The 72,089-nt window shown below is 40.6% G+C and overlaps 1 protein-coding gene across 3 annotated transcripts; it reads right to left on the bottom strand.

Moving 5' to 3' along the window:
• Window positions 1-20,957: 20,957 nt before the first annotated feature.
• LOC121318971 (synaptic functional regulator FMR1-like) lies at window positions 20,958-34,763 on the bottom strand. Of its 3 annotated transcripts, none has more exons than XM_041256210.1 (15): window positions 34,510-34,762; window positions 33,310-33,362; window positions 31,812-31,905; window positions 31,271-31,342; window positions 30,704-30,852; window positions 30,338-30,431; window positions 30,138-30,254; window positions 29,636-29,806; window positions 29,190-29,268; window positions 28,901-29,010; window positions 28,227-28,322; window positions 27,626-27,824; window positions 26,767-26,946; window positions 26,450-26,532; window positions 20,958-25,782 (listed from the first exon to the last, which is right to left on the bottom strand). In XM_041256210.1, exons 1-15 carry the CDS (start codon window positions 34,570-34,572, stop codon window positions 25,519-25,521), a joined length of 1,824 nt encoding a protein of 607 aa, XP_041112144.1. In that variant the 5' UTR covers window positions 34,573-34,762; the 3' UTR covers window positions 20,958-25,518. The 3 variants fall into 3 exon arrangements, with proteins under 3 accessions (XP_041112144.1, XP_041112143.1, XP_041112145.1); XM_041256209.1 differs by having other exon boundaries at window positions 31,803-31,905; XM_041256211.1 differs by having other exon boundaries at window positions 25,692-25,777; window positions 31,803-31,905; window positions 34,510-34,763.
• Window positions 34,764-72,089: the final 37,326 nt, after the last annotated feature.

The raw sequence follows: 72,089 nt of genomic DNA on the forward strand, positions 1-72,089 counted from the left end.
TCTATCAGCAGTCAATTAATGGATGGTACTAAGATCAGTTTCACCTAATAACAATGTTAATATAACAGTATGAGTCACAATAAAGAACATGCTACCAGACATTAGCAGGTAGTTCTACAGTAGGTGTTGGTGGTACTCAACTCTGGCCCTCAAGATCCATTCCAGTCCTGGTCTTTAGTCCAACCAGGTCCTAAATTAGTTAATTGCCTCTTAACAGCTTCAATTGATGACATGGCGAGTAAAATGCATATCTTCACATGGTAGCTGCTAACTGGTAATAAAGGGACGCCAGCAATTGCAGTTTCCCGTCCTTACTGCTGAGGAGCCGCGCTGGCCCAAGTCAGTCCTTCCACTCCTGGTCTTCATTCCAACACTGCTCTAAATTGCTTAATTGAACCAATTAACCCTCCAGCCAGACCCTGAAGTAGTTCATTATCTCATTGTACCTGTTAAACCTGGAGTGGAATAGCCCTCCCGGACTGTGATTGGACAGGCCTGGTTCAGAGAATTAATCCAGGACTGTGATTGGACAGGCCTGGTTCAGAGGATGAATCCAGGACTGTGATTGGACAGGCCTGGTTCAGATGCTTAATCCAGGACAGAATGAAGATAGAATTTGAACAGAACAGATAGAATTTGAACAGCGTAAAACAGAATTAAAAGGTACTGTACAGTAGCTACATTTAAATTTAAAAAAAGCATAATTTACAGCAGACTCATGTCCAGAGAGCTCCTCTCTTTGCACAGCAGTCAACCAGAACAGACTCAAACTGTGAAGAAAAATGATGGGCTGTAAAAAAAATACATACTAGAGCCTGTGGCATACTGAAACATTTCTATCAGCCTGAGGTTTATATTTTAGATGACTTCCCATGCAAGGCATGTGTAGCAAAAAGTTCATTACAGTGCTTAATGTGACAAATATGTAAAACAAACACACACTAACGGAGAACAAAGCTCGATGGTGTCACTGTTAGAAGCTGAAAGGTTTTCATTTGTTTTATACTTAATTACAGATACTATCTCATCATCTAGCCATCGTATTGAGTATTAGTGCTAATCAGGCTGCCACCACGAGTTACAGGTGTATTTACAGTATAGAAGAATAAAGATAGTGCAAGGCATTTAGCCTGCTGTGTGTAGATGTGGACACTGTGCTGCTCATAGCAACGGCTCTACTTATGTATTACCGCTTGCAGGTTTTTTCTTCCCTATCTGAACTGACATTTGCATTGTGAGCATCATCTGTTCTGCGCTCAGCAGAGAGAATGTCCCTCCCCCACCCCCCCCCAGCAAAAATAATGACCAGATAGACAGAGGTTTTTGAAAAACCCGAATCAAAGAATCCAGGGGGGATTGGTAATTAAGGTGTTTTCCGTTGTAGAACAGCATTCGTGTGCGCTGTGAAGAAGCCCAAACATTTCATATCGTCGACGCGTGTTCATACTGCTCCACTCCCAAGATCCTGCCTGCCTCTTACAGCCAGCTCATTAAACAAAGCCGAGCCAAGCCGAGCCGCAGCCTAATCTGAGAAAGAAGTGAGGAGGAGGAATCCTGCTATCTGTGAAGTGAGAGGAAGAATCCTGCTATCTGTGAAGTGAGAGGAGGAGGAGGAATCCTGCTATCTGTGAAGTGAGAGGAGGAATCCTGCTATCTGTGAAGTGAGAGGAGGAGGAATCCTGTTTTCTGTGAAGTGAGAGGAGGAGGAGGAATCCTGCTTTCTGTGAAGTGAGAGGAGGAATCCTGCTATCTGTGAAGTGAGAGGAGGAATCCTGCTATCTGTGAAGTGAGAGGAGAAATCCTGCTATCTGTGAAGTGAGAGGAGGAGGAATCCTGCTATCTGTGAAGTGAGAGGAGGAGGAATCCTGCTTTCTGTGAAGTGAGAGGAGGAGGAGGAATCCTGCTATCTGTGAAGTGAGAGGAGGAATCCTGCTATCTGTGAAGTGAGAGGAGGAATCCTGCTATCTGTGAAGTGAGAGGAGGAATCCTGCTATCTGTGAAGTGAGAGGAGGAGGAATCCTGCTATCTGTGAAGTGAGAGGAGGAATCCTGCTATCTGTGAAGTGAGAGGAGGAGGAATCCTGCTTTCTGTGAAGTGTGAGGAGGAGGAGGAATCCTGCTTTCTGTGAAGTGAGAGGAGGAGGAGGAATCCTGCTTTCTGTGAAGAGAGAGGAGGAGGAATTCTGCTATCTGTGAAGTGAGAGGAAGAGGAGGAATCCTGCTATCTGTGAAGTGAGAGGAGGAGGAATCCTGTTATCTGTGAAGTGAGAGGAGGAATCCTGCTTTCTGTGAAGTGAGAGGAGGAGGAGTCCTGCTTTCTGTGAAGTCACTGGGTACTGCAGACTGGGCCTGTGCAGCTGACTCACACTGATACTGTCACACTGTTGTGGAAGCCAAAACAGCTCCAGCAAAACAAACACAAAAAAAGCACCTTTTCTTCTGGATAGGGTTGGACTGTAGCCAGTGAGCCAAGGTACTGTAATAGGTTCTAAACTCTATTAACTAGCAGTGAAAAAGCACCAACCCCTTTATATGCAGCGCAGTAGGGCAGTGTGTGCAATGCACAGTGCAGAGAAGGAGGCTCAACACATTACATCTTGATCCCGTTCCTACCTGTTATTTTCCTCGCCAACACCCAAACTTGATAGTTGACAGCCCGACGGGTATACAGATTGATAGCATGGATGGACGTTATTCTTTTTTGATGGTACCTATTTCAAGATGAGTTATTGTGGCCAAACAGGGATTAGTCGCCAGTTTGGACAGGCTAGTGAATGAAACACAAACCACTGAAACTCTCACAATTACAAAAAAGAGTCTAATCAGTAGTTCTACCGGCTAAAAATACCCAGGTGCTGTTGCAGTGCGGCATGTAAAAACACATCTGGGTGAGTGCCGTTTCCTGACCCCAGCGCAGCTGTGCTTTAACATTTAAGACAGTCCTGGCCACTGTTGATGCCAACGGGGATTTCAGAATTGCTTTTTTGTTTTTTTAAGCCTGATTTGACACACAATTGCTTTATTCCTCTGCTTCTAAATATGTTCCTTATGCAGGCCACAGAGAAAAGTGTGGAAGATCCTGAATCAGGCACTTTGTGACATTTGAAAAACACATTGGAGAGTGCAGCCCTGCAGGAGCCCCAGTCTATAAAACACACTGCACAGTGCAGACCTGCAGGAGCCCCAGTCTATAAAACACACTACACAGTGCAGCCCTGCAGGAGTCCCAGTCTATAAAACACACTGCACAGTGCAGACCTGCAGGAGCCCCAGTCTATAAAACACACTACACAGTGCAGACCTGCAGAAGCCCCAGTCTATAAAACACAATACACAGTGCAGCCCTGCAGGAGCCCCAGTCTATAAAACACACTGCACAGTGCAGACCTGCAGGAGCCCCAGTCTATCAAACACACTGCACAGTGCAGACCTGCAGGAGCCCCAGGCTATAAAACACAATACACAGTGCAGCCCTGCAGAAGCCCCAGTCTATAAAACACATTGCACAGTGCAGACCTGCAGGAGCCCCAGTCTATAAAACACACTGCACAGTGCAGACCTGCAGGAGCCCCAGGCTATAAAACACAATACACAGTGCAGCCCTGCAGAAGCCCCAGTCTATAAAACACACTGCACAGTGCAGACCTGCAGGAGCCCCAGTCTATAAAACACATTACACAGTGCAGACCTGCTGGAGCCCCAGTCTATAAAACACATTACACAGTGCAGCAGGAGCCCCAGTGCACAGTGCAGCCCCAGGAGCCCCAGTCTATAAAACACACTACACAGTGCAGCCCTGCAGGAGCCCCAGTCTATAAAACACACTACACAGTGCAGACCTGCAGGAGCCCCAGTCTATAAAACACACTACACAGTGCAGACCTGCAGGAGCCCCAGTCTATAAAACACACTGCACAGTGCAGCCCTGCAGGAGCCCCAGTCTATAAAACACACTGCACAGTGCAGCCCTGCAGGAGCCCCAGTCTATAAAACACACTACACAGTGCAGCCCTGCAGGAGCCCCAGTCTATAAAACACACTACACAGTGCAGACCTGCAGGAGCCCCAGTCTATAAAACACACTGCACAGTGCAGCCCTGCAGGAGCCCCGGTCTATAAAACACACTGCACAGTGCAGCCCTGCAGGAGCCCCAGTCTATAAAACACACTGCACAGTGCAGACCTGCAGGAGCCCCAGTCTATAAAACACACTGCACAGTGCAGACCTGCAGGAGCCCCAGTCTATAAAACACAATACACAGTGCAGCCCTGCAGGAGCCCCAGTCTATAAAACACAATACACAGTGCAGCCCTGCAGGAGCCCCAGTCTATAAAACACAATACACAGTGCAGCCCTGCAGGAGCCCCAGTCTATAAAACACACTACACAGTGCAGACCTGCAGGAGCCCCAGTCTACAAAACACACTACACAGTGCAGCCCTGCAGGAGCCCCAGGCTATAAAACACACTACACAGTGCAGCCCTGCAGGAGCCCCAGGCTATAAAACACACTACACAGTGCAGCCCTGCAGGAGCCCCAGTCTATAAAACACACTACACAGTGCAGCCCTGCAGGAGCCCCAGTCTATAAAACACACTACACAGTGCAGACCTGCAGGAGCCCCTGTCTATAAAACACACTACACAGTGCAGCCCTGCAGGAGCCCCAGTCTATAAAACACACTACACAGTGCAGACCTGCAGGAGCCCCAGTCTATAAAACACACTACACAGTGCAAACCTGCAGGAGCCCCTGTCTATAAAACACAATACACAGTGCAGACCTGCAGGAGCCCCAGTCTATAAAACACACTACACAGTGCAGACCTGCAGGAACCCCAGTCTATAAAACACACTACACAGTGCAGACCTGCAGGAGCCCCAGTCTATAAAACACACTACACAGTGCAAACCTGCAGGAGCCCCAGTCTATAAAACACAATACACAGTGCAGACCTGCAGGAGCCCCAGTCTATAAAACACACTACACAGTGCAGACCTGCAGGAGCCCCAAGCGGTTCTCTATGCACACAGTATTGCGGTCCTGCGGTGTCAGGCTGTGGGCTGTCATGGCAGGTGTGTAAGTATGCCAGCCTAGCAGAGTTACAGATAGGATACACAGAAATGAGACCCACAAGGTAAACATTCCTTCCAATGCAAAACCTAACCCATGGTAACTTTACAAGCCTGTCAAATTATAACCCGCAACAGCGTTAACCTGCAACAACGTGATGAACACAAGAACAAACATTTACAGCATTTAGAGTCATTTAAAAGAAAAAAAAAACTTTACAAGTGAAGCCTGGTAAAGGTATGGTCTACAACTGGTATAAAAAGCAAATCTTCGAATGTATCTGTCACTTGTCCGAGGGGTAATAATATTATTTATATGCATTTTGTAATGCCAACACACAAACTCTCTTACAAGTGACGGTTCCCAGGTGCCCTGCTGTCCCATATAAGCAGACACAGCTGAGAGACCACAGTGACTCAGACAAACACACAAGCAAAGGCGCTGAGGAGAACATGGACACAGGGTCTGAGAGGAAGGGTCTTACCCAGGCAGCTGAGCCACACCTCTCACCGCCCTGCATCTCTGTGAACCACAGAGACCCTGTAAACCTCACTGTGGTCAAGAGTAGTCAAGTGTAGACCAGCACGGGGAAGCAAAGTGAAGCATGGGGAAGCACAGTGAAGCATGGGGAAGCACAGTGAAGCATGGGGAAGCACAGGCCAGCATGGTGAAGCACAGTGAAGCATGGGGAAGCACAGGCCAGCATGGTGAAGCACAGTGAAGCATGGGGAAGCACACTGAAGCATGGGGAAGCACAGGCCAGCATGGTGAAGCACAGTGAAGCATGGTGAAGCACAGTGAAGCGTGGGGAAGCACACTGAAGCATGGGGAAGCACAGGCCAGCATGGTGAAGCACAGTGAAGCATGGTGAAGCACAGTGAAGCATGGGGAAGCACACTGAAGCATGGGGAAGCACAGGCCAGCATGGTGAAGCACAGTGAAGCATGGTGAAGCACAGTGAAGCATGGAGAAGCACAGTGAAGCGTGGGGAAGCACAGACCAGCGTGGTGAAGCACATTGAAGCATGGGGAAGCACAGTGAAGCATGGTGAAGCACAGGCCAGCATGGGGAAGCACACTGAAGCACGGGGAAGTACAGGCCAGCATGGTGAAGCACAGTGAAGCATGGGGAAGCACATTGAAGCATGGGGAAGCACAGGCCAGCATGGTGAAGCACAGTGAAGCGTGGGGAAGCACAGGCCAGCATGGTGAAGCACAGTGAAGCATGGGGAAGCACAGGCCAGCATGGTGAAGCACAGTGAAGCATGGGGAAGCACAGTGAAGCATGGGGAAGCACAGGCCAGCATGGTGAAGCACAGTGAAGCATGGGGAAGCACATTGAAGCATGGGGAAGCACAGTGAAGCATGGTGAAGCACAGTGAAGCATGGTGAAGCACAGTGAAGCATGGAGAAGCACAGTGAAGCGTGGGGAAGCACAGACCAGCGTGGTGAAGCACATTGAAGCATGGGGAAGCACAGTGAAGCATGGTGAAGCACAGGCCAGCATGGGGAAGCACACTGAAGCACGGGGAAGTACAGGCCAGCATGGTGAAGCACAGTGAAGCATGGGGAAGCACATTGAAGCATGGGGAAGCACAGGCCAGCATGGTGAAGCACAGTGAAGCGTGGGGAAGCACAGGCCAGCATGGTGAAGCACAGTGAAGCATGGGGAAGCACATTGAAGCATGGGGAAGCACAGGCCAGCATGGTGAAGCACAGTGAAGCATGGGGAAGCACAGGCCAGCATGGTGAAGCACAGGCCAGCATGGTGAAGCACAGTGAAGCATGGGGAAGCACATTGAAGCATGGGGAAGCACAGGCCAGCATGGTGAAGCACAGTGAAGCATGGGGAAGCACATTGAAGCATGGGGAAGAGTGTTTATGGGATTATGAAAGGAATGAAACTCTGTGGCCATGCTATTTTAATGTAGCTTACAAAAAGGATATATTGCTGGAATAGAAAACGGAAACCAATATTATCAGCATCCTTTAACTGTAGTGCTCGGAGGAATGGCACTCAAGGGACTGCAAATCAAATCAAACTAAGCTAAAGCAGGCGGGCTTCAGGCCACTCCAGTGTGACGGCCTCTTGCAGCAACGACAACATTAACATGTTATTTATCACTTTGGCTGCTGATTCAAACACACAGCATGTAACATGAACACAAATATGCTTCTACTGCTGCATGTGTGGAAGAATGACAATGACTCCCACTACATTATAACTGTACCTTCTGCTTGAGCGTTACCTGTTGATCACATACTACAAACCATAAGTGTGTCCTGGTTTCTAAACCCTACATAGCTCTCTATCTATACAAGAGACTTCCCCTGGCCTTATGAAATGATCAGCAGCAGCATTAATACACAACCCGTACAGTACATCGTACACGTCTCATCGACTGCGATTCGTTGGCTTCAGTTGAAGCTGGTTTCACGACAGCTGCGTTCCGCATGCTTGCTGCATGCGTACGTCCACAGGAGGCAGTCTGAGCGCTTGATGATTCATGTAAAGAGCTTCTGGTAAAACTATTTTGAAATAAACCAATAAACAAGGTGAAAACCGGTTTCATTTCTGCGATACGAGAATGCGTGTTTGATGCCTAGTAACGTCAACACGCATTTAAACAGGACGCTGGTGAACTCAAGATGAGGGCTCCGTCCCCAATACCTCCTGTCCTGTCGAGGTGCAGAAGCAAAGGAATTTGTTTTTAAAAGCGAGGCAGTTTGCTTTGGGAAAAGATTCCTACAGGGTTCTATTTATTTATTTATTTATTTATTTATTTATTTTTAATCTGGGTGGATCACAGGCAGCCTTGCACTGTTTTTAAGACAGGCTTGGTTAGAAACGCTGGATTTTTCATTGCTTGTTGTCAGGCGGAATTACAGTAATGAAGCTGTTTTCCCAGAACCACCCTTTTTGATTTCCTGCCCAGATCACACAGATAAAGCAGCTCTCGCCAGAATCCCGCCTGCAGATTCATTTCACTGCTGCTGGACTCATCCGTCAAAAAGTAATTGTTTGTGCAGTGGTGGATTTTCACTGCCAAAACCGAACAACAACGACGACTCTATGTACCCGGGAGTGCTCTTTAAATTAACACCAGTTGTACGAGTTTAACTTGTAGTGTCATTTACAAGAACTACGACTGTAAAGTATTATCTTCTGACTCCGGGGCAGTTAACTGCGTGCCTGCGCCTTCAGTACCCCAGCAGACGGGTATATAGCGCCTTTCATGGTGGACAGATGGACAAGATGCAGTAACAACAAGAAAATCCATAATACTTCAAATACAGAGAAATGCATAATACATGATAGTAGCATAATGTATGAAATAGTACATTTAATACAGTGTGAATACAGATGTACTTGTGCCGGCGCTGACAGTCCCGTTATTCATTAAGTGTATGGGAAAACTACAAATATGTTAACATAACATTATGCATCAGGTTTCATTCGACTTTATGAAAAATGCTAAATTAGTTTGTTCTAATGAAGCAAGCCTTTTTTGGCCATATCTACATTAACTGTTCAGACCTCATAAAGCTAAGCAACTTATTACGAGCCACTCGGCAAACAGTAACAAAGCGACCCTTGACTGATAGTGAGTTCATAACACTGCTCTGTGATAATGCGAAGCAATTAAAGTTATGAATACCCGCCCACCGACACGCCGTGCTTCTAGATTGCTCTGTCTGTGTGTGTGTTCTTGCACCTTGACAAGAACGATAAAAGCAAACTTTTACAGAATGCTATCTGGAAACAGGCAAAGGAATACAGTCCCACTGTGAGCAACACCGCAAGAGATAAAACTGGGAAGCGAGACAGGTTAAAGAGCCAGTCCTGTACAGGATGACAAACTCTTGCACTTAGAGGAAGGTCAGTCATGTAACCAGAAACGCACAAGTTTACAGCCTTAGAAATTTCACACTGGGATCAACCGAGCAGCACACAAGGATTCACTGCCCAGTGTGGTGATGTGATGTGTGATAACCCACACCACGTGGACTTTAACTGTACAGAAAGCTGCCTCAGTCCCAGAGCCCAGTGCTGAGTATAAAGGGGGCTTTGTCAGAGGAATCAGATGCAAGACTTTGACAGGGTTTTCCAGCTCGAACATGACATGACTAATTCATAATCTCTGCTAGTTGATGAGATTTGCGTGATACACTAACGTCAGAATTGTCTGTAAATGATTTCAAACCATCTTGCTAAACAGTATCCAATATTCAATTTGTCAAGCAGAACTCTACTATAGTGTTAGGGTTATGAGTTTTCATCGTAAATCTAAAATAAATCTGCAACAATCCCTTTGGTAAAAGCAGAGATGTGTTTGCTACCTGTTAGAACCTGGATTGAATTATGCTACATTTTGAACTCAAAACCTCCCTGCAGACAATGGTAGTTTAACAATTAACAGTAACACAATAAATAAACAAATCCATAATAATATAACAATGAAATCTGGGTGCATTATTCAAATATTCCATAGCTTATACAAAACACTAGTAACACAGTACTCAGATTTTACAAATCTTACATGGAAAAATGAACAAGCAACAAAACATAAAAAATGTCTGGTCTATAGCCAAGCTTGTAAATGTATGAACTGTGTTTTATATATTGTTTCTGTATCTTGGCAAGGAATACTCATCATTTTATTGAGGCACTGAGGGACCATACCAGCATATACCAGAACACAATGTACAAACATTAAAACAACCGGTGTAGTTTAAACAGATAGCTTATATGGACACCCTTGTCTACTTGCTGTTTCAAAGTACTCTATCCACTTAAAGTAAAAAAACAGATTAAACACACACACACACACACACACACACACTTGATGTTATGGGTGTTTTAAGAGCTTAGAAAGCAGTAGTTTCTTCTTGTCTAATAAAAAGTTGTATGTGCATTTAGATTGTATTTCAGAGACTCATTTATTATTCTTCAAGTGCTATCCAGTTAAAGTTGTGTGTCACTCAAACATTTCAGATCGTAAGAGAACCGAAATGAGATCATCAATCAAGGCCTACAATAGAACTCAGTGGGTGCTCATTGAGCGTGTGCTTGGCTCTGCCCTTCATCTTCATTAGCAGCACAGATGTGTCTCTAAAGCTTACAGAGCTCTCTACTTTCTCAATGTAACGTTTAGAAAAAGGGCAGCTGCTCCAGGAACACTGCAAGACATACAGAGCAGGATTCCTGCGCACTGCAGCCAGGCTCTTCACTTCCACTGGGTCTGAGTCTAACGATTTAACCCTAACCTGTCTTCTTGAACCCTGTACTAAAGGATCAGATCCCATTAGAAGGAGGAGGTCTAGGTACAGACCTTATACTTCTCACCTCAGTCAGGGTGCAGCATTCTCTGTAAACCAAGTGCACAAAATCACTTCTATCATGACCACAAACCAAACGGCCAGTCAAACTTCCCTTCAGTTAACCGACTGACACTCAAACGACTTTGAGCCTGCATGTGCATGCTATTTACCCCTAAACGCTTTTGAAAGTAGATAAGGGGAGTGAAGCGGATGCTTGAGTGCGTGTGACACTACCATGGCACATCATAACACATCAAGGGTTTCCCCCTCTTCAACGCGCCAGTATCAGTGCTTCAAAAACACCTGGCAATGCTGAACAAAATACACACAGCTAAATTACAAAGACATGATACTCCTAGTACAGTATTGTGCCTCTACTGTTTTAAATGATATTGCAGCGAGCTTGTGGTGCATCACTGGCAGGGATTAGTTCAGTTTTAGGTACATCGGTACGTATTTTCAAAGCGCAAACTCCACTTCTTAAACTTTTTTTAAAAGGATGAAATCCTGCATCACAAAAAGAGATTCAAACAACTTCAAAGTGCTTCAGAGACTTGGCATGAGGAGCTCTGAAAGCAGGTCCAATCGCAGTATATCACATTATACAGGAGAAGCCTTTATTTCCATAGCTTGTGTCTGTTTGAAGCCCACGTTTAATGTCTGGAGAAGTGCGCTCCTATTGAAATCCCCCCGGACGTGATGGAAGAAGGAATTGCAATAACAGCGCCATGGCACCGGCTCTCCTTCAGAGAGATATCAGATCACTGGCAGCTCAATAAACAGCACAGGACTTCATACTAATCAAAACACATTAGGAGACAAGCATCTGCCATTAGCATTAAACAAGCCCCTGCACAAATTTCATGTGACTGTGCTGGTTAGAGCCTCAACAGCCTGGGGCAGGATTAGAAAGGGTGCTTTTGTTTTGATAAATGTTTCATTGCTGGACGCACTTTATTTAAAACCTCTGGTTTTTTTTTTTCTCTTCTGTAACAGTTTCATAATACTGGGTTTGTAAGACTAAAAACACAACAGCACACTCTGGGAAACCCCTGTGTCCTCAGCTACTACTTCCCTTATTTCTTTCAAATAAAGCCTTTGTTTTCACTTTAATAAATACGGATGTGTTCCTCCAGCTTGATTCATTCCAGTAGGAACAGATTTGCGGTACGGTAGTAGTGACACATACCACAAAATATCCTTTTAATTTCCAAAAGCACCGTCCCCATGTGGATTTACAGCCAGGACACCTGGGCAAACAAAGGCTGTGAACATCTTTAGAATGTTAAAATAGAATTGGTTTACAAGCAGGAGTCTGTGCTTCAGATGTACATTATTTACTGTTATTCCACACTTAAAAAAAAATAAATAAATAAATAAATAAAAATCTAAAGGTTTGAATTAATTAATTAAAAAATTAACTATTATGCAATTGCACACAAAACAAAGCCCAACAGGCACAGGAAGATACTGATTAGTGTTCAGCAGGTGGCAGTGGTGTATATCCAGTACTTGCAGAATCAGCGACCAGGTGCACTAGTGTCCGAGTCTCTGTGATAGATGAGCGAGGGAATCACAGTGTTAGTAGCATCTGTAAATGTGGCTTAAATTTTGTTTTGCCTGTTGACTCTGCAGGTGAGCTGATAGCATCATCAGGCAGTCCAACAAGGGCTTATGTATTCAGAAAGATAACATCCCCGAACATACGGGATTGATGAAAGTAGGAGCTGTCACACGTGCACTGCCCTGTGATGAAGGTCGGGGTGTTGGTCAGCATTATCTTTACCCCCAATAGCATGGCTCTATCCTCCTCCAGAGTTCAGAGTTCCAGAGGGGGGTGGGAGGCTGACAGGGGCGACATGAAGATGAATGTCTGGGGAAAGAGAGGGAGACTGAGACAGAGCGCTTCCAGGAACAACAGCGCAGAGTGAGCAATCTGAAAGAAAAAAGGAGAGAGTGCCGTCTCTTCAAATCGGAAGATTTGGAAAAGCGAGATGCGTTTGGAGTACGTGTCGTGTTGCTGGGTTGATTACAAGCGCAGCAAGTCCAGATCTTTAATGACTTTTGTTGTCTTCTTTTGTGTCGCATGCTCAAAATAAGAAGCACTTCAACCCTCACGTATTTGGACATCACTGTGCGACATCTAAACCATGGCAACATTGTGAAAAGTGTTGAATTTAAATCAAGGGAAGTAATGTTAAAACTGTACAATGCACTAGTAAGACCTCATCTTGAATATTGTGTGCAGTTCTGGTCACCTCGCTATAAAAAGATATTGCTGCTCTAGAAAGAGTGCAAAGAAGAGCGACCAGAATTATTCCGGGCTTAAAAGGCATGTCATATGCAGACAGGCTAAAAGAATTGAATCTGTTCAGTCTTGAATAAAGAAGACTACGTGGCAACCTAATTCAAGCATTCAAAATTCTAAAAGGTATTGACAGTGTCGACCCAAGGGACTTTTTCAGCCTGAAAAAAGAAACAAGGACCAGGGGTCACAAATGGAGATTAGACAAAGGGGCATTCAGAACAGAAAATAGGAGGCACTTTTTACACAGAGAATTGTGAGGGTCTGGAATCAACTCCCCAGTAATGTTGTTGAAGCTGACACCCTGGGATCCTTCAAGAAGCTGCTTGATGAGATTTTGGGATCAATAAGCTACTAACAACCAAACGAGCAAGATGGGCCGAATGGCCTCCTCTCGTTTGTAAACTTTCTTATGTTCTTATGTTCTTATGTACTTATTTCTAAATGTGCTTCAGGGTCAAGTTTAAATAGAGCTTGAACTTTACCAATAATATAAACATGCGAAAAGATTTCCAATCACAATGTAAAACACAAGGGGTGAACAGACTTGCCTACAAAATATACCCAGCTGGTTTATACCAAAATATATCTTTACAATGACCATCTGTTATAGAAATAAACGTACACTGTCTAATAACAGAGTTAGTGACTGAACTGAAGTACGGCTGTCACTACATATTCTAATTAAATGTTACTCGAGGCACAGTTTTAAGTGCTGCCATCAATTTCCTATACATCCATTACACTGGAGACTAGCAGGCTCAGCTCTGGGGAAGGCAGACAGATTGTAGTCGTGTGTATTCGCAGGAGTGAGTCATAGTATTAGTGACTGGTAAAGCACAGGGCACACTCATCTTAAACTCCCTGCTGCTGCAAGACCCAAAACGAGGCTCTGGAATATAGGAATGACAGCTTTGATTCCGCATCACAAACAGACCGGCACAGGAAGAGTTTGAGTTTTTCCTGGGCTTAATTGGCTTGGATCAGTATGCAGAGGTCAGGCAGGAACCACTACGGCTCCATTCAAAGAGACTGGGACGTGAGCAGGAAGATCACTGCACCATCTGTACAGCCTGCATGGCTCTCTGTACTGTATACTGCTCTTGCAATATCTTTACAAGGATGCCACCCAGTGGCCAGACTACCCAATTGCATCAATTTGAAACCTGTATTGCCTTGAGCCTTTTTCCACCATGCTCTTTTGAATTCTTAATACACCACAGGCATGGCACAGTACGGAGCACTTTTTTTGCACTGAAGAACAATTCTGATATGCATGAATCATTATCACTGAATGTAATAACATTTCACTGCAGGCTATCACAGTGTGCAGCAGTGGCTTGAAATGAGGTATGGTCTGAGAACAGTGCAGCGTGCAGCGATGCTGGTTTTAATGAGACTCAGAATGGGCTTGTGGTCCAGGATGCTGTTCTATATGTTGTGGGTCTAGGTCATAGGGACCTCCTTTTCTTCATGGTTCTGCCCCCTGTGATTTGTACAGTAAGAAACACGTATATCCTTGCTAGGAACTTACTGACAGCTTCCCTTGTGTGCCCCTTCATACATCTGCGGGTTGGTAAACCACAGAAAAGTAATTGAAAATGGAAAATTCCAGGTCCTCTTTTGCACTCAGCAGACTGAACATTATTCCCTTCAGTTGTACCAAAATGTTTATTTGCGAGGCAGCACTTAATCTTCATAGCTCCTGTTTTAATCTATTTGCAGTTGATTTATTTCTCTGCTTTGTGTATTCAGTAAATGCAATTGCAAGGTGTTTGGAGGAGCAGAACAAAATTTGATTGAAACAGCTGAGAGAGCTCGCATGCATGGGCCAATGTCGATAAAAAAATAAATAAAAAAGCTTTTATCCTTTAATAACTGTGTTTAAAGTAAAATACATTTCAATTGTGATGCAGCGACGCTCTGCTGCGAATGAAAGGGCTTTACAGAGCTGTAGAAGGGTTCTGCACAAGCAGAGCAAGAACAACATCACTGTGAGCCTTTGAGTGTCTGAATTAACTACAGGTGAAGGAAGGGCTCGTAACAACACACCCTGTGGAACTCCAGCAGTCTTTCTCTTCAAACAGTACGGCACAGTGAAGGCAGGCGCCTCAACAGGGATTGTATATATAAACTGTGATAGCAACTATGCAGGCACTTTTAGTTTGAGGAAAATGACAAGTGCATGGTCCAACGCAGTGATTAATGAAGGAGCTCAACACATCAGATCCCCGCAGAGCCCTCAGCAGACAAGTAGATCTACGCATACACCTGTAGCTTTAAGAAAAGATCCTCGAGCAGGTTCGGAAGCATTTAAACTAGAAAGGAAGGGGGGAGAAATCAACAAAAAAACAGAAGGGAGACCGCATCAAAACAAGAACAACAACTCAGGTAAGACAACCATTAAATGTGTTTATCTAAATGCTAGAAGTATCAGAAACAAAATTCTAGAACTTGAAGCTACTGCACTAACAGGTAACTATGATGTGATAGGTGTTACAGAAACATCTGAGAGTGATGGACGAATATAATATTTGTGGGTATACACTGTATAGGAAAGACACAGGACAGAAGAGGAGGAGGGGTAGCGCTATACATAAGAAACAGTCTTGAAGCCCAGGTGTTAAACCTGGACAAAGAAAATAAAACCGAATCAATATGGGTCAGAATAACAGACAAAAATTCAAAGGGCATAATAATAGGAGCATGCTATAGACCGCCAGATTCAGACCACAATAATCTGTTATACAATGACATTAGAAATGTGTGTAGCAAAGGAGAAGCCATACTAATGGGGGATTTCAACTTCCCCCAAATAAAATGGGAAAACCCGGTGGGTAGGCGAAGGATGAAATAGAAATGGTGGAAATGACAAATGACTGCTTCCTAACACAATTTGTGAAGGCACCCACTAGAGGGGAGGCATGCCTTGATTTAGTCTTTTCAAATAACGAAGATAGAATAACTAAAACAGAGGTCAGAGAACCAGGCAAACTCAAACCACAACATGGTCTCATTTGAAGTGTTTTTTAAATCCTCAAAAGTAAAGACTAAAACTAAGGTTTACAATTTTAGAAAAGCAAACTATGAAGGTGTGAAAAGTAGATTGGACTAAAATAGAGAAAACACCCACAGAAGAAGGATGGTTGTTCTTCAAAAATGTAGTACTAGAGGCGCAAAACAATTATATCCCTAAAGTAGACAAATCTAAATGTAAAACTAAATTGCCAAAATGGTTTAATAGATCAATTAAAAAAAATATTCAGCGAAAAAAGGCACTTTACAGAGCATTAAAAAAGGACCAAAAAGAAAGTTCACAGAAAGAGTACACCTTGCTAAGGGAGCTAAAACCAATTCCAAAATGTTTTGTCCAATATTACAACAGCAAGAGAACATTCAAAGAGGAGATTAAATGTTTAAGAGATACAAATGGCAAAATCGTAGAGGAAGAAAAAAAAATAGCAAATATGTTAAACTTTACTTTTCACAAGTTTTTACAAAGGAAGATACTGACAACATGCCCCACATTCATCCAGTTCCTATCCAGTTTTAAATAACTTTAGCATAACTGGGCAGAAGTGTTAAAGCTCTTAAAATAAACAAATCCCCTGGGCCGGATGAGATCCTCCCAGTGTACTCAAAGAAATGCAAACCGCTAACCAAGATCATGCAGCAGTCTCTTGACACAGGGGTGGTACCGACAGACTGGAAAATTGCAAACGTAATACCGATCCACAAAAAGGGAAACAAAACTGAACCAGGTAACTACAGACCAGTAAGCCTGACTTCTATTATATGCAAACTTATGGAAACTATAATAAGATCCAAAATGGAAAATTACCTATATGGTAACAGTGGGAGACAGTCAACATGGTTTTAGTCGTGCCTAACTAACTTGCTTGATTTTTTTGGGATGCAACATCGATGCAAAGTATGACATGGTTTATTTAGATTTCCAGAAAGCTTTTGACAAAGTCCCGCACAAAAGATTAATTCTCAAACTGAACGCAGTTGGGATTCAAGGAAACACATGTACATGGATTAGGGAGTGGTTAACATGTAGAAAACAGAAAGTACTGATTAGAGGAAAAACCTCAGAATGTGTGGTAACCAGTGTACCACAGGCTATTGTTCTGCTATTCCTAATCTACATTAATGATTTAGATTCTGGGTAAGCAAACTGCAGACGACACAAAAGTGGAGTGGCAAACACTGTTGCAGCAGCAAAGGTCATTCAAAATGATCTAGACAAGATTCAGAACTGGGCAGACACATGGCAAATGACATTTAATAGAGAAAAGTGTAAGGTACTGCACGCAGGAAATAAAAATGTACATTATAAATATCATATGGGAGATATTGAAATTGGAGAAGGAATCTATGAAAAAGACCTAGGAGTTTTTGTTGACTCAGAAATTTCATCTAGGCAATGTGGGGAAGCTATAAAAAAGGCTTTCGGATACTTGTGAAAAGTGTTGAATTTAAATCAAGGGTAATGTTAAAACTGTACAATGCACTGTAAGACCTCATCTTGAATATTGTGTGCAGTTCTGGTCACCTCGCTATAAAAAAGATATTGCTGCTCTAGAAAGAGTGCAAAGAAGAGCGACCAGAATTATTCCGGGCTTAAAAGGCATGTCATATGCAGACAGGCTAAAAGAATTGAATCTGTTCAGTCTTGAACAAAGAAGACTACGTGGCGACCTAATTCAAGCATTCAAAATTCTAAAAGGTATTGACAGTGTGGACCCAAGGGACTTTTTCAGCCTGAAAAAAGAAACAAGGACCAGGGGTCACAAATGGAGTTTAGAAAAAGGGGCATTCAGAACAGAAAATAGGAGACACTTTTTTACACAGAGAATTGTGAGGGTCTGGAATCAACTCCCCAGTAATGTTGTTGAAGCTGACACCCTGGGATCCTTCAAGAAGCTGCTTGATGAGATTTTGGGATCAATAAGCTACTAACAACCAAACGAGCAAGATGGGCCGAATGGCCTCCTCTCGTTTGTAAACTTTCTTATGTTCTTATGTTCTTATGTTCTTATGTTCTTATGTTCTTATGTTCTTAACCCTTTATCAATAGTTCACTGTGGAACACATGAAGGGGAGTTAGTGGAAGTATAAGAACGCTGCTCTTTTACAACACAGCCTGCCAGGAGCATCCGGCACCTTGCGGATCAATTGCAGCCCGAGCCTGAAGATTCACTTCCATTGTTACCTGGGAAAAAGAAATAGAAAACATGAATGTGTGAAAAGTTCACTTTGAAATGTTTTCATTTAAATACAGTTAACAGAATTCTCTGTAGCTGTGGGTTTGTTCACCTTGGGTTGCAGTGCAGTGTGGCTTTGTTCACTCTGGGTTGCAGTGCAGTGTGGCTTTGTTCACTCTGGGTTGCAGTGCAGTGTGGCTTTGTTTACTCTGGGTTGCAGTGCAGTGTGGCTTTGTTCACTCTGGGTTGCAGTGCAGTGTGGCTTTGTTCACTCTGGGTTGCAGTGCAGTGTGGCTTTGTTTACTCTGGGTTGCAGTGCAGTGTGGCTTTGTTTACTCTGGGTTGCAGTGCAGTGTGGCTTTGTTTACTCTGGGTTGCAGTGCAGTGTGGCTTTGTTTACTCTGGGTTGCAGTGCAGTGTGGCTTTGTTTACTCTGGGTTGCAGTGCAGTGTAGCTTTGTTCACTGTGGGTTGCGGTGCAGTGTGGCTTTGTTTACTCTGGGTTGCAGTACAGTGTAGCTTTGTTCACTGTGGGTTGCGGTGCAGTGTGGCTTTGTTTACTCTGGGTTGCAGTGCAGTGTGGCTTTGTTTACTCTGGGTTGCAGTGCAGTGTGGCTTTGTTTACTCTGGGTTGCAGTGCAGTGTAGCTTTGTTCACGGTGGGTTGCGGTGCAGTGTAGCTTTGCTCACTGTGGGTTGCAGTGCAGTGTGTCACACCCTCACCTTGTTCCTCCTTGAGCAGGTCCAACACAAAGCTGCCGATGTTTTCATCGGGCTCCTTTGCCTTCTGCCTGGCCTCTTTTGCTTTGCTTTGCTGAAACACGTTACAAACAGAGAAAAATGAACACCCTGAATGGTGCAATCAGGAATCCAGTTCATCTTACACAGACATGCTAATATAGGGATTGCACTGCCGGTATGGGCATGAGGTCAGCAGGTGAGGCACAGATGTCAGATACTGGTTGTAGGGGTTGCTCAAGTAAGTGCATTAGTTTGCATCTAGAGTCCCCTGGTCTAATGCAGAGATCTTCAAAGCTGAGAGCCAAAAAGGATTGAGGCCGATCTGAATTAATGGCACACTTCTATAAAATAATCCCATCGTTTTCTTTTTACCGCAATATGCAAACAAGAGAACTGGCGTTGATATTAATCTTTACACGCACCTGCCGCACATGGCGAGTGGAGATCAATTTCATGTTTGTCAGTGCCAAGCTGAATCCAATACCCTGTACCTCTCCAATCAGGTGGTGGTTTTGTGGAATTGGTTCTTACTGTCTGGAATTAGGCTGAGAAGCTGTAATCAGGACCAGGGCAGCACTCCTGGCCAGCACAGATAGTCTTGTTTCTTTCTTCTGCTGCATTAGGGCAGAATTTCCGATCTGGGTTCTTGGGATCACAAACTATAAAAGGGTGAAGGAGATGAATAAACTTTAATATTATCTAAAGGTACAGAGGAAATCCGAGACACTCTGGGGGTTCAGACAACAATCGGACAGCATTGATAAAAAACACTGCAATATCTGACAGTATTAAAAGGAAGTCACCAATAAAAGGATGCTTGCGAGCTATCAGTAAAGCAATACAATATATGCAGTCTAAGAAAAAAAAAAAGTTTTCTTCTTACTCTTTGGATTAAAATAAATCTGAGAAAGGCTCTCCTCTGGTGACTCTGGCATGTGCTGGGTCTGCTGGGTGCAGCTGTTTCTCAAAGTAACTAGAGAGGAACTGGTAAAAGAGCACACCTGAGAAGTGCAAAACAGGAGCAATGATGAGAGACAGGTGTCCAGGTTAGCGATTTAGAAATACAGAAACCATGTGAAGCTCAAGTAAGATGCTCTTTCTGTTTAAGTAACATTGCTGAAGAACCCAGAAGTTGTATAATGGAAACAATTGACTCCTGTTGCAATACAGGAGTAAAATGACAGGACCCTGCTGGAATGGAGGTAGTCTCCAGATGCAGGATTCCAGGACCCTGCTGGAATGGAGATAGTCTCCAGATGCAGGATTCCAGGACCCTGCTGGAATGGAGGTACTCTCCAGATGCAGGATTCCAGGACCCTGCTGGAATGGAGGTACTCTCCAGATGCAGGATTCCAAGACCCTGCTGGAATGGAGGTACTCTCCAGATGCAGGATTCCAGGACCCTGCTGGAATGGAGGTATTCTCCAGATGCAGGATTCCAGGACCCTGCTGGAATGGAGGTACTCTCCAGATGCAGGATTCCAGGACCCTGCTGGAATGGAGATAGTCTCCAGATGCAGGATTCCAGATGCTGGAATGGAGATAGTCTCCAGATGCAGAATTCCAGCACCCTGCTGGAATGGAGGTACTCTCCAGATCCAGGATTCCATCTCTGCTGAACTTTCCAAACATTCCACATCATGATTACTGATGAACACCATTTGCTTAGTAAACATACAACCTTTTAGTTAAAATCCACACTTAAAACAATTCTGGAACTCACCACATAAACTCCACAGGCTACACACATAAATGCTCAAAACTAAACTTCGCTTTCGTTGGTTTGTGGACATCTTCGGCTTTCTCCTTCCTGCAAGACAAATTGAACAAACACACTTTCGACAATGTACCGTTAACCTTTATAAACCCATCTCCATATTCTACTGTGTGCCCAATTCTATTCCTATGCTGCAACCATTTCAAGTCTTTCTTCCAATCTCTGAACATGTTAAATTGACTGTGTAATACCGTACCTGTATCAAGCACCGGCCAGGTCTGCAGAAAACAGATGTGCCCGTTTCCAATCAACTGTGCGGCAGACAGCACTGTACAACACATACTGTAAATTACTTTTTATTTCTCAATAGGAACAATCAGAGCCTGTGGTGACTGTGAAAGTGCCACAGACTGAAGAAGCGCATTCATTACTGCTTACATATGGCTTGCTGTACACCTTTTTAAAACTACCGGTACATTGTCAGTCACTGCATGGAAGATAAGATGCATAATACAAAAGCGATAAATAATAATAATAATAATAATAATAATAATAATAATAATACATGAAAATATATTTGAACTCCATACTGCAGTATGATAATGTATCTGTTCTAATTATCCAGTATTTGGCATTTTAAGTGCATATTTATACTGTAACAAAAGGCCATTTATTGACTTGTAAAATACATCTATTTGAGAACATGAATAGTAACCAGAATATCATGGGTTAGTAATGAAAGCCATGAACTAATCATTAAATTACTGTTTTTAAATTTACAATCAAAATGAGATACATGTAAAACACATCTAACATAGCCATGTACAGTGCATGCGATTTACATCATAAAATTGCATTGTGACATCATAAGTTACATTGTGACATTCAAACTGCACCATCCATTTTGCACTTTCAGTAACTACTGTATACACATATGCATTACATCTACAGCCCACGCAATGCAGTGTTACTTTATTAAGGCATGAGAACCCAGGGATTGGAATTAATGTTTTTAATCAAGGGATGTCTGGTCTGGTCTGGCCTGAACATCAGAAGCAGCACACGGTCTTAACAAGAGTTCCCAAACCGAACAAGTACGTGACAATCCAAACCACTGGGAAGACAAGACAGAACTCCTTAGATAGCCGGGGTCTTCACAGCTCTGGAATTAACTTGCAATACAAAAGGTTTATAGTTGTGTTTTTTTTTTTTTTTTTTACATTTTTAATATGAGTAGAATTGCTAAGGGGGATTTCAAAAGAGCCATTTTTTAATTATTCTTTGTTTTCTGCTGCAATAATTCCCGGGGAACCTAGCAAGTAAAACAAAACCAAACAATAAAATAAAATAAAATAAAATCCCACCACCCTCAACACCCTCAGAGTACTAATATCCTGCAAACTGCTGGAATATTATTACCAAAGGGACTGTGACTTTACAAGAGATGAAGAACGAATACAAAGCAGTATGCTTTGGGCTACGGTGGTTTCATGACTGCAATACATTTTATAACCACACACACACACACACACAAATCCATCCTAACAGTAGAATCAAGAGCCTCACAGCAATACAACAGCTTCTGTATTAAATGTTCTGAATAACAATTCAACTAGTCCAATGACAACATGTTTTGGGACTTGCCACAGAAGTATCACATGCTACACACAACTTATGACATCTCTCCACTGTCTTAAACCCGAGGCGCACATTGGAAATAGAAAACTCATCAAATGAAACCACATTTCCCTAATCAATAGTCATACTGTAAATACAGTTTTAAGGATGATGTGAATGAGTCCAGGTTTTCTACACTCCTACCAGTACAGTGTGTTCAACTGGGATGTCATATCATGCCTTCTGTACAATAATTGAACGTTAGGGTTATTCTACTGCATTTCAACGCATCTGTTCTCCCAGTCATTATGTAATGGTTTTGTGTATTCCATATTAAAAAAAAAAAACTTCACTTAGCAGAGGAAGATCAACCTTTATTTATTGAAACTGCTTACATACAAAATATATTGCACTATAACCAAACGATGTCAACATAAAAGCAATCTGGTTCAGCTACTATGTACAGAGAAAAAAATTACCCCAAGTGCAGCTACAAACAAGGCCATCTACCTTGGTTAATTATCTACAGTATTAAAAAAAAAAAAAAAAAAAAATGAAACAGCCTACAATAATGGTTGCAAAAAACATATTATTCTTATTATTATTATTATTTCATTTCCACTATATTCCCAAAATAAATAACTAAAAATCATGGTTGTTTGGCAACGCTTTGAAGACATTTGATGTATTTTTAAAAAGTGCAGTCTGCTGCAATATTTTGTTTATGGTTATTTAATGCATCTGATCCAATAATAATAATAATAATAATAATAATAATAATAATAATAATACCAGAAATAAACAATCAGAGTTATTTTTTTACACGAAACTGGTGACACATATGGGATTCAGCAGCCCAGACACTAAATTTGCCCAAAATATATTCTTTACAACATAGCACCGCTTAATTACCGAGTAAAAGTACGCAACTGTAATACAGCAAACCCAAATGTATTGTTTTCCTGTGCACCTGGATGCATCAGGTAAACACAAATAAATACCAAGGTTTGAAACACACAAGTGCATTGCATTGAATCTAGAGATACTAAAGAATGTTAAATATCTTACACTACTTCTAGTGGATACACAGAATTTGAAAATAATTCTAAAACATTACTTCCCCAGATCTGGACCTGTGCAGTAAAAGTGCGAGAGGTTCACGAGATGAAGTTCATTTAAAGTACTTAATCAGAAATAATATATTGTTACACATAACATTTTCACATGCCTTAAACTTGTGAATACCAGAATGTTTTTATTATCCAAAAATAGCAGCACAGCACCAAGAGGCAGTAGCAGTTGCAATGTTTCATCTTCTTTGTGCTTCAGTGTTACTGACAAAGTGGTGATGTGGGGTAACGGTGGGAGCACAGATAGAACATGCGCAATATCGAAACCACACTGAGAACACAATACCAGCCTTCAAGATAGATTACTCTCTCCTAGGCTGCTGCAGATAGATTACTCTCCCCTAGGCTGCTGCAGATAGATTACTCTCCCCTAGGCTGCTGCAGATAGATTACTCCCTCATAGGCTGCTGCAGATAGATTACTCCCTCATAGGCTGCTGCAGATAGATTACTCCCTCATAGGCTGCTGCAGATGTTACACATTTATTCATTTAAAAAAAGTAAAATGTTTTTTTTTTTTTTATTTTGTATGTAAAATGTATTTAAAAATAAAAACATACAACCGCACATCACTAAATAAAAAGATTAGATTTATTGGTTTCCCAATGCCGAAAAATTCTACTCAAGGAAAACTTTGTTTTATTATTACTTGTTTTGTACCCCTATGATGATGGTGGCAACATTAAAAAAAAAAAAAAAAATCAGCAGTCTTGTGCATGTGAAATCCAAGTAAGAAATTTGTAAAACAAGAGGAAAATCATGCCAAGTGGCATTGCAGTATTTATGAGCTGGGCAAGTGCTATCAACCAAATCCAACCACAGAATTGGGATTTTAAGTGAAGTGTCGTAGTGCAACCCAAACCCAGACTACATTTAGAAATCGCAGTTATTCTATACAGTATATAAAACATCACTTTTAATGTCACAGTGCATCTTATAATGACCTTAAGGCTTCAGGCTACCTACCTCACAGCATTACTGCTGCTCAACAAAAGCAGCTGCACATTGTCAGTCCCACTCAACTAGGAAGAAGTGCTCCCATTAATAATTTGAACCAAGCTGAATATATCCGTCCTCCTGCTCTGGAGACGCCGGCACCACTGAACAATTTCTTGTTGAGAATCACTAATGGTGTGCAATACAACCGGGCAATCCTGAACTTTTACTCATCCTTACACTGCCAGGGGTAATGGGAATTGGGCCTCATTCACAAAAGCAGTGTAGGACAACGCCTTTAAATGAGGAATGATGAGCTACATAGCATTTCCCCCGCTGCTTTTATTTTGATACACAAATTATCATAACAAGATAATACAGTTAAGAAGAAGTTCCTAAGAAACGTCCAACACCCTTGGAAACAAACTGGGACAAAACTTCAGACATAAACGGGAATCATTTATGCTTAGCAGCTGACTTTCACACATTCATCTGAGTGCATCACTTCCGAACCATAACACTGGGAGGCAGATCTGCTTTAGCATTACTCAACTCTCCTTTCTAACTCCCAAAGAGGACAGTACCCCAGCTTGAAAAAAAACAAAATAAAATAAAGCAAAACAATTAAAAAAAAAAAAAAAACTTCCCTCTTTTTAGAACACTATTCTATAAGACTTCAGTGCAAAAACAAGATGATTCTGCTGCCTTGATGGATGCTTTATTATTTTGTTTAAAAAAAAATATATATACGAAAAGCATGCACTCTTCAAGAAAGATTGTTTTATGGTTGAACAAGTTCTCTACATACAAGTATATTACATTAGTGTTTTCTAATTCTTCTTCCCTGATTTATACATCCACCAATAACAAAGTTACCATCCAAGCTATATTTAAAAGGCACAGATCATTCAGGATTTTGTCTTTTTTGATAAATGATGCGACAGCTGTTACATCACATTGTAACACGGTCCACCACAACAGACTATGTGGACCACAGGTGACACAGGACATGAAACACATGTGACATGGTGGTGGAATGATGAACAGTATCATGGTATAAGAACAGTGTCATTAAGCGCCTCTCAATTAATTACATGTGGAAAGGGTGTAAAATTGCTTTGTGAAGTTACACAATGCACAGACAACAGCAATGACCGGATTTAAAGAGTGTATGCTTTTTGTACTTTACCTTTAGGTAATAAAAGCTGACATGCTGTATTTTATTGATACAACTGCAGCATCACCCCTATAATCCCAGAGAAAGAAAATCTAAAAACACAAAAACAAACTCACCCTCTGTACCTGCTGCAAAAAGTCATTAAATGTTTAAACACAATTAAACAGTGTGCTTATTTCAGGTCTTGTGACAGCCCTACCGATCTGAATCTCTTTGGCCTAACACCTTTCTCTAATGAAGAAGCTTCTGGATTAAATTAAACATTACAGAACATGCGACACAGATCAGAGCCTCTACGACACTCCATTCAGCAGCACCCGGGGGCTCTCTGTGTCGGGTTTGTCCTTCTTCAGAGCGCACTCCCTGCCTGCCTCTGTGTCGGGCTTGTCCTTCTTCAGAACGCGCTCCCTGCCTGCCTCTGTATCGGGCTTGTCCTTCTTCAGAGCGCGCTCCCTGCCTGGCCGCGGCCGGTTGCTGCCATTGCTGTCGCCCTCAGTGAAGGGACCGTGGAATGCTTTAGTGTGCACACTCCTTTCATTGTTGCTGTCAATTCTGATCTGCAACAGGAGGATCCTCGAATTAATAAAGATGGATTTCACATACAGCAATACGTTACAAACAACCCATATTTGTTTGTTAGGCTTGTCCCATCTGAAAAAAGAAACTGTGTGATGAACGGTGCTTTAACAGTAATACAAAGAAAACTTTATTAGCTAGTACCCACTAGTTGCATTGGTCACTCACAGGCTTATGCAAGAGTTGAACACCGAAGGCAAACGTAAACCTACTATGGATGTCAGCAGATACTTTCTCCTTGGATTGCTCCATAGCTTTGCTTTGGATTGGATTGGTCACACAGCAGGCACTGCAGTATGGCACATATTGCTACAATCCCTGAATACAGTACCAGACAGAAGGTAATATCGACAATTAAATGTTGCTGCTTTATGGGCGATGTTTATATTGACACATATACAGTCAGTTTTGCTTTACTGCAAAGAGCAGCAAGCCATTAGTTTTGAGGTGTCAGAAGTCACCAGTTAGTAGTTCACACCAATATGAATATTTCTGTAACAAAAGCAACCTGAACTGTACCACCTTGAAACAACTCACTTAAAAATGCTGCTCTGAAGCTACGCTTGCTTCTCTTGTCTGCTTGATCACCGACACTGACAGATAGATTACCTTACCAAAATCTCCGTCTGTCTGCTAAATGCACATTACCTGCAGAGAGTCTTCTGGAGGCCTAGATTTGGGGTCTTTAGGGTTGCGCTGCCGCGTTTCGTTCCACTGCATTTCTTCATTTCCTGAAAAAAAAATAAATAAATGCAAGAACATTGAATATTCAGCTCTTTCATACATCAGCTGCTAAGTCACAAGATTAACCCTTTCCCGTTTCGTTATTATTTGATGCCATTACAACAGCAGCTTCCTATTCCATCTGAAAAGCTGTGCAAGGTGACACTGGAATCACACTGCAGACAGTCAGTTCCATGTCAGTACCAGATAAAACCCTCTTACGCCACCCGAGCTTCACTGACCTTTGTACCCTCCCCGGCCTCGGCCCCCTCGGCCTCTGCCCCCTCCTCCCCGCTTGCGGCCGTCGCCACGGTGAGGGACGCTGTCTCTCTCCTCGTCCGCTGGTGCCAGTGACCAGTCGCTAAGTTCGTCCCGGTGATCAGACTCAGTCTCAGATGCATTGGAGGCTTCAGAGTTGGTGCCTAAAAAGAATGTGTTTTTACATAGCTTGTGGGTTATTTTAATTCTGCTTGGATTACTAAATTACTTTACAGTTTGTGTAACAGAGTTCAGGTATCAACATAAGCAACCCCCAAGGCAAAAATGGAACATCTGCAGGCTCTTAATTAAATTCTAAAAATCATCCTATATTCAATCAATCAATATTTATTTTATAAAAAGCCTTTCACAGTGGACCACCATCACAAAGCGATTCACAAGATAGTGAGGAACAATGCATAATACATTCAATACAGGACACAGTACATTAAATCCAAACAGTAAAAAACAATGCAAACACATTACATACAAGCATAATACATTAAATACAAGGCTAGGCTGTGAATTCAGAACATTGTGGATGCGTGTGTCAAACCTGAAATAGCAACTTAGACAATAGTTAATACCAGATATCAGGCTTAAAGAGCATTATCAATAGTTGTTCAGTTTTATAATGATGCTGTTCCAGTATCCAGGTTGCAGCTGTTGGCTGCAAATGCCCTCCTGGTTATAAAAGTTTGGGCAACATTAGACAACTGTGAGAAAAAAATTAATAAAAATAAAAACATTGGCGATAATATCCAATGGACTACAATCCAACACAAAACCCAAATGGACCATCCGATTAATGTGCGATATGGTGCTGGACAGTGACTGGGATACCTGACGCATAGCTCGGCCCACGTCTACCACGGCCCCTCCCACTGAAGGGCTTTCCTCCGCGGGCTGGACCCACACTCTCGTCAGCGCTGAAAGTCTTGTCTTTATCGGAGCGGCTTGCTGGGGGCCTGGAACCCCCTGCCCCGATCTGCCTCAGCTGCTCATCAATCTGTAACCTCTCCAGACGGAGCTGGTCTACCTCCTAAAACACAGAGAACCACAGATCAGCTTCCTCAGCACAGTACCAGCAATTCCACTGATTACTTTCTCAGATTGTGCAGGAAACCCAAGATGTTGTGTGTTTTTTTTTTTAATATATGAGAAAAATAATCATCAAAAGGTAAGAATTTTAGATCTGCGCTTCGTCTGAACAAAGCCTCAAGCATTAATGTCAAGAGTCCTTCATGTGTACTCGCTCAAAGCTCGATACACCAATGCCACATTAAAACAGCACATCTTTCAACTGTATTTACAATTCCTTAAGAAAGCCGCCTTGGGTTAATGCCACAAGGTGTATGTCTCCTACTTGACAATAATGAATACTCCCCTCCCATATAAGAAACTAGGCGTACATTTTAATAAATGTGACCAAAAAAACCCAAACCTTCAAGTAATTGAGGTGATAGTCCAGAAGAACTTGTGCATTGGAGATGCTGTCCTTTGTTCCAACAAACACAAACGATACCATGCCCTGCAGTAACTGAAAGCAAAAAAAACACAGCAAGAGAGAATAAACCAAGTCACAAGAACAGACGGGTTTGAAACACAAAAACCCTTTTTTTCCACAAACTCTTACTTCTTGTTTCTAAATTACTGTTGTTTTGAAACCATATACCATCTCATTTCCTAAATAGTTCATTGATTTAAAAAAATTCAGAAAATGTAGCCAACGGTAGTAACATCACATCTATATGAGACAACTGATCATTCTTTGTTGCTCATAAAATGTGTTGGATTGAGTATATTCAGGAGAGCAATACAATGCAGACAAGTGTGGCGATGATTCAATTACCATGAAGTTCCTGGTTTGAATGGTGGGATGAAGTATGCTTATAGAACTATCCAAGCACAACTAATGAAATAGTTTCAGTGTCTCACAATAGAAAGGCAGTACAAACAGACAAAGTATGATTATATTAGGTTTGTTTAGTAGCCTGCTGTTTTGAGTGGAGATATCTTTCCTATAAAAGTGGGTTGGACTTGTGACATCTGCAGTTAGGAGTTAAACTTCACCAGATTCCACAGCAACAAAGAAAACAAATAAAAGAGCTCCCTTACTTCATCTTGTAGATTTTTTTTGTCATTCTCAGTTTCAACTCTAACACGAACTACTCCGGATTTATCCACGACCTCCTGAATGAGTTTTCCATTTTTCCCAATAACTTTTCCTGTAAAGGAGGGGGACAGGGGAGGGAAGAAATGGGAAGGAAGAAATGTATTCAGCAAGCTATATTCCTGGCAAGTACTACTTTTGGTAGAATTTGTTCCTGCAGGAATGTTGCCTAAATAAAAACCACAAAGGAACATACAACTCTTCTTTGCTAAACACCCAGCCCCTCCATCTTACCTACTAAATATTTTGGTACTTTTATCGCATCTTCAGAAAATTCCAAATAACTTCTGGCTTTTCTTACTGCTTCTTGGTCCTAGAAAAAAACATTTATTACAAGCAGTCATGAAAGCACTGAACACTGAAAAAAGCATAACCACCACGCAAATTGCTTCACCTATAAAAAATGCTTGAGAGTTGAGAACACAAGGCTGTTCAAATGGCCTTGTGTCATTTACATGCAAAAGCAACTTTCCTGACAGCTCGTTGTGTAGGTGCATTTTCCAGAAACGTTCCCAATATGAAGAGGTAATGCAACATCACCACATCAGTTTTGATCTCATCAAATTTGTGAGAATCGTTTGAAACCGTCACAGTCAACGGACGACAGATACAAGTTGGCTACAGTTAGCCCCCAAGTATACTATATGACTACATGGCAGTGTTAAAAATGAGAATTGTACCTCTCCGTAGATATGGAAAGTGCAGGTCTCCTCGTCCAGATCGATGGTGGTCACCCCAGGCACTTTCCTGGCCTGCTGGATGTTGACCCCGTGAGTACCGATGGCCAGACCCATGAGATCGTCTCGCACAACAAACTGCTCGTGGAAACGGGAGGCCAGCTGCCGGGAGCTCTGGGTAACACAAGCCAGGAGAGCAAAACACTGGGATGAGCACCTGCCTGTCGTGAAGGTCAGTTTTATCATCCAGACTAGTGGTTTGAGCTTGCATATCTGAGCACAGAACATGCACTTACTGCGTTTCAGTGACGTGATCAAGAATGGCAAGGTGAAGATCCACCAAATGACCTTGATTCTAGAATATCTTTGGCTGCAAGTTTGCAAGCCATGAATACGGGAGATGGGGGGGGGGGCATGCAACATTCAGACACTGATAAGCGTTTTACATCTCTCATTTCTTGTTAAAGTAAACTCCTTTGACAAGAAAGCCTTGTAATTCTCTCACCTCTAGCTGTCTGCTGGCTTCTTCATTCCTCATCATTAGGGACAACTTTGTGCGCAGGCTTCGGAAATGCATGTCACTTAACATAGTCGCTCGCTTTGTTGTCACTTCACTGATGGACTGTAGAACAGAGAATAAATTGCATTCAGACACAGGATGGAAATGAAAGAACACCGATTGAAAATGTAGCAAAGAAAGCTCACCAAAATAACCAGCTGATTTGTATCTGAATCGTATGTTACACTGAATGCTCCAACTGCCTTTTTGAAATCTTTATGTGCAGATTCCTTTGCACACCTATGAAAAAAACAGAAGTGATCACCTGAGCAGTACAACAGGAAAATCCAACATCATACTATAGACGTTGTGATACACCGTTATGACAACAAAAACATTTCTATGCTGCCCCAGTTACTGCAGTTCAACTAAACAATGCATTTCATGGCAAGGTTGATGTAATACAAGAATAGGGTGTCATCCTCACATTACTTTTCACTTTAGTTTTACTAGGAAAAAACAATTGGTTTTACCATCCAGTTACACAGACTCATATTTTGAAATCAACTCACATTTGGCGCAAGTCATCGGGCACGTCCATTGTGATCTTGAGGAAGGTGTCTTTCGTTGCTGGCTTGTTTGGGTTGATGGGTCGCAACCTCTCTATTGTGACAATTTCATTGTAGGTAGCGTCACAAGCAGCATATTCTATAACATAAAACTAAAATGATAATAAAAGATAGTAAGAAAAGTATTTTCATCAGTCACAAGGATTAATATAAAAAGCCCTGACAAGGCAATGCATTTACCACGAATGACTAGATTATTTCTTAAAATGTATTTTAAATTTATATATTTAATATATATATATATATATATATATATACGACATAAATATATATCTAATATATTTAATATATTATTACAATATAACTACATGTGATTGATTAAATACAAACACACCTAGCCACCGCGCCGCGGCTAGTGAGACCTGAATTCAACTTTACTCTTTCTAACCAAGGTACAAACAATGAGGCTTTTTCAAGTTTCTGCAGGATTTATGAGAATCAACTGGGAGAAAAAAAAAAGACAGATGACAAGAAAATAAAACACATGATACACTTGTATTGGTAGCTTACCTCTCCCTTCACCATTCTGACTTTCGCAAGCCACCAACCACAGGGCTCTTTGTCATTTGCTCTGGAATAAACCTAGAACAATTGTACAGCAATGATTACAACAACTGGGAGTTTTCACTGAAAGCATACAAAGATACAATTACTGTGACAGCTAGACTGTGTCTTGCACTGGCAGATGTCAAAACTGACAGACAGCAAGACACTTTCTGAATCAATACAGAATTACAGCTGAGTTTGCTTACAAAGCAGACTTTAACCACCCTAATATGTTTTTGGTCTAATTTATTGGACAGACAATAAATAAGCAAGCCACCACTGGATTTTATTAGAGCATTTTGGAGCAATGGGTAGGTGCTTACCGGAATCCAGGGAGAGTCATTGCTGCTGAAAAATGCTTTAATAAAACCCAGTACTGGCTTATCCCGGTCAGCAGGTTTAATCAACCCATAAACCCCTTTACAGCTATATGATAAAAGTATATGTTTTTAATTCCATCTGTAATGTAAAGTGAAAATACTTGACTACTACTTACAGCACATACCTCTACTTCATCGCTTTCGCTTATGTCTTTCTGAAATCCCGAAGGTGGAGGGAATCGTACATCGCTGAAGGGAATCTGTCTCTCTGGCTGCCAACTGAACAGAACAGAATCAGGCTGCTACTAACACAGAGAGGTGATTCAAGCAGAAGAGGTGCAGGAATCAAGCAGCTGGAGAAGGGCAAGGCTACAGAACTGGAAGGACGACAGCAACCTTGACTACATTTAGAAATTATTCCTTTTAAACTCAATGCAGAGAGAGGAAAGGTTTTGGATGCAAACAAGATTTGAGAGTAAAAACTGACAGCATTAACATTTTACAATCTGCTACGTAAAAGAGAACATGTATGGCCCCACACACAAACCCACACACCAACACACTACACCATGTACAGTAAAACCTGGGAGTTACTGACACCTTGGGAATGGACGTTCATTGTAAGTCTGAAATGTCTAACTCTGAAAACTGAATTTTCAATGGTTTTATTAAATGTGGATATCCTCAATCTGATGAATAACACAAGGATACAGTACAGTAATACAATACTCATATTGTTATGGTTCTAAAGTCTTTAAAACAGTACTATAAATAGAAAAAAGGTTACATTTAAGTTACCATTGAAATTGTAACTACAGCAAAAACACAGATTTAAACGTCCTTGAAAACCTGGATTAATGTAGCTCTTGTTTTTAAACAAAATGCATTCGAGAAGCTTGGCTCCTTTGGCTTGAAAAAAATACAGAAACCTGTTTAAAACTAAAATGTTTCTAGTAAAATTGCCAGTGCTTGCTTTGAAATCTGCCTCACCTTTCTGGATACATTTGTTGGTACAGTAATTTTGCATTCTGTGACCTGAACGCCGCTTAAAGGAGTGCCTATTTGGTTGCATTGCACACATGATTGAGTGCATACGTGTGGTTGAAAGTGGAATGCTTGGTAGACCAATCAGTTCATAACTCTGTGGTTCTACTGTAGTAGGCCACAGTATTCATGAAATGTATTTATTTATTTCTCTCTCTTTTTTTATATAGTCATTTTACAGCATTTGTAACCAAATAAACCAGATCTATAGGAGGCTGTAAAAACTATAACTACGACCTGCATTAAAAAAAGTGCAAAATGAATGAGAAACTTGACCAGTGTTGCCAATAAGAAATCATGAAATAAGCTGTTTTCACACACACAAAGCCAAATTAAAATATACACATGTAAGACTATCTTTAACAATGAGCTTCAGCTAAATAAAGTTCAGCTACAGCACCATGTTCTCTGATAGTAACTGTATCGCCTGTGGGTTACTAAAACACTCAACAGATTTCCTTTCAATCACAAGTACATGCTTCTCTCTGACATACCACACCACTGGTATACTATTACAAACAGATTTAGAAAAGTTTAAAGTACAGTAAGAAGATACTGGACAAGGCTGGATTCCACAGAGTACCTGCAAATACTCTATCATAGCCTGGAACTTTAAAAGAAAATATATACACTACTTACTTATTCTCAAACGTTACCGTCACAGAATCGTCATGTACATCCGTCACAAATGCCTGAAAAACAATTTTTTAATGAACATTTGTGCAAGTCAAGCCTTTTCAAACAGCAAACTTAATTTAACGCAGCAGTGTGTTGCTGGTTTTAGAAATACTGACAGAGGGATGCACTCTAATAACCCAGCAGCCAACACATACAGTAAAGACCTGGTGGTAAGAACCATACTGCTCATGACTTGTGAAACCTCAGCTGTATTAGAAATGATGGAAGTAAAACACTTCGAAGTGCAATCCATAACTGCAATGGCTGTGTTAACGACGGTATCATTGTTCTGAAGAGCTGTGAAATAAAGTGACAGAAGGGAACAAGCTGGCATACACATCTTACACTTCCAAATAACCAACTTTGAAAAGATATTGAGCTGATTTAATAGCAGAAATAAGTGGATTGTGTTTTCAAGACATCCAGACCCCTAGTTACAACAATGTACAGACAGGGACTTTTAAATGAGACATGTCATCATATTTGGTTATACTATACAGGTATAAACCCTGTCCTGTACAAACCCTGCAGAAAGAAGTATCGCTGAACCTGCTCTGGAACCGTTTCACAATCATAAATAATACACATTGATGGGTCACAATATTTCCTGTTGATAATTAGCCTACAGTAATGTGATTCAATATTAAAAGCACAACCAGGAACACACGAATACGAATTGTTATCTTCCTGCAGCAGAAGTAATGAACCAGTGGTGCTATTATTAATACTACTACGACTAATAATAATAATTAGGTAACTGGACTATCCTGACTTCTCGGACGTTAAAATAATAAAGGCGTGTACAGTTGAGTTTAAAGCAAACAATACAGAGCAGGTTGCGCCGTTATGTTTCTTTGATTTATTATTTAAACGAGGATCTTCTCTTTTGTTTTTGGGATTCTATATTATCATTTTAATTCGGTGAATAATACATCACAGAGCAGTACATACTAGGCCCAGATTAATTTCCATAACAACGGCGCTTGCTTGTTTGTAATCACACAGAACAAGGCCTGCTTACTGTCTCTACCACGGCTGGGTTGGAGTTTAAATTATTTGATGTATGCCTAAACAGCCACGAGTTTCGTGGCCACTTATCTAACAAATGACAACAACACCGTCTATAATCTGAACACACGCAAGGCCTACTTAGCCAGATACCTTGTAAAAAGCTCCACTGGTCCCCCGGACTTCCACAGCTAACTCATCCATGACTGTTGCCATAAAAACATAAAAAAAGAGTCGAGTACGTTGCTGATATCCCTGGAAACACCCACCCCTTTTTCCTCGGCACTGCCTCCTATTACAGAGGCAACCCCGATCAGCCTTTTCCCTAAGCTTTCTGAAGAAGAGAAAGTGAAAGCCACATATCCCGTCTCCGCACAGCGCTCACCAGCTGCTCGGGAGGGGCTGCTGTAGAGCCTCCCTCCTCGCCCCTGTCACACTGCGAGGTAGCAGGCGACACTACAGCCTTGTGCCGGCCATCCTGGCTCTCTGTGCTATTGTTGATAACCTACACAGACTATTATGTCTGAGCCACAATGAAAACAGTTTCGACCCCTCTACTCTCAACCCTTAACCTACCGCAAAGACTGACAATGCCGATAACCAACCGTATAACGGAATGCGAGAGGCTACCTCAGGAATTAGCCAGTTAGAAGATTAGGTGGGCGGGTCTTGATCGTGAGAGATAGCAGAACGGGAGATGGTTGCTATGGCAATCGATTCGGCGTTTTGGGTTGGGTGTGGTCCTGCTAAGACACCCAGCACCGACCTGAACGCATTGCAGCACAAGACACAGTCCCAAAGTCGGCCTTTATACCGCGTGTACGAGTTACATAACGCCAGTATGTAGTTTTGGTTCGGGTTGAGAATAGATGATGCCTTTTATGCCAGGTTCAACCGGCATGACATTCATTTTAGCAGACCCATTTTTTTAAGTAGTAGTGTTCTTGGTGTTATTAAGTGCGTTTAAGAGTATTGCAGAAGACTTAAGACTTCCAACACAATCAGTCATTCGGTGGCAAACTGTTCTGTGTACATCTTTTTTTTTTTTTTCGATCAATACTCTTTAGTCTTCTTTACAATGCAGCGCTTGCCAACAGCCTTGAAAAAAAAATATGAATAAAGCATCACAGTCATATAAAAAGCCTTGCCGTCATTTTAGACATATACACGGCCGTCTGTGTCTTTCTTTGTTTGTTTGTTTCAATTAATGGAACAAGATATTATTATTATTATTATTATTATTATTATTATTATGATCTCATTTTAGATATATGCATAATAATCTGTAATATAATAATAAGAATAAAATACACTTTCAATTAATGGATCCAGGTATTATTATGTTGTTTAAAGTATCATAAACGCACCTTTTTTTATTACACCTGGGACTGGAGTCTGCAGTACATTCTAGGTACTCAATTACACCTGATTACCACCAGGTGTCCCCATAACCCCATAGAATGAGAACGCACAACCAACGCTCTTACAAAGCAGGCATTGAACCCCTTGGGTTATCCCAACCCAGGTTATCCTCAATATTAGCTTTGGTAACAATAAACTGCCGGATTCATTTGCATCTTGCTATTGGTGTCACTATAGAGGGAATGTAAAAAAACAAAAAAACACATATGACGCCTTTTTTGCACAGTTTAATAATTTAATGCATCATATCTATCTATTTTTTATTTCATTATTTATGACTAATATAGTTGTATGTGTGTCAATCTAATCACAGACTGGCTAACTGGGGCCTCCCTTTGTCATAGATAATGCTCATGTCTTTGATTAGGAATTGATATCAGAATAAACCTGTGTCCTTTTATAACACACTCTATCAGCAAGATACTGGATATTTTTGAAAACAGAACAGTTTATGGATGTGGTAAAGGCATTTCATTTTCTTTCTTTGTTTCTGCATTCACTGTCTGAATATATAAGAGCCCGCCCTCTTGTGGCAGTCATAGATTCCTGCGGTTTGAAATGAAGGTGCTGTGTTAAGGGCTTGAGTCTGAGATGTAACTGGAGGGCTTGGAAAAGCATGAATTATTTATCGGTGCATTTTTAGCATCTTTCTTTATTGCAACCACACTTACTCATAGCAATACCTTTCTATCAGATACCACTGACTCACCCAGTTTTGCTCCCCAATGCAGGGTAGCTGCCAGTGCAGTGAGCCTCTATCAGAGTTCCCTTTATTTAACCAGGCCCCCAGGGGACACACACACTGTGCTCCAGGGGGAGCCAACCGGAGGACCGGGCTGATTGCACGGGCCTGGCTGAGAGAAGTCTGCAGAGGCCAGTTTAATTAAACAAGCACTGCACAGAACATTCACACTTGAGTGCTTCCTAGGGCGTTTACATTGCGAATATTAACCTAGAATTTTGAGGATTTAAAATCGTTCACTGCAGAGTTTAGGAAAAACAAGTCCAGAGCTCTGTCTCTTGGCAAAACCACATGGTGCTTTCCTAGCTATGACAACAATAGCAAGGCTTTAGCACAGATACCTGTTTGTTTAAAATCTTTAGCAGAAGCCCAGCATTGCTACTGGCCCTGGACGGTGTGTGTTTGATGATGGGTTCGTGTCTTCTTTCTTTTCTTTTTCTGAACAGTAACATTCCAGTTCAGACTGGATGGAATGCATCTGCTGCCCTTTGGGCCATGTTCTTTAATCTTAAGCTTGGAAACATAAATCAATCAATCTTTATTTTATGTAATGCCTTTCATAGTGGCCCACCATCACAAAGCGCTTTACAAGATGCAGTAACAACAAGAAAATCCATAATACTTTAAATACAGAGAAATGCATAATACATGATATACAGTAAAACAAAACAAACAACCAAAAAAAAATGCATAATACATTAAATGCGCAGTTCATTTGTCTCTGAAATACGCTTCTATCAAGAGCTATTTTCTGGAATAAAGGAGAGAGACAGAGAAAGAGAGAGAGAGAGAGAGAGAGAGAGAGAGAGAGAGAGAGAGAGAGAGAGAGAGAGAGAGAGAGAGAGAGCAAACCTTGGAAAATATATTAAATCTTCAAGCTAAAAAAAGACATCTGGCAAATGAAGTTACCCCTGTGATATTATTCTGCAATATGATATTCCCTTTCCTTTCAATCTGATTCCCTTTCATCAGCCACTGGAACACTTGGGAATATTGCTGAAGCTAAAAAAACAAAGCTGCTGCTTTTATAATATGCACTAAATGAGATGCAACTCCCTGGACTCAATTTCTATTCAATATTACCTGTTCCCGTGCCGTTATGAAATTCATCTTATTTTAATAAAATGTTTCTTTCTTTATTCCTTCTGGTTGACTTGCAGATTTCCAGGGAAGTCAATGGAAGTGGTGAGTTGTAGAATTAGGCTTATTTCTTATACTTGTGTCCTCTTATTATAAAGTGCTGGTCACTATTCCTAGACCACTGAGCAGCCGCCTTCAATCCCAGTCTCAGTGCTAGTGGTACAATCACATAATCAAAGATTATGGCCAATAGATGCATTGTGACTTTTAGCTGTGTGCTAAGTTTTCTAGTTATTGTAACTGGCTTGGGGGAAAAAAAATAGCAAGTTTTAGTTTATATTTCAAATGTTCTTTTTTTTTTATAACATTCTAAGCAGGTTTGGAGATGCCCTTGCAGTTTCTATAAATAAGAACGTGGTTAAAAAGTACTGCAAAGCCGAAGGTAAAAACATTTTAAAACAATCAAAAAAGCAAATTGTGGGTGAGCCCTGATTGCAGTATGCACTTTCATTACATTTTAATGCAAATAATGCAAATAATGCAAATTGGTATTTTCTTTCACAAGAAATGTCTCATGCTTGGTTAACCAGGGATTCAATTATCTGCAATTCAGTGTATTACAGGGGTTTTCTGTATTGGCTAAATTGCTTTGATTCTGTAGGTACACATGGGCAGAAACCATGACAAATTAACCCATAAAATTTACCAAGTCAGTGTTTTAAAGTAAAACATTCAACCCTATATTATAATGCATTGTACTGTGAAAGGAGACCTGTGAGGCTTATAAACTACATGTCATGTGATTTTTATACCCTTACCAATGTGCTATAAATCAAGTTGCACATCGTGCATCACAAAGATTGTATGCCATGCAGTGCTTGTGCACCTGCAGTACAGCAGAGCTCTAAACCAAAAGAGTACGAGGGAAACAAACTGAACAAGCAAACACAATGACAAGAACAAACCAAACAAAAGAATAATGACCTAACAAACTCTGTTCACATGGCAGCAGGTGAGGGAGAGGGTGAGGTCATGTGTAATGAACCCTGTTCACATGGCAGCGGGTGAGGGAAAGCGCGAGGTCATTTGTAATGAACCCTGTTCACATGGCAGCGGGTGAGGGAGAGGGCGAGGTCATGTGTAATGAACCCTGTTCACGTGGCAGCGGGTGAGGGAGAGGGCGAGGTCATGTGTAATGAACCCTGTTCACAGAGGGAGAGGGCAAGGTCATGTGTAATGAACCCATTTCACATGGCAGGTCATGGGTTCACGTGGCAGGGGTGAGGGAGAGGGCGAGGTCATGTGTAATGAACCCTGTTCACGTGGCAGCGGGTGAGGGAGAGGGCGAGGTCATGTGTAATGAACCCTGTTCACGTGGCAGCGGGTGAGGGAGAGGGCGAGGTCATGTGTAATGAACCCTGTTCACGTGGCAGCGGGTGGCAGCGGGTGAGGGAGAGGGCGAGGTCATGTGTAATGAACCCTGTTCACGTGGCAGCGGGTGAGGGAGAGGGCGAGGTCATGTGTAATGAACCCTGTTCACGTGGCAGTGGGTGAGGGAGAGGGCGAGGTCATGTGTAATGAACCCTGTTCACATGGCAGCGGGTGAGGGAGAGGGCGAGGTCATGTGTAATGAACCCTGTTCACGTGGCAGCGGGTGAGGGAGAGGGCGAGGTCATGTGTAATGAACCCTGTTCACATGGCAGTGGGTGAGGGAGAGGGCGAGGTCATGTGTAATGAACCCTGTTCACGTGGCAGTGGGTGAGGGAGAGGGCGAAGTCATGTGTAATGAACCCTGTTCACGTGGCAGCGGGTGAGGGAGAGGGTGAGGTCATGTGTAATGAACCCTGTTCACGTGGCAGCGGGTGAGGGAGAGGGCGAGGTCATGTGTAATGAACCCTGTTCACATGGCAGCGGGTGAGGGAGAGGGCGAGGTCATGTGTAATGAACCCTGTTCACATGGCAGTGGGTGAGGGAGAGGGCGAGGTCATGTGTAATGAACCCTGTTCACATGGCAGTGGGTGAGGGAGAGGGCGAGGTCATGTGTAATGAACCCTGTTCACGTGGAAGCGGGTGAGGAAAAGGGTGAGGTCATGTGTAATGAACTCTGTTCACGTGGCAGAGGGTGAAGGAGAGGGCAAGGTCATGTGTAATGAACCCTGTTCACATGGCAGCGGGTGAGGGAGAGGGCGAGGTCATGTGTAATGAAACCTGCTCACATGGCAGCGGGTGAGGGAGACAGCGAGGTCATGTGTAATGAACCCTGTTCACGTGGCAATGGGTGAAGGAGAGGGCGAAGACATGTGTAATGAACCATATTCACATGGCAGTGGGTGAGGGAGAGGGCGAGGTCATGTGAAATGAACCCTGTTCTTTGGAAGCGGGTGAGGAAGAGGATGAGGTCATGTGTAATGAACCCTGTTCACATGGCAGTGGGTGAGGGCGAGGTCATGCCTCTGCAGCACTCGCTCTGTTTTCCCTGGCTTTTCAAATACAGTCATGTGTGTGTGCAGGTTGCTATTAAGGGATCCTAATAAATCCAGTAAGTGTTAGCTTTTGGATTCATTCACCACTAGGGAGCCATCACACACTCAGCCGGCCAGCAATGCATCTCTCAACACTGTAGGCATGTATTGATCAGCCTGGTCCCAGACTTGCAGCATCTCTGTTCTTCACCTGACCTCCACCTGTCAGCCTGAGCAGCCCTCCGTGACAAGTTCCAGGCTGGTATTTATAGTCCAGTTCATTATAGTTCAGAGGAGCCAGGCTGCTCTGTTTTTACAACACCGGGGGATTAGGTTTGGACCTGGGCTTGACGCACTAGCGCTGAGGGCCTGTCAGAATCTGTGAGTGGGGGGCTAAAAGTCGGAATCAGCTCATATATCATGAGCCAACTGTAGGCAACAACACAACAAGGTTATGCAAGGTATTTCTCAGTGTGAGGTCTTAGTTACACTGTATACTGTGTACAGTGCTCCTCTTATACGGTTTAGTTACACTGTATACTGTGTACAGTGCTCCTCTTTTATACGGTTTAGTTACACTGTATACTGTGTACAGTGCTCCTCTTTATACGGTTTAGTTACACTGTATACTGTGGACAGTACTCCTCTTTATACGGTTTAGTTACACTGTATACTGTGGACAGTACTCCTCTTTTATAAGGCAGCATTTCAGATATAAGGCAGCATTTCCCTGGCTCACATTTGCCCCATAATGCCATTACAGTAGCACTTTTATACCTGTTGTAAGACAGACACGGCCTGGTAACTAAGACTCCCAACTATACAGCTTATACAGGGGGAGGATTGTTTAAATAAATTGTCCCCAAAGAAAAACAAAAAGCAATATACGGCAGCCCAATGTTTTAATATCCTCTGGGAAATGTGAGCCTATAAAAAGTAATACCTTTCTCAGTTAAACAGCTGAAATGTAAATGTTTCTGTCAGCAAATTTAATGGACACTTGGCCCGAGGAAATGCTGGATGCAATGGATTCATTATTGATGGAATCCTTGATTTATTATTCAAAAGGAAAGTACCGGTAAAATATATTATAATAATGTACATACATTCTGCTTCTTCTTATTGGAATCTCTTTGTAACAGAAAATTCCACAGCGGTGGTGGGTGGCTATGAATGATCAGCGCTGATAAAAAAATGAAAGCAATGGAAATCTAATATTAGTTTTTATTTGGAAAGTTATTATGTGTTATATAAAAAATATATTTCCACCTTGACAGTTTCAGGTTAGCTGTGCTGTACACTGGTCCTGCAGTGGGTCCCTGAATCATGTTTAGAAGTGACTGCAAGACTAAACCTCTTCTTGGGTGAATGTGGGAGGCTGGTTACGGGAGTGGCTTCAGTTTGCACCATGTGCTTGCTATGCTTTGCCATGGTTTACACTGGAATCAGAGAGCACACTGTAGAGACACAGGTGTCTATTTATTGATCCAGCTGGTGATGTATCTCCCTTTACTCTTTATTAATCCAGCCAGGGGGGTTAATCAGCCAGGGGGGTTAACCTAGCGATGATTAACATGAATTACTACATACAATAAATTTTCAGCGGTACAGGGTTCATACATTTTATTGTGGCAGAATTAAAACCTTTCACTGTGTAGATCCTTAGAATAGACTTCTTAGTGCTGTATAAGCAAATAACAAGTCATGCTTGGTATTGAATACACCCTATGATTGGTTAACGCTGTTAGTGTGACTAATCATTTAGCTGGATTCACCTGCTGGCTATGTGAACTCACATTGGTAGCAGTGTGACCTTGGCTGGATGAAAAGCAGGTACAGTTTGCTGGCTGCAGTCCGAAGGGGGGGTTGAGATGAGTGCAGGTGACATGGACCGGCCCAATAAGATTCACTGGCGCAGACCGCATGGTATCTCATACAAATCCATCACACCGCATTTTCTGCATTCTATTGCCAGTTCCCCTGTGTGCTAATAAGCCTTGGAAAAAAAAAAAACTAAAACAGCAAAGCTTTGTACAATGACAATCAAGAATTCTTATGGGTTATGGGAATAGTAATCATTTAAAGCAATAAGGGATTATAGGAAACCTTTATCACCCCTTAATGATTTTTATTTTTTTACAGCTGCAAAATATATCTTTGGCAGTGGACCCACTTTGTATTGTTTAATATTGATTTGTACTTGCAAAAATCAGTGAGAGCTAAGGAATGCTCAAAAGTGCTTTAGGGGAGTACGTTTGAAGAAAGTAACACTGTATCCTCTTGCAGTCAGGCTGTTTCCTTTGCCGTGGCTTTCAACAGCAGTGCACAGAGTGGGAAGCGATCATTTCATAAAGCACACACCATGGTACAGTAGCTGCTATGTTAAAGCAATAAGACGTTGTAATGTTTCTCCAATCAACCACACAAAGCAACCCTGATGAGTAAAGGAATCCATTCCACTTCCTAACCGTTATTCATGTAGAAAAAACATGTTCAGCACAGTCATGAATGACTATGCAAAGAAACACCATATATTTCTGAATCTTGCAGACCGCACAGGTTCCCTATTAGACAGCAAGGAAAGTGCATCTGAGAGCTGGAAAGCCTATACTTCGTCACCATAAGTCTGATGTGATACCATCTCACCAAACATTATTGTAAGAAGGTTGACGCACTAAAGCAGTCAACTTCTAGACATTTAGGCATCATGCTGAGTTTCAAAGTGGGAGTTTTACTTGACTTTGCTTCTTTGAACACTGTTTCTTTTTCTATCCCTTTGGGATGAATTAAAAGAATCAGAAGAAACAGACCTTTACAATGTGTGTAAAAGTTTTGACATGAGAGAACATGAATAGGATGAGCAGTGCATGCAGTACAGCAATTAATTTTTGTTTTTGTTTTTATGAATTGATATGCCGAGGTTGTGTCATCCTTTGTTGGAAGTATGGCTACATAAGCAACACAGAACAAGACTGAGAACTTGATTCATTTCTACATTGTTTTAATAGATAAAATGCTCTGCTTGCTGCTTGGCCTCAAATAACCATTTTGAAACTCCAGCCTTGTATGGTGCCAAGGGTTTTCATGAATTACCACAAAACCCCATTGTTATCTTGCCTTGACTGGCTTCCAGTGAGCGACTGACTTGAACAGGAGTAGGTTTGCTGTGCCGGACAATCCTGGGGCTCCTGAGCCCATCATCATCGGGGGCTATTATCCCATTTGGAGTCACATTACTGCTCAGGTCTCTTTGGTTATACTAAATAGTACTGCTTTAGCTGGCTTTCAGACATGTTATTTGTGTTTAAGTGTGTGTTGTTAGAAGCTTTTTTTTCTTAGTTTGCTGCGATCAAGCTGGTGGAACTTGACCCAGTTTCACAGAATTGGAAACTGTGACGTTCTTCAGGATTGTCTGCGTCTCACTCAGAATCGAACTTTACTTGTACATGGCTGGCTTATCCTGCTTGTTAGATCAAAGTTACTGAATGTTAGCGTTATCTGCTTGACATGTTTTGCCTGGTGTTGTTGTATTTTCATGTAAAGTGCTCTGGGATATTATCTGACTCTGTTTGTCGTATTTGTCTTTGTAGTTCCTGGAAATGTTACATATGAAATGTATTCAAACGTACAGCCTCATGATACCTCACTGAACATTGTTTTGCAACTCCAGCAAAACTGACAGTGGAATAATTGAATTGAGGTCAGGTTGTAAAATCCAGTGTAGATGCTGTTTAGGATTGTTGCAGATAAGATTGCTGAACATCAGCCCGGGGCTCAGAGGAAAGGAGGACCGCCTCGAGAGTTTAAATAAATACATAAAGAAACAGTTACTGAGCACTTAGCTAAAAGCTTCGGAAAGATCTTTTGAACCCATGTTCAAAAGCAATCTCCTGGGAAAAGAAACAGCTTACCAGCTTCCAATGCCTCATCTTTTTTGTAAAGAGACTTTTTTTTTCTTACATTTTCAAGCCCCGAAACACAATTCAATAATGACTGGCTGGCTTACTGTGAAGTTGTTAAGAACCGTTGCCAGAAATGGCTTTTTGAAGACGTGTGCCACAGTAGAATGTTGTTGCCAGCCTGCAATGTCAATCATAGCCTGACACTTTGCTATTTAAAGGACAGAAAAAGGAGAATAGATGTGCTGTAGTAATACGTACTGTAGAATGCTCTAGGCAGACCCCTAGAAGCACTAAATGTGTGATGTGATGAGGTGCAGTGGCAGTAGGCACTGCAGGGTATCAGTGCAGTTGAGATCCTAATTTACAAGGGATTCTGTCGTGTTACAATAGGCTCTGTTTAACTCATTTATGAATATTGTGAATTCAAATTGTCTTGTCACCACAAAACACATTTTTAATTGCTGTGCTCAAAACGGTAATCTATTTTACATTGAAATATATAGGCTATTAAACACTATTAATCAACATTGTGAACTGCATCACAATTTAGCATGCATATACATAAATAAATACATTTGTATTATCTCTTATCCCTTTAATGGATAGTTGCTACTGTAAACATTGACGTTTCAGCTATTGGGTCTACCTCGGCAAATAATCAAACAGAAAATTTGAAATGATACTTTCTAAGTACCTCTGTGTGCTCTTTATTTAGGCAATACCATCTAAGGATGAGTGCATCACCATTAGGTAGTGTAGATAATCATTCTGCTTGAAGAGACAAACAACCTGAGGCAAAGCCTGATGATGTCTGAGAGTATCTTATCCATTTACAGAGCCCTTCGTGTCATCAGTTTCAATGGCTTCATCCCCGAAATGATCGTAAATTGGACTTGTTTAGGATGTTTCTCCTATGGGCCAATCGCCTCATTTGAGGTTTAGTGCATGTTCTACTGAATTGAGATGTATAGATGATTAATTGCACAACCTGACTACTGCAGTTTTTTTTTGGCAATTTGATTCCTGCAATGTACACACACTTTCAAACAGTTGAATCATTGAGTGGTAAATAATATGTTAAGGCTGGTAAAGCATTGTTTGTTGCTGTTTTGTAAGTGAATTATTTTGTGCAAATACATTTGCATGCTAACTTTATGAAAGCTGGTGGCACTAGTATGGCTACTGTCTGTCTGACATGCTGAGGGGGAGCATTCCTGTCAATGCTCCTCAATCTTGACAGGGACAACCACTCCTGCCATTTAGTGCTGGGACTTTGCCAGCAGAAATTGACTCTCATGCCATATTCTGTGAAGCATGAGATCAGGAAGTATAATCACTATTGATGAACCAGGCACAGTGCTGCATGTGCACTGCTTGTAACCTCCCTTCCAAACCAGCCCTTCAGAGGGTAAGAGGCTGGAATTTATCTTTCTGTGCCCAAGTCAGTTTGGATATTTTACTGCATTTGTGGTTTCTGATGGATTCAAGCCAGCCTCACAAGGATTGGAAACTGAACTGTTGTGTGTAAATATCTAATTATATATCAAAGAAGAGCAAATGCCTATTTAAAAATCAACAAAAGCAGCTTGTCAATTACACTTCATTTTCATTGTCTGTACTATAGTTAACTTTTTATTATTCATTGAATTGAACTTTTAGTATTTTGGACACAGGATTTTTGAGGCTTGGAAATAAAATGACAGCTTTAATGTGAGGCATTTCTAAATGACGGTAACGCAGTGGGCTGAAAAATATTCCAAGAGGCAGTAATTTCATGAGAAATATATTGTGCATGATGCAGAATCAAAGCAGTCCTGCTCCGCAGCACCTCGAATGAAAAATAGCAACTCAAGTGTTAATGTGCATGCTTCCTTAGCAATGCTAAACAGCAATGATAGAGTTAATGTGCATGCTTCCTTAGCAATGCTAAACAGCAATGATAGAGTTAATGTGCATGCTTCCTTAGCAATGCTAAACAGCAATGATAGAGTTAATGTGCATGCTTCCTTAGCAATGCTAAACAGCAATGATAGAGTTAATGTGCATGCTTCCTTAGCAATGCTAAACAGCAATGATAGAGTTAATGTGCATGCTTCCTTAGCAATGCTAAACAGCAATGATAGAGTTAATGTGCATGCTTCCTTAGCAATGCTAAACAGCAATGATAGAGTTAATGTGCATGCTTCCTTAGCAATGCTAAACAGCAATGATAGAGTTAATGTGCATGCTTCCTTAGCAATGCTAAACAGCAATGATAGAGTTAATGTGCATGCTTCCTTAGCAATGCTAAACAGCAATGATAGAGTTAATGTGCATGCTTCCTTAGCAATGCTAAACAGCTTGTTCAGTATGATTCATACTAGCAATGATCTCCATGTGTGATCAATAACAGAAAATTAGATTCAAATGACATTTATAAAATGTACAAATAACAATAAAAAAGTTGACAAGCTATTTTTCAGGAAAAATATGAACTGCTTTGCATAGCCTGAAGATGCTAATTAATATATTAGCTTGCATCAATTATATGCAAGTGCCTTGTGCACAGAATTCATAATGTCAGGAACTACACTATACAGCATTTAGAGGTACTTAAACCAGGAAGCTATTCAAATCATTTTTCCAAAAGCACTGTGTGTAGTAAAGTGACTTCAATTGAATAGACAACTGTATTTTTGTAATGCTGTCTTATAGAAACATAGGCCTTATTTTGTTATACTGGGTAGGTTAAAAGCACACTGCATCTTCACCTTGCATCTTCACCTTGCATCTTCACATTGCATCTTCACCTTGCATCTTCACCTTGCATCTTCACCTTGCATCTTCACCTTGCATCTTCACCTTGCATCTTCACCTTGCATCTTCACATTGCATCTTCACCTTGCATCTTCACCTTGCATCTTCACCTTGCATCTTCACCTTGCATCTTCACCTTGCATCTTCACCTTGCATCTTCACCTTGCATCTTCACCTTGCATCTTCACCTTGCATCTTCACCTTGCATTTTCACCTTGCATCTTCACATTGCATCTTCACATTGCATCTTCACCTTGCGTCTTCACATTGCATCTTCACCTTGCATCTTCACCTTGCATCTTCACCTTGCATCTTCACCTTGCATCTTCACCTTGCATCTTCACCTTGCATCTTCACCTTGCATCTTCACCTTGCATCTTCACCTTGCATCTTCACCTTGAATTTTCACCTTGCATCTTCACCTTGCATCTTCACCTTGCATCTTCACCTTGCATCTTCACCTTGCATCTTCACCTTGCATCTTCACCTTGCATCTTCACCTTGCATCTTCACCTTGCATCTTCACATTGCATCTTCACCTTGCATCTTCACCTTGCATCTTCACCTTGCATTTCACCTTGCATCTTCACCTTGCATCTTCACATTGCATCTTCACCTTGCATCTTCACCTTGCATCTTCACCTTGCATCTTCACCTTGCATTTTCACCTTGCATCTTCACCTTGCATCTTCACATTGCATCTTCACATTGCATCTTCACATTGCATCTTCACCTTGCATCTTTACCTTGCATCTTCACCTTGCATCTTCACCTTGCATCTTCACATTGCATCTTCACCTTGCATCTTCACCTTGCATCTTTACCTTGCATTTTCACCTTGCATCTTCACATTGCATCTTCACATTGCATCTTCACCTTGCATCTTCTAGCTTTGCAGCCATATCCTTCCTTTGTGCAGAAACAGAGGACTGTCAGCTGAGGATCCCTAACACAGTGACTGATCTACATCAAACCCAGTATGTCGATGTCAGCTTGTGCATTGGGCTTTGCTTACTTTGCCTCTTTCTTTTCTAAGAAGTCCTTGGGTAATTGTACTGTATGCATTTTTAGAATAACACACAGCCTATATACAGACCGCATACTGTACTGTGCATTGCATGCATAATGAAGCAGTTTTGTGTTACATTTAGTATATAGCGTATATATACATATGCTTCTTTACAGTTACCAAGATTCTTGTCTGATAATGTGAGCTCTCCTACAAGCAAATAGTTAGTCTTTGTAGGCTGTGTACAGAGACAATTGAAATGCTACCTGGGTACATAGCTCTTGTTCCATTCGATTACTTCAATCTCTGCCGATCGATCACAGTCTCTTTGAATTGAAAAGACACAACTGTGGTTTTACAAGACCTTGAGGGAAACGCTATTGAATTTACATCTTATTGTTGTTACAGCCAGTTACAAGCTGAAAAACATAAGTGGCTCATTAGGGCCTTGCACAAACTGAAGTGAAGAACTGGGAATGTCTTCTGGCTGCAATTAAAATGCATTCGCTAACGAGGGGCTCTGCAGAAAGACGCTGTGAAAGCATCCGGTGAAAATTACCTGCTACATGTGGAGGAAGGAACACAATCTTGTAAGGTGTTTGAACCTAAGGATGAGGGAACACTAAGACACTTTGGGCAGGATTTTTAAAAGGTTGTAAATGATAACTCCGGTTCTAATCAACAAAGCAGTATGTAGCATTAACTTTGTCATTTTTAAGCAGTCATTATGCCTATTTCATTATTAAATAATCGTGCTAATGTAATTTCCGAAATTATTTTGGTTTACGAAATAACATCTTAACGAGCAATGCTTCATGTGACTATTTCTTTTGTTTGTGTAGGAATTTTAAAGCAAATCCGTGTTAATTGTCATAATTTATCAGGAGTTAATTTGCACTTGAAAAAGGAGGCTTTTAATTAATGAAAAAGTAGTTAACTCACCTTGAAACAGAAATTTAACAGGCCACAGCTGACTATACAAAGAGAGAGAGAGAGTGTGCAGGACCAAAGTAAATTTCTTACAGACTACCTAGGTAATTCAATATTTATAGTTGTGAAAATATTTTAGCATTTTCTGTAGTTTTGGTTACCAATGAGATTTATTCACTTGTTTTAACCATATGTAACCTTTTGGAATGTTTGTTGTATTGCTAAAATGATATATCGTTATTTGCACCCAGTGTAATGTTACTACCAAGGAATGATCAATGTAACTCTAGCCTCTCTGAACTCTGGATATGTACATTATGACAGCTGACCTCTTCTGTAGAGTTTATATGAATTATACAAAAAGATATCACACTAAAGTTTCCTTAAGGTGATTAGGGATTTGCAATGCATCCTTGGCTTTGAACACCTGTGTCTAATCCACAGAAGAATGAAAAACAAGCGTACAAGTGCACAGATCTGCTAGGAATGTAATCAAGATCACTGACATGGATTGTGCCGAAATGCATTTGTAATGACGCCACCATCCTCCACACTTTATGTACAATGTACACTTTCACCTTCACATATGCATATAAAATGTTCTTATAACAGTGTAAGTGTTCGGTGGCTACTTCTAATCATGTTGAGTTTATTTATCATGAAGGTGAGCAAAGAGAACCAGAGTAAGTGCATGATTAGAGGAATTCACTGAACAATTAGTTGGCACTCATTTATTTATAGTCTACAATCGTACATACTAAAATACATACAAAAGCAGATGTCAACTTAAGAAAATAAATTCCAACCAAGCCAAGTGATTAGTGGGGTTTAAGTTTTTTTTTTTTAATCTGTGCCATCTGATTTTTACCCACATGCCAGATAATTGTAATTCAGCAGTTTATATGTGAAGTTTTCTAAATAAATGTACATTCTGCATGACAAAATGCTAAATTTTAAAATTTTACAAATTATACACAAAATAGATATTCCCATTATTTTTTATTGGTGGTGGGAGAGACATCTCCCTGTACGCTGGTAATTTCCATAACAGTGAATTATGCTTCCATCCATTTTTCTTGATCTCGTTAACATGCATTTTGATTAACGAGACCCCCCCTTATCTAGTCGTTCAGACAGGAAGTGATGTACGTGACCTGCGGCAATTAAACTTTTTAACGAGACCTCATCAACTCAGTTTCAAAGCATTAACGGATTGATTCTATCAACAAATTTAGTTTGAAAATCACTTGCTACTAAAGCTGTCGTTAATATACCACAAATTATATACAATAAAACTGTTTTTTTTTTAAATCCTGCCCTTTGTTGCTTGGGACTTGGTTTCTGGAGACTGCAGAACATGTTCATTATGACATGAGTATCTGCCTGGACCGTCTCAGTGCAGAACTGCAATCTGGTCTATTCCTTTATTTAATCCATGGAGAACAACATCACATTTACAATGCTGCGGCATATTTCAATTGAAATATGCTAGATGTATTCACACAATTGAGAAGGTGTCTCAGTGTAGTAAAAAAATAAAATGGAAAGCAATAGATGATGTTTGAAACACAGAGCTCATTCCCAGTCATGCTGTATGTCCCACAATGCCAGGAAGAATCAATGGCCTCTTTACCACAGTGACAAAGGACATGATGAAAGCTTTGTTTTGTATTTATTTAAACAAATGAAAGAATCACAGAAGGGTCACAGCATTTCCATATCTCACCGTCTAGTCCTCTCTCCTCTCTCTCCCCACTGAGAACACTGTGCTTGAAGGAGAAGCTGAGTAGACATTATATATTGTCGCTTGCAACTCCGCTGGCACAGGCATCCTTCCAAAGCAGCTTCTTCCTCTTGTCTTTATGTTCTCTGGGATAGTCATTAGAGATAAGCATAACCCATAATAATATATTGCTGTACCGAACATTGTTTTGAGCAAACGAGATCATAAATAAAGTTGATTTCTGCTCAAGTATAATCACTATTGATAAACCAGCCCCAGCTCTGGATGTATGCTGTTTATAACCTCCCTTGTTATTGGAGTCTTGATCTCAGAAACACTTTTACTGGCACATTAAGCATTGCTGCTGTTATTACTTCATATTTGTGAGTTCACACTCATTAGCTCATTTTAAAAAGACAATATTATCATTACATTCATATTGATTTGAGTGTGACTTCTGACAAATAAAACAAGTTGATATCAAGTCAAAGCCTTTAATAACATAAGCCTGTAAATACAGTATAATTGTAAATCTCAAAAAACTACTCACTTCTAAATCTTTTGTAGTCATCTTTGTATTACTTTAGTATAAATACATGTTAATTTGGATTCATATGTTGTTTTTTTATGACTTTATGTGAACGAAAAGACACACATTTGCCCATTTTCCCATTGGAAATAGTGATATTTTGAAATATCACTGTCCTGGTCACAAAAGCAAAGTTTGTGGGGAATAATAGCCATTTTCTATACTTTTGAGGCATAAGCAATTAGGAAATAACACTTACTACCCAGGAACAAAAATTGTGTAACATAGTGTAATGGAAGATATAAATATAGTATCTGCTGTGGCCTCTCGTTAACTATTAATTTAGCAATGGCGTGGAAACTGTATATGTGTTAGTGGAGGCATTCAATGAGATTAAGACTGGTAAAATCCTGGACTGGCACTGTGAAGAGTTCATGGCCATTGAAGAGCACGTCTTTCTGGAGCTTTGTTTAGGTGACATTCTAAAGCTCTCCTGGAAGTCTGCACAACACAAGAAGGCATGTCTATAAGATTGGTATGGCACAGTCAGCAAGCATGCCACCATTAAACATATAAACATCTCTGTTCAATGCATTACTAATATTTGTTTATCAAATTAATAAAATATAATTAACATTACCCTCAGGTTTGTTTTAATCTTGCATTGCAATCTCATAATGACTTCTTTTTGTCAAAGAGTGGCTGAACTTGCATTTGTTTTACAAGAAATAATTTTGCACAGCATATGCAAGTACACATCTGTATCAGAAAAGGGTTAGGATTCGATTTAGAATTAGGGTTTAGGCTAGAGATAGAGTTTTTTCCAAATAAGTACATTTTAACAATGCATAATAATATTGTAAGTAACTACTGTGTAAATGCATAGTAATTAGAGACACAATATAAAAGTGTTATTAAATAAACAAATGCTTATGAAAATAGTAGTTTTTGGATTAAGCAACTGCACATGTTTGTAATAATGTCTGTTGTGTTTTCTTAAAGCAAGCCTTCTACATCATTTAGTTCTGGGATTTTACAGGGAATGCAGTTGCGCTGACAGCAATACAGCAGACAGCATTGGCTTGTTTCTCATTTCTCCCCGGTACTTCAGCCTGCATTGTGAGGTTAATTGAAGTGGGCTCAAGCTGTTTTGCGTTGTGAAGACCCTGCTCCCACAGGACACTCTGTGCATTCAGTTTCAGCTCAGGGGAAGCCTGCTAATTGCATTCCACAGCAAGCAAGCCAGACCAATCTGCATTTGGGATGATTAGTTTATTCAACGTATTTGGTTGATTCAATGTGTGATGAGTTGCAGCATATTGTTTTCATCCCTCCAGTAAAGAGGTCTCATTTTACAATGTAATAACTATTACCACACATGCTATTACATTGTTATTACATTGTAGTGAGTTCATAGAAAGCGTTACCTTTTGCTCAACAGAGCAGCTGTGTAACCAGCATAACTGTATTATACATATTTATAAAACAATATCATTGTGTCTATGCCGTAAAAAAAGGCTTTTTTTTAAAAGTAGTTTTATTTTTAAAGATTATCTAGAAAAAATAATTGAGCTCAGGGGTAAGATACTAGTCTAGTTACTGTGGTGGAAATGCTGTTCATGTCATTAGTGTTCTTCCTTTCCAAACAGACACTGCCATTACGACCCTACTTTGTGTAGTTTTGAGATTGCTGTTTTTGCTTTTGGAGGAAATATCAAATGAATACCCAGTTATTACACCTGGCTGGTCAGCTGCCCTGCAACTGCTGTTGTCAAGCAACATTTATAAATAATTTACCAGTAAAATGATTTTAAATCGGCCTGTGTTTTGAATCAGCTTAAAAAGTTCTTACATCAAGAAAAAAGAAGCTCTTGAACCAGCATAACCAGATGAAAAGCAGCAAACTAGCAGCTCCTAACAGGACAGACCAGCACTGGATTACTCACTGGTTACTGTTAGTGGGATCTGATGAGATTACTAGCCATTACCTCTGTGCAATAAAGCTATACAGGAGCAATGACAAAGCACAGTTAACTTCATGGCTCTCCCTGGATCACTGAACTACGTGGCAATCTAATTAAGCAAGTCTAATTGGGCAGGAATGACACATTCTCCTTCAGTAGTAGCACTGCTGGACCCTGCACTTAATGCAGCTGTGTGCCTCTGTGTCCAGGTAATGGGAGTGTTCTAAACAGCAGTATGTTTGGAAAATCCATAGGCGCTGATTAAAATAGAGACAGGCAACTTGAACGATTTCACTGTGTGTGTGTGTGTGTGTGTGTGTGTGTGTGTGTGTGTGTGTGTGTGCGTGCATATGCGTGTAGACAGGTATTACTATCAAATTTGTGAACATTTCCCCTCAAAGAGTAACCTTTTTAAGAACTAAACATGCCTTAAAAAAATATTTAGTTTCTTGTTGACTTTCACCTTGTGTGGAGTTTTGTCTGACTGGAGTTAGAAATAGTAAATAAAAATATAGTGAGAGTCAATGAGAGGTCCCCACAAATATAAGAATGCAAACGTGTGTGTGTGTTTGGAGGGGGGGATGCAAAAGGTTATCTTGCATTTAAAAGAAAATTAAAAAGCTGTCTTTAAAAGGGCTTGTGTGCACATCGCTTTAAAGGTTCACTTCCAAGAAACATCAAAGAAGAGATCCCCCTGTTGCAAGCAAGACCTGTGGCTGTCTTCTGTTCATGGGAATAATCAATTATTCTGGGGATAGTGCTTGAAATGAATCTGATCATCACCACCCCATTTATATTCAGTATGTGACTGGTGTCAAATGTCAAGGTGGAAACTTGACTCACTGCCATTGTCATTCACAGCGGTGGCACAAATCATAAACATCACAGAGCTATGCTTATATTCGGGCTACAAAGGTTGTTATTAGTCCTGTTTCTGTTCAACATACTTTACCTCTTTATGACAACAAAAGACACATTTCCACAACTGATCTGTGTTTAGTGTTTTTGCCAGTGGATCCTGGAGCCCTATCAGAGATGGTATCTTTTGTACCAGGTGAGACTGAGTTAACAGGAGATGGCTTTGATTCACCTAACAAGGACATAAATAATACATTGCTCCTTTGTTTGTATACTAGCTAGGAAGCACAGTCTCCCTCGAGGTTCCTACAAAGCTAATAAGAATTTTGGCAGCTCTTCTAACTTTCAGAGCCACACTAAGCAGTGAAACCCCAAAAAACAAAACTGCAACAACAGAAAGAAAAACAGATGCTGTGAATGCTAATGTGTTTTTCAGCTGCACAATGTAAAAAAAAGGAAAAAAAATACATTAAAGTAGATACATTAACATTGCAATTTAAATTCAGCTTTGTGCTTTGCAGGATAAAGCATGGTTCTCGCCATTTTCATTCCTGTAATGTCAATCAGAAATTCAACACTGCTACAGCGAGAGTATGCTAATTATATTTTTGGTGGAAGCAGACAAATTCATTGCTACGACTTGGTCTAATGACTGCGAATTATTAGACAGATGGAATAGATACCAAATTATATTGGTATATATATAAAAAAACTGTATCTCCAAAAACAATGCCATTGTGCATGTATCTGAGGACTGCTGTAGCCAAAGGCAGATGACAGGAACACAAGAAATCAATTGTGAAGGTAACGACATTGGCGGGAGAACACATAGGCATGTCAAAGCCAATCACAGGGACGATGGATGCTGGAACAAAGATGCTGCTCTCACAATGCCCATTTGAAAGACGCTCTGCTCTTGTCATCTCCATGGCATGCTTACTTTTGTCATACTGAAGGTCAAAGAGCGAATACATTCTCTGAACGGGTTGTGAGAGTTGTTGCTGACAAAGGTTTATATTGGGCTTGTTTTTCTATCCATGGTATAAAAGGTTTAAAAGATAGCAGGGCAATGTTTTATTTCACAGTTACAGTGCACTGTAATTGTGGGGCCTGGTTTAGTGGATAATGATGAGTAAATACCGGATCAAGCCACCCCCTTTGGTCTTCTTAATCATTGTTAACATACGTTACTTTTCTGTTTTCTCTATCTTAACTCAATCATGACATCTTCTGCCCTACTAAGAGAGACTTTAGGTATTTCAACACGTGGTTTTCACCAGTGCTTTCAAGAGCCACAGAATTGCAAGTATGGGATGGCTTATGAGTTGTTAGAGACGAGCAGACACCTATCTCTCTTCACAGCTCCAGAGCCACAGTCAAGAAAGATGATCTGTGATGTGACCTATGTTCCATCACACCGGTGCAATTGATATTTAGTGAAGTGACTCATTTTAAAATCAATCAAAGCAGTTTGCTAGTGTTTGTCTTTTTCGATGCATCTTATTGTTCAGATACACTATGCAGACTTTAGAAAGAGTTCTACTGTATGCCATACTCAACAGCTTAAATAAACAATGTGATTATGCTTTATTAATATACAGTGGCTTGCGAAAGTATTGACCCCCCTTGGCATTTTTCCTATTTTGTTGCCTTACAACCTGGAATTAAAATGGATTTTTATTTGGATTTCATGTAATTAACATACACAAAATAATCCAAACTGGTGAAGTGAAATGAAAAAAATAACTTGTTTCTAAAAATTCTAAAAAATAAATAATGGAAAAGTGGTGCGTGCATATGTATTCACCCCCTTTGCTATTAAGCCTCTAAATAAGATCTGGTGTAACCAATTACCTTCAGAAGTCACATAATTAGTTAAATAAAGTCCACCTGTGTGCAATCTAAGTGTCACATGATCTCAGTATATATATATACACCTGTTCTGAAAGGCCCCAGAGTCTGCAACACCACTAAGCAAGGGGCACCACCAAGCAAGCAGCACCATGAAGACCAAAGAGCTCTCCAAGCAGGTCAGAGACAAAGTTGTGGAGAAGTACAGATCAGGGTTGGGTTATAAAAAAGTATCTGAAACTTTGAACATCCCACGGAGCAACATTAAAGCCATTATTAAAAAATGGAAAGAATATGGCACCACAACAAACCTGGCAAGAGAGGACCGTCCACCAAAACTCACGGACCAGGCAAGGAGGGCATTAATCAGAGAGGCAACAAAGAGACCAACGATAACCCTGAAGGAGCTGCAAAGCTCCACAGCGGAGATTGGAGTATCTGTCCATGGGATCACTTTAAGCTGTACACTCTACAAAGCTGGGCTTTATGGAAGAGTGGCCAGAAAAAAGCCATTGCTTAAAGAAAAAAATAAGCAAACACGTTTGGTGTTCGCAAAAAGGCATGTGGGAGACTCCCCAAACATATGGAAGAAGGTACTCAGGTCAGATGAGACTAAAATTGAGCTTTCTGGCCATCAAGGAAAACGCTATGTCTGGCATAAACCCAACACCTCTCATCACCCCGAGAACACCATCCCCACAGTGAAGCATGGTGGTGGCAGCATCATGCTGTGGGGATGTTTTTCATTGGCAGGGACTGGGAAACTGGTCAGAATTGAAGGAATGATGGATGGCACTAAATACAGGGAAATTCTTGAGGGAAACCTGTTTCAGTCTTCCAGAGATTTGAGACTGGGACGGTGGTTCACCTTTCAGCAGGACAATGACCCTAAGCATACTGCTAAAGCAACACTCGAGTGGTTTAAGGGGAAACATTTAAATGTCTTGGAATGGCCTAGTCAAAGCCCAGACCTCAATCCAATTGAGAATCTGTGGTATGACTTAAAGATTGCTGTACACCAGCGGAACCCATCCAAATTAAAGGAGCTGGAGCAGTTTTGCCTTGAAAAATTGGCAAAAATCCCAGTGGCTAGATGTGCCAAGCTTACAGACACATACCCCAAGAGACTTGCAGCTGTAATTGCTGCAAAAGGTGGCTCTACAAAGTATTGACTTTGGGGGGGTGAATACTTATGCACGCTCAAGTTTTCTGGTTTTTTGTCTTATTTCTTGTTTGTTTCACAATAAAAAATATTTTGCATCTTCAGAGTGGTAGGCACGTTGTGTAAATCAAATTATACAAACCCCCAAAAAATCCATTTTAATTCCAGGTTATAAGGCAACAAAATAGGAAAAATGCCAAGGGTGGTCAATACTTTCGCAAGCCACTGTATGTAATGAACCACAGACAGATATCTTACTAGCGAATGATTGACAGTACATTAGGAGACAGTTTGCGCAGTCTGTGCTTTCGTCACAATGTGCAGATTTTCCAGCTTTCCTTGAAATTTTCCCTATTCCAGGTCATGAGTTTTTATTAGATTTTGAATTTTTATTGCAGCACTATTGGGAACTTTCACTGCATTCAAGCAGGGCCTCCTCATTTATTTGTGAACCTGTAATCTAAAAGCATATTGATTCATTTGAAGTACTGACACTGTCTGATTGAGGCAAATGGGATCTTAGGTTTCATAGCTGGACAGGCTAATCTGTCAAAAACTGTTTGCATTGTTTATGCCCTGGGCTCTTTTTTGGGGGTAAAAAAAGCCCAAGAAAAGCACCGTCATCAGCACTGATTTTGCAATTACTGAAAACAGAGAAAAACTGCTGGTGAGTGGATATAGCTCTGAAGACCAAGCACATCATGTTGAGGCTAGAACTTTATCATCACGTATGCCAGGCTTTGTGTTATTTCACTTAGAACAAACAGTGCTGTGGCAGATGATGCTGCAGTGCTATATTTAATCGTTATTTTAATAAGGCAAACCATATATTTATTGTGCAAGTTTAGAAACTTAATGGCCTCCCATTAGTAACACTTGCCAATTTCTGTGACAGAATAGGTTGCCAAAGAATCTATGCAGTGAAGCTTTGCTGTTTAACAGGAAAAGAAATGCATGCTTTTAAAATAATTAACAATACAGATAAGCCAGACATGCCTGCAGAGTAAATAGCACACAACACTGTTATTGTTTCCTTGCTAGCTAATTTGAGATCTCTGTGTATCAGCTTTAATTAGGAACTAAAGATTCTGCAGGCAAGCTCCATCTCTCTCTCTCTCTCTCCTTACTCCCCTGCAGGACTGCATTACTCCAGTCAGATGGGGAATTCACTTGCTTGAACCTGTTAAGTATCCAAGATTTGATTCAAGGTAGATTAGGAGGCTTAATAAAGACACTTGCCAAGGTGAAATTGAGTAATTGTCAGGATGTGGAGCGAAGTTGTTCTTTGCCTGTAATTACAGGATTATTAATAATGCCATGTGTGCAAACAAGGGTTAAAAAGTTCAAATATTATTCAGGATTATTTTAAATCCTTGCCAACATATATAATCATGTCTATTTATCTATTCAAAGATTTCAGGCAATTTTAAGATCATTAAAGATAAGTGTCTGCAAATCTATAATAGATTGCAAATGCAGTCAGTATACTTCTGAAACATTGGATCCTCAGAATTAAGACAGGATAGAATTAAGATACAATTATCTGAACTAATTGAAATAGTGTTTATTCTAATTGATTGTAACACTCTGCGTGCCCCTGACTTCACACATATGTTATTTGAAGAATGATTTTATATTACCCCTTAAGCTGTGTGATATATAAACACATTAAAGACATGCAGAATAAAACAGGCTCCTGCCCCATCAGATACCTATTCATTTTAACCATCTGTTTTTTTCACATCTGCTGTAATTGAATTTAGCAGCAGTAATATTTCCAGCCCTGTGATTTCTGTTGTTAAGCACTGAGCTTCATTGTTCTTACTGGGCATTAACAGTGGCTCCACAGCTGTAATGTGCATCTGCCTGCCCATCATTCAGACAGCTTTCTATCCATCCATCTCAGCCCATCAGCACTGCGGAAGTACAGTAAGTGTCTAGAGCTGGCCAGGATATACCATTTCTCTTTAACACCTGCTCATGCCAGGTAGCACAAACACAGGATGAGATGCCAACTATTCCCAAACATATAGAATTAAATAACGCTCCCCCCTCCCTTATTATTCAGAACTAATCCTGTCTGACTGTGGTGTTCGGAATCGTTTTGCCTTTATTCTTCAGATCCCAAGGCAATCGTGGAGCTAGTGAATGGAACACAGAGCAAACGCAAGCTGTTATTACCAGAAACAAGAGTAGCCCTCTTTCCTTTCTCATCTAAAACAAACTCAGTTGGCCATTGTGTGCTTTCCTGATGTAATCTACACAACAGGTTTATATCACATGAGAAAGCATGTTGCCTATATAAACCTCATTGCAGTGGAAAAAGGCTGTAATGTGCTCACAGTGATGTTATCTAATAACAATGGGCAGGCTCAGGGGACATGCCAGGAATGTATTGTGTTGTCATGAGGCAGCTGGCAATGGAGAATATTACATTTTCTAAATTACATTGAAATGTAAAATGCAATTGCTCTTCTAGGGAACATTAATTCAAATTACATACTGTTTCTGAACAACTATGTGGCAATGACTATGGAAGCTCAAATTTATGGCAGCATTTTTCACATCAACAGCAGATACAGCACGGTACATTCACGCACAACCAGAATGGGACACCCTATTTACATTTCAATACAAACTGCAAATACTCATAATGTAGTACGTGTCTTCTCTATGTTTTGTCTATGGGCCTTGCAGCTGTTGTGTGGCTGGGAGCGAGCCGGCACACTGCAAACGAGCACCACTGTGCGAAAGAGCCAGGCGAGTCTGAGTTCATGGGTCTATAAACCTTTAACCTCTTGTCGTCAACAGAGGGCAGAATCTATAATGGTAGCGTATCACACCACAGCAACACTGCAGAGGACACCTGGTGCTTTAGTATTCTAGATTATGTTTTTGCTACACTAATGTGCCACTGCCGTCTGATCTGGAACATAGAATGCTCCCTGCTACTAATATAAAACAGCTGACAGATACAGCAGCGTCCCCCACCTGGGATTAAATCCATTACTCTCCGGTCAAGAGTCCAGAGCCCTAACCACTGCTCCACACTGCACTGACTTTGTAGCTTTTAACAGAGGCTATGCTTTATTTGTGCTCATCACCACTTTTCACTTTACCTCGTGGCAATGTGCTCTTGGCTGTGTGTTGTGACTAATTAAAAGAGTACAGATAACACAGTGTAACAAATATTTTTTTTTTTTTTGTTCCTGGGTAGTAAGTGTTATTTCCTAATTGCTTATGCCTCAGAAGTATAGAAAATGGCTATTATTCCCCACAAACTTTGCTTTTGTGACCAGGACAGTGATATTTCAAAATATCACTATTTCTAGTGGGGAAACGGGCAAATGTGTGTCTTTTCGTTCACATAAAATCAGAAAAAAACAAAATTAGAAAAAAAACTAAAGTAATACAAAAGTGACTACAAAAGATTTAGAAGTGAGTAGTTTTTCGAGATTTACGGTCATACTGTATTTACAGTTAAATCGTAAATCTCGAAAAACTACTCACTTCTAAATCTTTTGTAGTCATTTTTGTACTACTTTAGTATAAATACATGTTAATTTGGATTCATATGTTGTTTTTTTATGACTTTATGTGAACGAAAAGACACACATTTGCCCATTTTCCCATTGGAAATAGTGATATTTTGAAATATCACTGTCCTGGTCACAAAAGCAAAGTTTGTGGGGAATAATAACCATTTTCTATACTTTTGAGGCATAAGCAATTAGGAAATAACACTTACTACCCAGGAACAAAAATTTGTTACATGGTGTAATAAATGTGATGGCTTGCATGAAAATGGCCACTTTAAATGTCTCCCCCTCTTGAGCAACACTGCATGAAGATGTGATATCAGTGTTATCCATCTCATGTATCGTTCTTCTTTGGATTTTTCTGTGTCAGCCGGGCTCGTCTGCATTCATGGTTTTAGAGCTTTTAACCGTCATCTACTCTCATCGATAGGAGACAGGATCCGTAACCGGCCGTGCAGAACACTGCCTCTTACACAGGGCGACTGCCTAATGGTTACACACTGGTGTACCATACGTACTTCAGGATTAGATATTAGCTCTACGGAGGCCACAAGGGGGCTTTAGAAAATGAAAGTGAAGCTTAACAAGATAACGTTCATGTTTAAGATTAAATTCTGAAGGAAATGCATTACACTGTTTGTATTTGAATATACAATGTTGAAGTATGGTATGTATTGAGAGTTCCATAAGGAAAACCTTCTTCCACAAACATTGCTGGATCAATCCCATGACTGGACAGGTGACCTGGTCCTATAAAAGACTGGAGCAATGATACTCTTGTCTATTGTGTACAGAAGAGGGGATGATTGTGTGACCTGAGGACAGTTTGAGGCTGAACAAATTCTTTAATATATAAAATTTTGCCCAAAATTGAAATGCTTTAGATATATGTTTATATGATATTATTAAATAAGAACTCTGTATGGTGATATGGTCCGATACAGGGCTATAGATATATATATATATATATATATATATATATATATATATATATATATATATATATATATATATATATATATTTTGACATAAAATTTAAGCATGTCCATGCAATTTAGCTGACTCTTTTATTCTTTTATACTTCAAAACAGCAAGACTCAATCTAAATGCAAACAGGTCTTTTCATTATAAATACACATTCAACTTATGGCTTTGAAGCCAAAGTAATGCTGTTATAGCTGCAAGGACAGCCGAGGAAATGCAAAGCTGCTTCCACACTGATTCTGCAGACCCATTTCACTAAAGAGCATTCTTTTAGTTGCCATCCAAAATGAATGGAGTGGGGCTGCATTGTTATTACAACCCACCAGGTTAACAAATGCTAATTGAGACCATACTGTAGAAGTGCTGAATGTGTGAGTGCATGTTGCTTTTTCATTGAGAAAGGCATTTCCCAGGCAAGCAGCCTGCAGGCTTCCTTTACAGGTTTATAAGCTGATATGAATGCATTGCAAATGTGTGTAATGTAATTAGAGAGAATGAAGAAGGGTTCTGAAAATACAGCCTTGCACTTTGTTTTCTCATAGTGCTGATAACAGCCGTATCAAAGCTGCATTCAGCCGGGAAACTTTCACAAAAAGTTCGAGCTCCCATTTTGCTGCCAATAAAGCGATTGTGTTACAGATGGGAAACAAGCTGAGGCTGTAATTCTGTTATAAAAGACATACTGTAAGTGAAAAGAAATGAACGCCTGAAAGCACTAGGCTCTTTTCTCAAGTTATTTTCTTCCCTTTTCAGTGTTGGGTCTCTAATTTGAACCCTTTCCCAGGGATAATTAAGATGTATGCTTCACCTGCCAAAACCCCAGAATGGTTTGAGCGCCGTGCTGTAAAGGTGTGATCCTTCCATTGAGAATGAGACTCCCTCTGGGCTTGAAATATCAGAGGTCACGTGAGGAGCAGAAAGTGCAGCGGTGTTGAACACAGAGCCATCTGTGACTCTTTACAATAGGGATGCAATCAAACCCTCCAATAATTACAATGGAAGTCTTCATAGACAGAAGATCTTTATATGCAGATCATATACCATGGCATATATATATAAGTTTGCGACTTCCTAAACCTCAGTTTAATAACTAGATTGGAATGAGTGTGTAGGCTGAACGGGTGATGCAAGTAATCCATTTGATTGCAGCATCTTGCAATTCACAGTTTGCCTCACCATGCTGTGCCTGTGCTAAGTTCATTCATTCCCCTTGGGAGTTTGCAGCACTTTGCCTCAGGAATATTTACACTCAATATTGAATTTCAGATGTGCAGAAGCAACCAGTTAACACATTGTCATGCCACTGCATTACTTAACATGCACACACTCACACTCATGCACGCACGTGCTCACACACTTAAACGCACACATGCACATGCAAACGCACATGCACACACAGACAGACATGCACAGTAAACACCATACATTTCATTGAGCCATAGCCCCAAAACGTAACTCTAACCCCAAACCCTAACCCTAACCCCAAACCCTAACCATAACCCCAAATACTAAACATAACCCAAAATCCGAACCATAACCCCAAACTCTAACCGTAACCCCAAACCCTAACCCTAAACCCAAACCCTAACCCCAAATCCTAAGCCTAATCCCAAACCCTAAGCCTAACCCCAAACCCTAACCATAACCCCAAACTCTAACCGTAACCCCAAACCCTAACCCTAAACCCAAACTCTAACCCCAAATCCTAAGCCTAATCCCAAACCCTAAGCCTAACCCCAAACCCTAACCATAACCCCAAACCCTAAACCCAACCCCAAACCCTAACCCCAAACCCTAAGACTAACCCCAAACCCTAAGCCTAACCCCAAACCCTAACCGTAACCCCAAACCCTAACCCTAACCCCAAACCCTAACCACAAATCCTAAGCCTAACCCCAAACCCTAAGACTAACCCCAAACCCTAACCATAACCCCAAATACTAAACATAACCCAAAATCCTAACCATAACCCCAAACTCTAACCGTAACCCCAAACCCTAACCCTAAACCCAAACCCTAACCCCAAACCCTAAGCCTAACCCAAAACCCTAACCATAACACCAAAGCATAATCCTAACCCCAAACCCTAACCATAACCCCAAACCCTAAGCCTAACCCCAAACCCTAACCATAACCCCAAAGCTTAAGCGTAAACACCATACATTTCATTGAGCCATAGCCCCAAACCCTAAGCCTAACCCAAAACCCTAACCATAACACCAAAGCATAATCCTAACCCCAAACACTAAGCCTAACCCCAAACCCTAACCGTAACCCCAAACCCTAACCCTAACCCCAAACCCTAACCACAAACCCTAACCCTAACCCCAAACCCTAACCATAACCCAAAATACTAAACATAACCCCAAATCCTAACCATAACCCTAAACTCTAACCGTAACCCCAAACCCTAACCCCAAATCCTAAGCCTAACCCCAAACCCAAACCATAACCCCAAACCCTAACCCTAACCCCAAACCCTAACCCCAAATCCTAAGCCTAACCCCAAACCCTAAGCCTAACCCCAAACCCTAACCATAACCCCAAACCCTAACCCTAACCCAAACCCTAACCCCAACCCCTAACCCTAACCCTAAACCCTAACCCTAACCCTAAACCCTAACCCTAACCCTAACCCTAAACCCTAACCCCAAACCCTAACCCTAACCCCTAAGCCTAACCCAAAACCCTAACCATAACACCAAAGCATAATCCTAACCCCAAACCCTAACCATAACCCCAAACCCTAAGCCTAACCCCAAACCCTAACCATAACCCCAAAGCTTAAGCCTAACCCCAAACTCTAACCATAAACCCAAACCCTAAGCCTAACCCCAAACCCTAACCATAACCCCAAACCCTAAGCCTAACCCCAAACCCTAACCATAACCCCAAAGCTTAAGCCTAACCCAAAACTCTAACCATAAACCCAAAGCTTAAGCCTAACCCCAAACTCTAACCATAAACCCAAACCCTAAGCCTAACCCCAAACCGTAAGCCTAACCCCAAACTCTAACCATAACCCCAAACCCTAAGCCTAACCCCAAACCCTAAACCTAACCCTTGCCATAACCATAGATAGTTCTAAAAGCCTTTTTTATTCGAAGTTAGGGGCCTAAACCATATTAACCCCTGGCTTCTTGGCTTGTCCACCTTCCTTTAAAAATGGCAGCCAATTTTCTGACAATGCTGATAATAGTGGTATTGAAGCTGCATTCAGCTGGGAAATATTTTAAACAATTGGACGTCTCATTTCTCTGCCAATAAACCGCTCCATTAAAACTGCTGTGTTCATAAATGATGGACAGTGTGCTGATAGTTTATGAAGGTTATCAATTATATCAATTAAGTCTTTCAGCCACAGCTGTATATGCTAATTAAATAGGAAGAGCTTTCCATGGAAAACAGAATTGCAACTTGATTAAAAATGCAAATTCTTGTTTAATAATTGATAAAGAAAGCCACTTTTCTTAATAAAGAGTGGCAATCTAATTTGCATAAGAACATTAGTTTTGAAAAACACAGAAATGTTTCAAAATGAAGAAAAGCTGCAAAATGTGCATGTGTTTATTTTCAGACTCTTTTCAATAAATATGCATGCCAACGGAATCCTGCAGACAGGACCAGGTATAGCCCCATGCATGTCCTGCTTGTTCGGGTGAGACTTTGTGTAGTTAGTGTGCATTTTAGGGGTCTATTGGGAAACTATACACCTGGATACAATTATACATAGGTATATATTTTATTAGATCCTCCCTGATTGTATCATGCTGTCCATGCTTTCAGACAAGGTCGTAGGGATAATTGGGTGAACATTGTTCTCTGCTTTTTATTGTACCTTGTTCCAAGTGTTTGGGAGCTGTCATCCCAAAATATATTCTCTTGATTTGCACCCCAAGGAGCAACTAAACCATGGAAGTGACCCCAATCCAGGCTGTTCAGTACAACTGCAGGGAACAGCACATCAAGACCTGATATAGCCCGGAGGAGACTTCCTTTCTGGATGGATTCAAGAGAAATGGAACTCTTTAGTGTAATGTAAAAATCACCCTTGCTGTGAATTCTGTGATTGTCAGCTGTGTTATTAATCATAATTGTAATGGTTGTAATGAAGATTTGGAGTAAAAGGCTGCAGTGTTCAAACTTCTGAAGCACTTCAATCTCCCGATCGAGCTACACTGTCCAATTTGTTATAATTCATCTTTAATTGTTTGAAACTCATGGGCAAGTGATTAAGCCCCATCATGGATAGCTGGCAGCTATTCATCACTGGATTAACATATTCATAAACACTTGATTTTTACATCAGGCTCCATGTGATTCCAAGCAAAAGTATAGACAAGCCAACAAACAATGACACACAAGCATCATTACTGCTCACTGTTCATTCCACCTTCTTCCTCGCTGCACTGCCAGCATAGACCAAAGAGATCGCATTAACAACACAATGATGGGCAAAGGAGTGAAACTAATACCAATGCTTAGAAATGCCAATAGAAATGTACCTAAACAGGAAATTAGGGGCTTGGTCTATTTTTATATTTTTCATTAGGTGGACTGTTTCAGTACATTATTAGGCAATGTATTAGACAGCTTAAAAGCATACAGTATATTTTCCATGTTTCCAGGAATGATTCTCCCTGAATAGTTCAATACAGTTACATTTACAGATCAAGTCACTTTTCTAAGCTATGAGTCAATCACTGAGCAGGGACTTGAACCCAGGATCTCCTTCCTGCTTTCTAAAATCATGAAAGTGAATTTCTTGTCTATCCATGTGCCTTTGGAGGCAACCTTGCTTCACAAACACCTGCTTGGAGCTTAATCCCCATCATCTCTGATGCAAATGTGTCAAGGTGTCACCTCTGAATTTTCAAAGCAATGTTGAGCAATGATAGCTCACTGAAATAAGCCTGTGGTGGTATTGATGCCAATTGTCTGCTGTGTCTTTCTCCACCCATTTCATTATTGGATATTCCTTTTATCATTGGCTGCCCATAAAAAAACCCCTTCTACAGGAAGCATACTGTACAGTACAGTGGTTATTTACAGTGTGGTAGTTATATACAGTACAATACAGTGGTTATATACAGTGGTGGTTATATACAGTACAATACAGTGGTTATATACAGTGTGGTGGTTATATACAGTACAGTGCGGTAGTTAGATACAGTACAATATGGTGGTTATATACAGTGTGGTGGTTATATACAGTACAATACGGTGGTTATATACAGTACAGTACAGTGGTTATTTACAGTGAGGTAGTTATATACAGTACAGCACGGTGGTTATATACAGTACAGTACAGTGGTTATTTACAGTACAATATGGTGGTTATATACAGTACAGTACAGTGATTATTTACAGTGTGGTGGTTATATACAATACAATACGATGGTTATATACAGTACAGTATGGTGGGTATATGCAGTACAGTAGTTATTTACAGTGTGGTGGTTATATACAGTACAATACAGTGGTAATATACAGTACAATACGGTGGTTATATACAGTACAGTACAGTGGTTATTTACAGTGTGGTAGTTATATACAGTACAGCATGGTGGTTATATACAGTACAGTACAGTGGTTATTTACAGTGTTGTGGTTATATACAGTACAATACGGTGGTTATATACAGTGTGGTGGTTATATACAGTACAATACGGTGGTTATATACAGTGTGGTGGTTATATACAGTACAATACGGTGGTTATTTACAGTGTGGTGGTTATATACAGTACAATACGGTGGTTATATACAGTGTGGTGGTTATATACAGTACAATACGGTGGTTATATACAGTACAGTACAGTAGTTATTTACAGTGAGGTAGTTATATACAGTACAGCACGGTGGTTATATACAGTACAGTGGTTATTTACAGTACAGTATGGTGGTTATATACAGTACAGTACAGTGATTATTTACAGTGTGGTGGTTATATACAATACAATACGGTGGTTATATACAGTACAGTATGGTGGTTATATACAGTACAGTAGTTATTTACAGTGTGGTGGTTATATACAGTACAATACAGTGGTAATATACAGTACAATACGGTGGTTATATACAGTACAGTACAGTGGTTATTTACAGTGTGATAGTTATATACAGTACAGCATGGTGGTTATATACAGTACAGTACAGTGGTTATTTACAGTGTTGTGGTTATATACAGTACAATACGGTGGTTATATACAGTGAGGTGGTTATATACAGTACACTTTGTGACACTAGATTTTTTTCAATGTTTTATTTTTCTTTTCTTTTTTTTGTTCTTACTTAATCATTATCTTTTTGATTTTCTTGATGTTACTGGTTTTAAATTAATCAACCTAAAAAAATCCCCCCCAAAAAATGTCCTTCTCTGACGTGTCTTTCTGCATAAACCACCCAGTTAGTTAAATAAAAGCAACATGTTTTTCTGTTCATCCGAAGGAAGCAGTGGGTTTGTTTTCACACCGTCTCCTTCACTGCGGTTTGCTTCTCTATTGGTGTAGCTGAGTGAAGCACGTACAGGGGATGAGCTTGATTACAAAGCAGTGATCAGAAATCACCAGACGCACAGCCTAGGACCCCAGCTTCTTCAAATCAAGGGTAAAGAGGAGTCTTGTTCTCGTTATGAATCATTCTTTACATCAAGTGTCTCTCGTTACTGCGTCTTTACATAGCAGTTACATAGTAAATACATGTGTACTTACACATAATTACAATACTACTATGCACAGTTATAATTAACGTGGGAATCTTTTTGCACGATATATGTAAGTACACAATTGTATCAGAAAAGGGTTAGGGTTATGCAGACATTATTTAACATAACATGTAAAAAGTAACTACTATGTAAATACAAAGTATCATAACAAGAGACATTTCATGTAAAGTGTTACTCTTCATTTTTGTGTTTTACATTTGAAGTAGGGCATGCACAATGTAAGGAGAGGCTGCAGAGACTCTAGGGGCAGGTCGATGGTAAAGCTCAGCAGGTCTTATCTGTAACAGTGCATTGTTAGCAGTATGACTCACTCTCTATGCCCATACTGTATGTGCAGGTCCCTACACTGTATTCAAAATGGGTGCAGTCTGCTTAGTTAAATGCACAGCGCACTACAATGATGTCAAAATGGGATCAAAGTATTTCAAGATTAATACAGCAACAAATGTTATTAGCATGATATTTTCACAAAGTAGTAAGACACCCAGTAAAGTTACCAGCCCCAGAAATAAATGACTCAGACATCTGATGCAGGGGCTTGGGAGTAGTCTTCAGTGGTTTCTTGTTTATTTTTGGAATTGCAAATGGGTTTTTTCCCCCATCATATATAAATAATGCTAATGATGATTGGAGTAAATAGCTCTGAGACTCCAGCCATTGAGTTTTAATACTTCAAGGCATTTTAATAAAACAATGAGTGTGTCACAACTTGCAGCACCTTCACCTGCATTTTGGGCGCTCTCTTGGAGAGGCTGGGTGGCCACTGTTATAAAGAGGGGTTCTGATTTTAGAGTTAGCCCTTATTAAGCCAGATCTGATAAAGATCCATTCAGTGAGTCTGAGTACAGGAAGCTGTAAATGAAACTGATCATTTTAAATGCAGTAAAGTAAGTAATAAACTGACTCCATTGTGATTTAGCAGTTGTTCCAAACAATTTAACAGCAAATGCTGGATTATAACTAATAATAATAATAATAATAATAATAATAATAATAATAATAATAATAATAAATAATAATAATAATAATAATAATAGCATCAGTAATAAAACAAACTTAAATGAGATGGATGCAGTGATTGTATATCAAAAAAATATGAGATTTAAACCAAGATTAACTGAGATAAAAATGTGTAATCTCAAATTATATATATATATATATATATATATATATATATATATATATATATATATATATATTAACCTAACCTCACATATTAAAAATTGACGACAATAAGAAATTTATCGAGCTCAGTAAAGTGGGACCCTGTGTCGTTGAATGAGCACTGCCATGAAAAGCGGAACCAAGTATTGATGTGATGCTTTGTAGGTATTTTAGGAGTTGTATGGGTAAGTGGTATTTAAAGCTGGCAGAGTAGCAACCTTTATCTCTCTTTCTTTCTCTCTTTTTCCATGTCAAATAAACGTTAATGGAATGAAAGTGTGGTGCTAAAACAGCGAACATCAACATAACAGAACAGCTGCCAAGAATCTCATCTCGCCCACTGCAGTGGGAGAAGAGAAAGTAATTATGTGCAAATACAGAAAGGTAGTAGGCGATCGTGCCTGAAAAGAGAGAGGTAATGGAAATCACTTGCTTCACACAATCAGGGTGTACTCTGCTGAGGGGAGGAATGCTATCCTGCATCCTCGTCCATGTGCCTTCCTACGCTGCTCAACACACAGCACTTGCTACATCACAATCAGGCTGTACTCTGCTGAAGGGAGGAACGTTATCCTGCATCCTCATCCATGTGCCTTCCTACACTGCTCAACACACAGCACCTGCTACATCACAGTCAGGCTGTACTCTGCTGAAGGGAGGAACGTTATCCTGCATCGTCATCCATGTGCCTTCCTACACTGCTCAACACAGAGCACCTGCTACATCACAGTCAGATTGTACTCTGCTGAAGGGAGGAACGTTATCCTGCATCCTCGTCCACGTGCCTTCCTACACTGCTCAGCACACAGCACCTGCTACATCACAATCCTAGTGTAATTTAAGGGACACTAGCAGGATAGAAGAAGCTGTCTTCCCTTCCATTTATTTTCATTAGGGGGTATGGCAACTCATTATTGGCAGCCCCAGGCATTGCAGCTACCTTATCATGGAAGGAATAAAGAGAAGCCTGACAACACAGTGTAAGACAATTACAAGTTACTAAATGTTATTAATTGAACTGATCATTGAGTATAACCATGGCTTGATTTAGAGCAGCATACCAGGTAGTGTAGTAAAGCATGGTAAAGAACATGCAAAGCATGGCTGTGGAGGAAAGTATTTATGCCATGTGCATTTAAACAGACTTCTACCCAGTGCTACTCAACTGTATATAACTTACAGAGGGATATGCACAGCTGTATATAATAACTTACAGAGGGATATGCACAGCTGTATATAATAACTTACAGAGGGATATACGCAGTGTATATAATAACTTACAGAGGGATATGCACAGCTGTATATAATAACTTACAGAGGGATATACGCAGCTGTATATAATAACTTACAGAGGGATATACGCAGCTGTATATAATAACTTACAGAGGGATATACGCAGCTGTATATAATAACTTACAGAGGGATATACGCAGCTGTATATAATAACTTACAGAGGGATATACGCAGCTGTATATAATAACTTACAGAGGGATATACGCAGCTGTATATAATAACTTACAGAGAGATATGGGGAGAAACAAAGCAGGAAAGAGTAGAGAAGACTGGTTCATTTGATTGCCTGCAGGCCTCTTTACTGCTCATAGAATTGTTTATGTTATGCACACAGTCATTTGCATAGTTTAAAAATGCTAATTTTGTATCCATGTATTTATGAAAAGTCTTGCTAATGATGCTGAAATAAAGTTTCTAGTTCCCTTGATGCAGATGAATGCATACTTCATATGTTTGGTTTCCATGGCAATCCTTCAACAGATTTTGTAAAGAATAGTATATACGTGTGTGTGTGTGGTTTTTTTTTCTCTACCTTTTTTGAGATAACATCTGCTTTTCTGAACAGCATTGACTTGTTTTCCCTTAAATACAGATACATCCTGTAATTTGATACAGTGAATGAAGGATTTTTAATTCCATTCATTTAAATGAGTCCTTCCATTGACTCTAATTATTGTTCTGCAGGTTGACATTAATTTAAATTAGCAATGCTCTCTCAAGAAGTGTGATATCATTATCAACCTTTGAAGGCTTTGTTTGGGGTAAGTTGCAAGGACTGCTCAATTGATTTACTCCAATAGCGCTGCATAATATCCTGTATATTGTTGAAGGAAAGGGAAACATTTTCATTGTTGCAGCAAAGCCAAGCTCACATTAAATGACATGTCTCAAAACCCCAGGGACCTGTAACATTTCCAACGCCACCAGTAAAGACTTGTGTTGAGCTGGTATGAGGGAATGTGAGGATAACCTTGAACGAGGTCTGCAGGGACAGTCCTAGAGATGCTTTAGCCTGACTGGAACGACCTATTCATTACATATGAATATGCCCACTTACCCTGCATCACTGTCGATAAATATAACAAGTCATTTAACCTCCTTGTGCTCCCTTCTCTGGATGAGATGTAAAAACTGAGGTCCTGTTGTAAGTGACTCTGCAGCAGTTGAAGATACATAGTTCACCTCCTAGTCTTTGTAAATTGCTTTGGATTAAAGTGTCTGCTAAATAACTAATTAATTAATAAATAATAAATACATTTTATTTTCTTCAGTTTACTAATGTCAATGTAAATAACTTTTTTAAAAGAGTATAGTACATTAGATCATTCTGAATAGACAGAAATAGCAGCTTGATTTTACCTATGCACTGCAGGTGCTGCTTCTCCTATCATTTCCTATGGCATACTATGTCGATGGCCGAAGAAAATTTTGAAAACAAAATCTTCTTACAACCTCAAACATGCAACCTTAAAATGGAATCAGTCTGAAATACTAAGAATCAAAGGACAACTCAGAGATACGCTGTGTGATTACTAGTGACTCAACGTTCACCCCGCCAATTTACTGACCTGCCTGAGGAAGAGCCTTGTATAAAGCATG

This window comes from Polyodon spathula, chromosome 7, assembly GCF_017654505.1.
Source record: "Polyodon spathula isolate WHYD16114869_AA chromosome 7, ASM1765450v1, whole genome shotgun sequence".
NCBI classification, from domain to species: Eukaryota; Metazoa; Chordata; class Actinopteri; order Acipenseriformes; family Polyodontidae; genus Polyodon; species Polyodon spathula.

What these genes read in the sequence shown, in the direction of transcription:
- LOC121318971 (XM_041256209.1), bottom strand. Translation starts at nt 34,572, where the DNA reads ATGGCAACAGTCATGGATGAGTTAGCTGTGGAAGTCCGGGGGACCAGT. An exon ending in ACGGTAACGTTTGAGAATAA is followed by an intron (nt 31,906 to 33,309) that starts GTAAGTAGTGTA and finishes TGTTCTGTTCAG; the next exon opens with TTGGCAGCCAGAGAGACAGA. An exon ending in TGGGCCGAGCTATGCGTCAG is followed by an intron (nt 26,947 to 27,625) that starts GTATCCCAGTCA and finishes CATTCTTTTTAG; the next exon opens with GCACCAACTCTGAAGCCTCC.